Source organism: Nicotiana tomentosiformis, chromosome 12 (assembly GCF_000390325.3).
Source record: "Nicotiana tomentosiformis chromosome 12, ASM39032v3, whole genome shotgun sequence".
NCBI lineage: Eukaryota > Viridiplantae > Streptophyta > Magnoliopsida > Solanales > Solanaceae > Nicotiana > Nicotiana tomentosiformis.
In genome coordinates this window covers 99,168,445-99,240,533 of record NC_090823.1, presented here as the reverse complement: position 1 = coordinate 99,240,533, position 72,089 = coordinate 99,168,445, and the positions used below count along the sequence as shown (strand labels likewise).

Sequence of the window (72,089 nt, the reverse complement as noted above, 5' to 3'; positions counted from 1 at the left end):
TTTCTTCTTTTCTTGATTTTCATTTCCTCCCTCTTCCTAGTTTATGTTTGTTTAGATATATGTTTGCTATTGTTTTCTTTATTCTAGATCTCTAATTTTTTTTCTTTGAATATGATTTTAATTATTTAGCGTTTTATTTTATCCATCTAGTGTTATTTTTTCTTGATTTCAAATTGGACCAAATATTTTTATTTGGTGCTCGCGTATTTATTTATGTACCAAAAATTGATATTCAAACCAAATTAATTTAAAATATATTGAATCAAAATCGAATTAATTCAAAACAATGCTAACCGAGATCAAACGTACACCCAAATTCGATATAGTATTAGCTTTGTATTAAAAATACTAGCACCTGCAAATATTATATCCTAGACTAGTATTAGCTTTGTATTTACTATTTGAAAGTCAAATAGAAAGTTAAGTGTGTTAACCCATGTTTCGAATCCTGTTATTCTGCGGAGCCAGAATTTTTATTAAAGAGAGTCAAAATATAAAGAAACAAATTCACCAAGAAGTTTAGGGGTGTCATTATATAGTATATATACATATTTTTAAAAAGGTAGTATTTATGAACGTGCGTTACACGTTAATAATGGCACATGATAATTTAAATATTTATTTATATTAAGGAACAATAAAATTTAATTAATAAGAGAAATTTTATGTATAATAATACAACAATCATCTAAATACCGAAAAATATTATTACATTAGCATAATACACGAATTTAAAATAAAAGGACATCATCAAAACTTACACAAATGATCAATTTTGTCATGTTAGTTAAATAATTATGTATTATGGTTTAAAAGTATTTAATGTGATGGTATCTAAACGAACACTTCTTTGTAGACAATATTATTTTGTGTATGTTTCCTCCTAATGCTTTGGTTGCTCTGCCTTAACCAAAACTCTTGTTGTCGATCTTGATATCCCTCTTGAAAGTGAAACATACAGTTGTTCGTGCAAGAAAATATATTGCGGTAAATATAGTCTAATATTTAGGATGTTTGTCATTGTACTTTATTTGTTATATTTACAAAATATAAACATACTAAAAATTATTTTCACACAAATTTAGAAGGATATTCCTTAGTTTCGGAAGACGAAAGTTGAATTCATGGATAAGAATATACTTAGAAGCACATTGACCAGTATCATAATTTTTGCATGTATGATGTTGTTGTCAAAACTTCTATTGTAATGACCCAACCGGTCGTTTTGAGTATTACAACCCCGTTTCCACATCTACTGCTCAATTTGTGCTTTACAGTTGTTATGTGACTCGCTGTGGCGCAAGGCCCAAATATGGCATTCAGCCTAATTTACAGAAATTTTTTCTAAAACATATAAGTATCATATGGTTTCAACAAAGTATGCAATTTTACAGTTGCAACGGGACGGACCAAGTCACAAATCCCCAACAGTGCACGCTCACACGCCCGTCACCTAGCATGTGCGTCACTAAAAATAGTAGAATGATACAAAATCCGGGGTTTCATACCCTCAAGACTAGATTTACAATCGTTACTTACCTCAAACCGGTTAAATTTCTACCCCGCAATGCTCTTGCCTCTGGACTCGGCCTTCAAATGCTCCAAATCTATTCACAATCAGTACAATACCATCAATATGCGCTAATGGAATGAATTCCACAAGAAAAGCTTCAAAATTAGACCAAAACCCGAAATTGGCTCAAACCCGGCCCCCGGGCCCAAATCTCGAAATCCGACAAAATTTACAAAACTAGAAATCTCATTCACTCACGAGTCTAACCATACCAAATTCATCAAAATCCGACATCGTTTGGTCCTTCAAATCCTTAAATTACTCTCCAAATATTCCAAGCCCTAACCCCTCATTTTCACTAATTATCATGATTAAACAATGGAAAATCACCATATATACAAGTATTAGGCCTCAAGTGACTTACCTCAATGAAACCCCCTTATTCCCTCTTCAAATCTCTCCCAAAAGCTCCAAAAACCGAATAGAAATGGTGAAGAATGCACCAAAATCGCGAAGGGTTCTATTTATGGTTTATGCTCAGGTTTTTCGCACCTGCGGCCATTTTTTCGCACCCGCGTGACCGCACATGCGGTCCAAGGAGCCGCACCTGCGCAACTCATTTATGCGCCCAGGCTCCGCATCTGCGGCAACATCGTCGCACTTGCAAAGGCGCATCTGCGCGTTTTCCTCCTCTTCTGCGAAGCCTGCCCAACATTCCCCTTTCCGCATCTGCGCCCCAGGTTTCACACCTGCGGGCTCGCAGATGCGACCTCCAACTCGCACTTGTGCAACCTGCCTAGTCCAGCGTTGCTCGCACCTGCATACTACCCACTCGCACCAGCGGCCTCGCACCTGCGAGGCTTTCTTCCGCAAGTGCGAAAATAGCAGTAGCAGCAACTCCAGCTGCAAATTCCAACTTTGACAATCCGTTAACCACCCGGAATCAACCCGAGGCCCTCGGGACCTCAACCAAAAATACCAATAAGTCATATATCAACATACAAACTTAGACGAATCTTTGAATCACTCAAAACAACATCCAAACACCAAATTACCCTCGGATTCAAGCCTAAGAACTTCTAAATATCCAAATTCGGCAACCGATACTGAAACCAACCAAACCACGTCCGAATGACCTCAAATTTTGTACACACATCACAAATGACACCACGAACCTACTTCAACTTCCGGAATTCCATTCCGACCCCGATATCAAGTTTTCCACTGCCGACCAAAATTGCCAAATTTCCAATTTCGCCAACTCAAGCCTAATTCTACCACGGACCTCCAAATCATATTTCGGACGCACTCCCAAGTCCAAAATCACCTAACGGAGCTAATGGAACCATCATAATTCAAATTCGAGATCGTTTACACATAGGTCAACATACAATTGACTTTTCCAACTTAAGTTTCTACTTAAGAGACTAAGTGTCTCAATTCATTTTGAAACCACTCCGGTCCCGAACCAACTAACCTGATATAACATAATATAGCTGAATAACACAAAAAGAAGTAGAAATGGGGAAAACGGGGCTATAACTCTCGAAAGGACCGGTCGGGTCGTTACATCCTCCCCCTCTTAAACATTTGTTCGTCCTCGAACGGGTCTAGAAACATACATGGAGTCTCGAATATGCGTGGATATCTACTCCACATCTCCCGCTCGGTCTCCTAGGTGGCCTCCTCCATAGGCTGACCTCTCCATTGCACCTTCACTGAAGCTATATCCTTTGACCTCAACCTTCAAACCTGCCGATCCAAAATAGCCACCGGCTCCATATCATAAGTCATATCACCCTCCAACTGAATCGTACTAAAATCCAAAATATGGGACGGATCTCCAGTATACTTCTGGAGCATGGAAACATGAAACACTGGATGCACACTCGACAAGCTGGGTGGCAAGGCAAGCTTAAAAGCCACCTCTCCTATCCTCTGAAGCACCTCAAAAGGCCCAATAAATCGGGGACTCAACTTGCCCCTCTTCCCAAACCTCATAACACCCTTCATGGGTGATACCTTCAGCAAGAACTTCTCCCAAACCATAAAAGACACATCACGGACCTTCCTATCCACGTAGCTCTTCTGCCTATATTGCGTTGTGCGAAGCCGCTCCTAAATCAATTTCACCTTATCTAATGCATCCTGGACCAAATCTGTACCTAAGAGCCTAGCCTTACCCGGCTCAAACCATCCAACCGGAGATATACACCTCCTCCCATATAAAGCCTCATACGGAGCCATCTGAATAATCGACTGATAACTGTTGTTATATGCAAACTTCGCGAGTGGCAGAAACTGGTCCCATGAACCCCCAAAGTCAATGACATAACACGCAACATGTCCTCCAATATCTGAATAGTGCGTTCGGACTGCCCGTCCATCTGAGGGTGAAAAGTTGTGCTCAACTCAACCTGAGTACCCAACTCTCGCTGCATGGCCCTCCAAAACTATGATGTGAACTAAGTACCCCTATCTGAAATAATGAAAACTAGGACACCATGCAGGCGAACGATCTCTCGGATGTAAATCTCATCCAACCGCTCTGAAGAGTAAGTAGTACCAACTGGAATGAAGTGCACGGACTTGGTCAGCCGATCCATAATAATCCAAATAGCGTCGAACTTCCTCGAAGTCCGTGGGAGCCCAACTACAAAGTCCATGGTGATCCGCTCCCACTTCCACTCTGGGATATCTAATCTCTGAAGCAAGCCACCCGGTCTCTGATGCTCATACTTAACCTGCTGACAGTTGAGACACCGAGCCACAAACCCAACTATATCCTTCTTCATCCGCCTCCACCAATAGTGTTGCCTCAAATACTGGTACATCTTGGAGGCACCCAGATGGATGAAATACCGCGAGCTGTGGGCCTCCTCAAGAATCAACTCTCGAAGCCCATCTATATTAGGAACATATATCCGGCCCTGCATTTTCAGCATACCGTCATCACTAATAGTCACATCCCTAGCATCACCTCTCTGAAACCTGTCCTGAATAACGAACAAGTGGGGGTCATCATATTGACGCTCCCTGATACGATCATAAAGAGAAGACCTGGAGACCACACAAGCCAATACCCGACTAGGCTCCAAAATATCCAATCTGATAAGCTGGCCCGCTAAGGCCTGAACATCCAATGCCAAAGGTCTCTCTGCTGCTGGAAGATATGCTAAACTCCCCAAACTCTCTGCCCGGTGACTCAAAGCATCGGCCACCACATTGGCCTTCCCCGTATGGTACAAAATAGTGATATCATAGTCCTTAAGAAGCTCCAACCATCTCCGCTGACGCAAATTAAGATCCTTCTGCTTTAAAAGATACTGCAGACTCCGGTGATCAGTATAAATCTCACAATGAACCCCATACAAATAATGATGCCAAATCTTTAAGGCGTGAACAATGGCTGCTAACTCAAGATCATGGACATGATAGTTCTTCTCATGGGTCTTCAACTGGCGCGAGGCATAGGCAATCACCCTACCCTCCTGCATCAAAACACAACCAATGCCTATCCTCGAGGCATCACAATACACAGTGTAAGAACCTGAAGCTGATGGCAGAACTAACACTAGAGCTGTGGTCAAAGCAGTTTTGAGCTTCTGAAAGCTCTCCTCATATTCATCCGACCACCTAAATGGAGCACCCTTTTAGGTCAATTTGGTCAAGGGCAATGCAATAGATGAAAATCCCTCCACAAAGTGATGGTAATAACCCGCCAAACCAAGAAAGATCCTAATCTCCGTGGCTGATCCAACTCTGCACCGCCTCTATCTTCTTCGGATCCACCTGAATACCCTCACTAGACACCACGTGCCCCAAGAATGCTACTGAACTGAGCCAAAACTCACATTTGGAGAACTTTGCATAAAGCTTCTTCTCTCTCAATCTTTGTAATACAATCCTCAAATGCTGAGCGAGCTCCTCCTGGCTATGAGAGTACACCAGGATGTCATCAATAAATACAACGACGAATGAGTCCAAATGGGGTTGGAATACAGTGTTCATCAAATGCATGAACGCTGCTGGGGCATTGGTCAGCCCAAAAGACATTACCAAGAACTCATAATGGCCATATCGGGTCCTGAAAGTTGTCTTAAGAATATATGAATCCCCAATCTTCAGCTGGTGATAACCGGACCTCAAATCGATCTTGGAGAACACCCTCACTCCCTGAAGCTGGTTGAATAAATCATCAATACGAGGCAAAGGATACTTGTTATTGACTGTGACCTTGTTCAACTGCCTGTAATCAATACACATTCTCATGGAACCATCCTTCTTTTTCACAAATAGAACTGGTGCACCCCAAGGTGACACACTAGGCCGAATAAAACCCTTATCAAGGAGTTCCTGAAGCTGTTCTTTCAATTCCTTCAACTCCACCGGTTCCATTCGATACGGTGGAATAGAAATGGGCTGAGTGCCCAGCACCAAATCAATACCAAAGTCAATATCCCTGTCAGGCGGCATGCCCAGCAGGTCTGCAGGAAACACATTCGGAAAATCACAGACTACCGGAACAGAATCAATGACAAGAGTCTTTGCACTAACATCCCTCAAAAAAGCCAAATAAGATAGGCAACCCTTCTCAACCATGCGTTGAGCCTTCAAATATGAAATCACCCTACTTGGTACATAATCTACAAAACTGCTCCACTCAACCCTCGGAATTCCCAGCATAGCCAACGTCATCGTCTTAGCGTGACAATCTAGAGCAGCATGACATGGAGATAACCAATCCATACCCAATATCACATCAAAGTCAACCATACTGAGCAACAATAGATCCACTCGGGTCTCCAGACCCCCAATAGTCACCACACATGACCGATATACGCGGTCCACAATAATAGTATCGCCCACAAGAGTAGATACATGTATAGATGAAACTAAGGACTCACAGGGCATATCCATAAAATAGGCGAAATACGAGGAAACATATGAATACGTGGAACCACGGTCAAATAATACTGAGGAATCTCTGTGACAAACTGAGACAATACCTGTAATCACAGCATCTGAAGCAATAGCATCTGGTCTGGTAGGGAGAGCATAGAAACAGGCCTGGCCACCCCCTGATCTGCCTCCCCCTCTAGGGCGACCCCTAGCTGACTAACCTCCACCCCGAGCTGACTGGGCGGGTGGTGAGGTAACTGGTGCTGTAGTCGGAGGCTGACTCCTCTACTGAGACAGACCTTCATGACGACGAGGAAACTGCCTCCACATATGCCCAAGCTCCCCATACTCAAAAAAACTCTCTGGTTCTCGCGGCGGAAACTGAAGGGAAGCCCTAGCACCGGGATGACTGGTAGAAGAACCTGGCATGGAAGAGCCCTGAACAGGTGGAGCACGGGACAAACTCTGAACTAGAAGGACACTAAGTGATGAGTGGCCCTGATGAGAACTGTGAGAACCATGGCCAGATGATGCATCCCGATGAAATAGCCGAGCTGACTGAGCCTGCCTGAAATGACGACCTCTACCGTGCTGGAACTGACCCCCAAAAGGAGCAACGCTGAATCCACTCTGACCACAAGGCCTCTTGGCCTCCCTCTCAACCCTCTCCTGACCTTGAACCATCTCAATCTGCCGAGCAATGTCAACAACCTCATCAAAAGTAGCACCTGAAACCCTATCTCTAGTCATGAGCAATTGTAGCTGATAAGTGAGACTATCAATAAACCTCATGATCCTTTCCCTGTCTGTGGGAACCAACCAGATCGCATGACGGGCCAACTCGGAGAACCGCATCTCATACTGTGTCACAGACATATCACCCTGGCAAAGCCTCTCAAACTGTCTGTGCAACTCCTCTCTGCGGGATCGAGGCACGAACTTCTCCAAAAAGACCACGGATAACTGCTGCCAAGTAAGGGGTATTGCGCCAGCAGGTCTACGCCTCTCGTAAGTCTCACACCATTTGAGTGCAGCCCCAGAAAATTGAAAGGTAGTGAATGAGACCCCACAAGTCTCCAAAATACCAGCAGTACGGAGTATCCTCTGACACATGTCCAAAATGTCTTGAGCATCCTCTCTCTCTGTGCCACTGAAAGGTGGTGGGTGGAGTCTCCCAAACCTCTCCAACCTACGCTGATCATCCTCAGGCATAGCAGGAACCACATAATCCTGAGCAACTGCAACCGCCTGGGCTGGTAGTGCCTCCGGTGTCTGAAGTCCCTGAATTACCTGCTCGGGTGTGCGAGCGACGGGAGTCTGAGTGCCTCCCCTGGCCTGAGAAGTGGATAAGGCCGTCAAAATAGAGACCGCCTGAGCAAGGCCAGTACACACTGTCAGAATCTGAGCTAGGGCCTCCTGAAGGCCTGGAATCATAATAGGCACAGGTGGTGCCTGAGCTGGTGCATCAACAACTGGAACCTGGTCCTCATCTGGGATAACCGGTGGATCTGCAGGTACTGCCCCAGCAGCTGTACGGGCTGCACCTCTGCCCCTACCACGGCCTCTACTGCAGCCTCGGCCTCTCGCGGCCCTGGCTGGTGGTACTGGTGGCTGGCCCTCCTGACCGATAATATGAGTCCTCACCATCTGTGAGAAAATGAAACAACAGATGTTTAGTTACTAGAATCAACAGATTCGCACGACAAGAATTCAAGAATGTGGAGTTTTCTAAAGGTTCTGCAGCCTCTCAAAGATAAGTACAAGCATCTCCGTACCGATCCGCAAGACTCTACTAAACCCGCTCATGACTCCTGAGACCTATGTGATGTTGGGCATATTTCGATATATGTTGATGTTACTTTACCCAAGTTTTAACCACTTTTTGATGCTATTTGAGCTTTAAAATACCCAACATGGTTTAATTATTGGTTTTATGACTAATTGAGTTGTGTGTGATGATTTAGGGTGTTTGGAGTGCAAAATTATGAAGAAAAGGTGCTCTAGGTAGAGGAAGAGGGGTTGGATGCGTCGCATCCAATCTAGAAAAAATCAGATTTCGTGCACCCTTAGCAGTGAAGTCGGCCCATAGCATCCGCCTTAGCATCCGCACCTGGGCAAAACTAGGAAGTCAAGGACGAGGTGGATGCGATGCATCCACCCTAGCATGCAAAGGTGGGAAGTCGAGGACGAGGTGGATGTGACGCATCCACCCCAGCATCAATCCCTGAAGCTGATTTGGATTAGGAATAGGAGAACTTTGGCCCACGATTTTTGTACGCAATATATAAGCTAAAAACGCCTCTTTTAGGGCATCTAACATATCGGGAGGAGGAGAAAAGCCACGAAAAAGCTGGGGAACCACTGAATTCATCTTGAGTTCTTATTTTTCCTTCTTTTATTGATTCTTATGCACTCTTATGAATTTTTTGATGATTGCATGAACATGAGTGGCTAAGAACCCTATTGTTCTAGGGTCATGAGTATACATGAATATTGATGTTCGAAGTTTAATTTGACGAAGTTGATTTTATCAGATTGGGTTATTTATTTAATTCTATTTTTAATTAATTTGTTGAGTAGCTAACAGTAAATTACTATCTATGAATCTAGAGTTGAACTCGAAAGTGGGAAGTCTAGATTGCATATAGAATTAAATAGAGCAAGTTCGTAAACCCAGGCATCGGGGAACGGATTCGCAATTAGGATAGAAATATACCTAATTGTCTTGTTCGGTTGAAATACAGGAAGTGTAAATGCATTCTTGTTAATATTAATTCCATAGACATATAGGCATTAAGTTAGCTTGAATAGGCGAGTAAGAACTCGACAGATTCTTATGAGTAATATCAACCCTGTCAATCAACAATCCAGATAAATTAATTAGTTATTTTAAGCTAAGAATGCAACATGATTGTTAGATAACCCGTGACCCTGGAATATTATCTCCCATTTATTGTTATTTAAAACTATTTAAGTGTTGTGTTGAACTCTAGTATTCCAATAATTGATAGTTTTTAGGTAGTAAATTAGACAAATATCTATTTTATGAGAAATCGCTGGAATCGATAAGCTATTTGAGTTTAAATTAGTCAAAAGTTAATCATAATTCTTCGTGGGAACGATACTTTATTCACTACTCTATTACTTCACGACCACGTATACTTGCGTGAGTGTGTTTGGTCGCAACAAGTTTTTGGCGCCGTTGCCGGGGACTTAGAAATTAGCTACTTGACTGAGTTAAGCTTTTATTACTTATTTGTTCAAGTTTTAATTTTCAGTTGGCGTTGTTTGTGTTAACGCAGGATCTTCTCTTGAATGCGGAGGAGTAGAAGTGCAAACAACTTCCTTCCTTTTGATCCAGAAATTGAACGAACACTTCATAGAGTGAGGAGGGAAGTCGAAGCTAGAACGAGAATAGAAAGAGAGTTGGACATCGTAGTTCAACCACAGCCAATAGAGATGGCAGGTAATGAGGAGCGTCCGGTGATAGAAGCCGCAACACCCAATCTTGCTAATATGACTCAGGCTATCGTGAAGCCTGACATCACGGGGCATTTTGAACTCAAACAGTACATGGTACAGCTGATTCATTCCACAGGGCAATATGTGGGTCTATCTCATGAAGACCCGCAGAGGCACATTCAGAACTTTTTAGAAATTGCGGACACTTACAATTATCTGAATGTTTCCAAGGACTATGTCAGGCTGACATTATTCCCCTTTTCATTGTTGGGGGAAGCTAAGGAATGGTTGCAAAAGGAGCCCGCGAACTCAATCCACACTTGGGATGATTTAGCAAGGAAATTCCTAATCAAGTTTTTCCCCACTAAGAAGACAAAATCGCTGAGAAGCCAAATTCTTGGGTTCCAATAACGGGATGGCGAGACACTTCATCAAGCTTGGGAAAGATACAAGAAGCCACTCAGAGACTGCCCACATCATTGTCAGACTGATGAGGTTTTGGGTCACACTTTTGTTGATGGCTAGACGAGGCATCAAAGATGAATCTTGATTCAGCTTGTGGGGGTAGTTGCATGGCAAGGCCGTATAGTGAAATACAACTCTTGCTAAATAACTTCACCGCTAATGACCATAATTGGCAAGGAGATGGGGACGCAAGAAGAGTAATTAAACAGAAGGCAGCTGGGGTGATTGAGCTTGATGACTTCTCAGCCATGAGAGCAGATATTGCAAAGCTGGAAAATCAGATGAACAAAATGACAATGCAACAAACACAACAGATGCAACATGTACAGCAAATGTCTATTTGCTGCGAACTATGTGGTGACAGTCATATGAGTGACATGTGCCCCACGAATCCTGCATCTATATACTATGTGGTGCAACAAAACAGAGGTCCGATAAATCAGCATGCACAATATGGGAACACTTACAATCCAAATTGGAGGAATCATCCTAACTTCTCATGGGGCGGAAATCAATAAAATCAGAATCAGTATAGGCCTCAAGGAAATTTCAATCAGCCTCAGAAGTCACCCCAACAAACAGAAGAGAGTACGAATGACTTGCTAAAAAAGTTATTACTTGACAATCAATAGCTTAGGACCGATTTCAGAAATCTTGAGAGGCAAATGGGGCAGTTAGCAGCAAATCAAAATACTAGACCTACAGGCTCTCTTCCCAGTGATACAGAGAAGAACCCTCAAGTTAATGCAGTTACACTCAGAAACGGGAGGGAACTAGAGGAAGTGCCAAAGAAAAGAATGGACAAACCTATACCTGAGGGGGAGCTGACCCCTAAGGCAATACACGGGTCAAAGAAAAATGATGCAAGTTCAGAGCCAGTGGAGGTTTAGTCGGCGGTTTTATGACTCTATTTTGATGCATATAAATGTTTTGGGCCGAATGCCCTATTTTACTAAAATGCCCGAGTGGCTTGAGAGGTTTATGACTGAGTGAGGCCGAGGGCCTGATTTGTGAGGATGAGTGTGGATCGGTTCTGCCCGCCTGCAGCATATTTTATTATTATGGCACGTGAGTTGTCCGTGCAGCATGTGAGTTGTCCGTGCAGATTATAGCGCTTGGGCTGAAGGAGCCCCTCCGGAGTCTGTACACACCCCCAGTGAGCGCATGTACCTACTAAGTGCGAGTGCCGAGTGCTGAGTGACTGGGAGGCATAAGTGATTGTGAGGTATGCCCGAGTGGCAAGAGTGATTGTGAGGTATGCCCGAGTGGTAAGAGTGATTGTGAGGTATTTCCGAGTTGCACGAGTGACTATGAGTTTTGCCCGAGGGGTTGTATATGAGTGATGTTTTGCCCGGGGGGCTGTTTATGATTTCATCATTTTTTTCTCACTTTTGCATTGATCCTTTGTTTGAAAACTATTGGAAAAATATCTTTAAATGATTTTTACTGGAACCGGGTTTAAACGAGATGATTTGATTCAAACACTGATTTTTAAAGCCTGTTGTACTTTAGTGAGATTTCATGATATGAACGTTATATGCTTTATTGCTCGTCACTACTACTCAGTCTTTATTTATTATTGTTACTTACTGAGTTGGCATACTCACGTTACTCCTTGCACCTTTTGTGCAGATTCAGGTGTAGCTGGACACAGTAGCGGTTATTGAGTATTCTGGTTGCAGATTTTTCTTGGAGATAGCAAGGTAGCTGTTTGGCGATCGCAGCTCCTGCTCTTCTCCCTCTTATCTTCCTCTAGTTGTATTTAGCTATTTTCCAGGCTGAGTTAGCCTTGATATTGTTAGACAGATTGTAGTAGATACTCGTGACTAGTGACACCCCGATGTCGGGCTCTTCTTTTTCGCACTTTTGTTTTCTTTGATTTGAACTCCTTAAATGAAGGTTTTATGTTAAATAGTATTGAAATTATCTTTGAAATAAAAATATCAGTTTGTTTGGAAATGAGTCAGCTTGCCTAGTTCCACGATAGGCACCATCACGACAGATTAGGTTTTTGGGTCGTGACAATATCATTGTTGTTTGGGCTGATTTCATGATTATTGAGAGCCCGAGAGACTAGAGAGATTTATGACTGAGTGAGGCCGAGGGCCTGATTGTGAGATATTATATTATAGCACGTGAGTTGTCCGTACAACACGTGAGTTGTCCGTGCGGATCCATATATTATACTATAGCACGTGAGTTGTCCGTGCAACACGTGAGTTATCCGTGCGGATCCAGATATTATACTATAGCACGTGAGTTGTCCGTGCGGATCCAGAAATTGATACTATAGCACATGAGTTATCCGTGCGGATTATAGCGCTTGGGCTGTAGGAGCCCCTTCGGAGTCTGTACACACCCTTGTGAGCGCAGGTACCTACTGAGTGCGAGTGCTGAGTGTTGAGTGAATGGAATGGCTGAGTGACTGTGGTCCTGAGAGGATGCATTTGATTTCATTATTGTTGCACTTCAGCTGTCATATATCATTGTTTTTTTTTTTTTGAAAATTTCTGAGAGAGATTATCTTATGATTCAATTGAACTTGACATGAAATTACTGTTTTGGCCTTAAATGTTGAACTTGAAAGCATGCCTACCTTATTATGTTGGAAGTTACTGTAATTGGAATCAGTTGTGAAGCTCGTCACTACTTTTAGTTCTTTATTTAGTATTGTTACTTGCCGAGTTAGTTGTACTCATACTACACCCTGCACCTCGTGTGCAGATCCAGGTACTTCTGGACACGGTGGTTGCTAGTTCTCGGATTTATATGTTGGAGATTATCGAGGTAGCTGGTTGGCGTCCGCAGACCTTGACTCTCTTTCCTTTCAGTTGTTTTTGTATTGTTCTATATTTTCAGACGGTGTTTTTAGCAGTAAGACTTTGTTATCATTTAGATGCTCATGTACTCAGTGACACCGAGTTTTGGGAATGTATTTTATGTCAGTGATTTGTGAGATTTTCTATGAAATTCAAATATTATGTTTTCAAACTTAAAAGAAATTTATTGATGTTCGATGATTGAGTTGATTTAAATAAAAGAAATTATTATGTTTTAAATTAAATAGTTTTACATCCAAATTAGTAGTTATCTGATGCTTTAATTTAAGTGCAAATGTTATTTTCTTCACCCAAATGAATTCTAAAATAAATTTATTTCTTTGTTAATTTCTTACTTGATTAAAAAAGAATTATAAACTTACTTTATTGAAAATAAATTGATCTTGCGGATCTTATATACTTTTATTATGTACACGTGAGTTGTCCGTGTGGTTGTGATAGAAATATGGGCACGAGGTGCCGTGAAAAATATGAAAGTGGGCTGAGGCCGGTAATTTTTATGATTGTAAAATGAGGTATCACATGGTAACTTTTACTTGAAAATATATTTATTGGAAAGTATTATACCCTGAAAATCTTTATTTGAAAAATATATAGGCGAAAGAATTTGTATTTGAAGGACTTGATTAATTGGTTGTACTTGTGTTCCTTATTTGTCTGAGCAATAATTATGATGTTCTTATTGCATTGTTGTTATATCACTGGTTGATTTTGTTGTTATCATTGCTAGTTATTTTTCAGTATTATTTTGTATACTATATTGCACAGGTTAATAGACTAGTGAGTGTCTTGACTGTACCTCGTCTCTACTCCACTGAGGTTAGTCTTGATACTTACTGTGTACCAACCGTGGTGTACTCATACTACACTTTTGCACATTTTTGTGCAGAGCCAGGTATTGGAGGTATCAGACCCGGACAGAGTTAGAATGTGATTGAAAGAATTCAAGGTAGAGCTGCTTGGTCGTCGCAGTCCCTTGGAGTCTGTTCATTTCATTGTACTGTTAATTTTTAATCAAATAGTATTGTATATTTGGTCCCCATGATCATTCTATGTATTCAGTTAGAGTTCGTGACTCAGTACTACCAGTCTTGGGAGGTTGTATATTCACTTTTGTTCCGCTGTTAATTTTGATTACCTATTAAAAAAAATGGATTCAAAATGTAATTGAAATCGGCTTACCTAGTCTTAGAGACTAGATGCCATCACGACGCCTGTGGTGAAATTTTGGGTCGTGACAATATGATATTTGCAAGTAATGTTTGACATAAAAATATTATTTCGATTCCGCCGGAGGCATGTGATGATCCAAAATGTCATCTTTAAATTTAATAATTAATTCTGTGTTGTAAGACCTCGAAGAGCACTATTTATCATTCCTCGACTTGAGTGGCACAGTCCGTAAAATTTTTCGGAAAGTTTTTATGTGAAAAATGGATTAAAATGTGATTTTGAGCTTTAACACTCAGTTGAGTTGACTTTGGTCAATATTTTGAGCAAACAGACTCGGATCAGTGTTTTGATAGTTTCGATAGGTCCGTATCGTGATTTGAGACTTGGGCGTATGCCCGAAATCAAATTCCGAGGTCCCTAGCCCGAGATATGGAATTTTGATGAAAACTTAAAAGTTTAAGTTCAAATAGTGACCAGATATCGAATTATGTGCAAACGACCCCGAAATAGAATTTGGATGATTTCAACAGTTCCATATAATGATTTTGGACTTAGGAGTGTAATCGAAATTTTATTTGGAAGTCCGTAGTGAAATTAGGCTTGAAATGGCTAAAACAAGAATTTAAGTTTGGAAGTTTGACCGGGGAGTTGACTTTTTGATACCGGAGTCGAAATCTAGTTCTGAAACTTTTCGCAGCTCCGTTATGTCATTTATGACTTGTGCGCAAAATTTGAGGTCAATCGGAGTTGATTTGATAGGTTTCGACATCGAATGTAGAAGTTAAAAATTTTAAGTTTCATTAAGCTTGAATTGGAGCATAATTCGTGGTTTTAGCGTCGTTTTAGGTGATTTTAGGTTTCGAATAAGTTCGTATGATGTTTTAGGACTTGTTGGTATATTTGGTTGAGGTCCCGAGGGCCTCGGGTAAGTATCGAGGCTATGACCGAGGTCGACGGCCTGAGGCGAAGCCAGGGACGAGGCTCAGTATCGAAGCCACGATCGAAGGTCCAGCTCGAGGGCCAGGATCGATACCCAAGATCGAGGGTCACAATCGAAGGCTCATGCTCAATGCCGTGATCGAGGCTATGACCGAGGTCCCATTCGAGGCCCACTTCCGAAGGCTGTCTGGGCAGTTTTATAAAAAAAGGGCATTCGTCCCATTCGCCATTTTTAACAAATTGGAGCTTGAGCAGAGACGATTTTGGATAGATTTTCAAGGAAAGACATTGGGGTAAGTGATTCTAACTCGGATTTAGTCTATATACACAAATATATCATTATTTTCACCATTTAATTAATATTTTGAGATTGAAATTTGGGAAATTTTTGAAATCTCATAGAAACGAATTTTCGAGCTTTCGGTATCGATTCGGAGTCGGATTTGAGTGAAACTGGTATGGTTGGACTCGTAATTGAATGGGTTATCGGATTTTGTAACTTTTGCCGGATTCCGAGATGTGGACCCTACGGACAAATTTTTAATTTATTTCGGGATGTTTATTGAAAATATAGTATTTTCTTATAGAATTGATTCCTATAAATTTTAGTGATTATATCGAATTATTTTTAGTTAGATTCGAGCTAATCGAAGTTGGATAATCGAGGAAAATTTCTACTAGTGGATTAAATTGGAGCAAGATGAGGTAAGTCTCTTGTCTAATCTTGTGAGAGGGAAATTACCCCATAGGTAATTAAAGTAATAATTGTTGCTAATTATGGGGGCTACGTACACAGAGGTGACGAGAGTCTGTGCGTAGCTACTATTAATACTAAAGTCCGGATAGTTTAGGACTCAAAGCATGAATTACTAGTGTAAATTCCAATAGCTCCGTATAATAATTTTGGACTTAAGAGCGTGATCGAAATTTTATTTGGAAGTCCGTAGTAAAATTAGGCTTGAAATGGCTAAAACAGGAATTTAAGTTTGGAAGTTTGACCGAGGAGTTGACTTTTTGATACCGAAGTCGGAATCCAGTTCTTAAAGTTTTCATAGCTCCGTTATGTCATGTATGACTTGTGCGCAAAATTTGAGGTCAATCAGAGTTGATTTGATAGATTTCGACATCGAATGTAGAAGTTGGAAATTCTAAGTTTCATTAAGCTTGAATTGGAGCATAATTCGTGATTTTAGCGTCGTTTTAGGTGATTTGAGGTTTCAAATAAGTTCGTATGATATTTTAGGACTTGTTGGTATATTTGGTTGAGGTCCCGAGGGCCTCGGGTGAGTTTCGGATGGTTAACGAATCAAAAGTTGGACTTAAAAAGCTGCTGCAATTTTTCCTTCTACTGGATATTTTGGGTTGTGATCAAGCCCAAGATCGAGCCCAGGGTTGGCAGCCTGAGGCGAAGCCAGGGACGAGGCTCAGTATCGAAGCCACGATCGAAGGTCCAGCTCGAGGGCCAGGATCGAGACCCAAGATCGAGGGTCACAATCGAAGGCTCGGGCTCGATGCCATGATCGAGGCTATGACCGAGGTCCCGTTCGAGGCCCAGTTCTGAAGGCTGTCTAGGCAGTTTTATAAAAAAAAAGGGCATTCGTCCCATTCGCTATTTTTAACAAATTGGAGCTTGAGCAGAGACGATTTTGAATAGATTTTCAAGGAAAGACATTGGGGTAAGTGATTCTAACCCGGATTTAGTCTATTTACGCAAATATATCATTGTTTTCACTATTTAATTAGTATTTTAAGATTGAAATTTGAGAAAAATTTTGAAATCTCATAGAAACGAATTTTTGAGATTTCGGCATCGATTCTGAGTCGGATTTGAGTGAAACTGGTATGGTTGGACTCGTAATTGAATGGGTTGTCGGATTTCGTAACTTTTGCCGGATTTCGAGATATGGGCCCCACGGACGAAATTTTAATTTATTTCGGGATTTTTATTGAAAATATAGTATTTTCCTATATAATTGATTCCTATAAATTTTAGTGATTATATCAAATTATTTTTGGTTAGATCGAGCCAATCGAAGTTGGATAATCGAGGAAAAGGCCTACTAGTGGATTAAATTGGAGGAAGAGGAGGTAAGTCTCTTGTCTAATCTTATGAGGGGAAAATTACCCGATAGGTAATTAAAGTAATAATTGTTGCTAATTGTGGGGGCTACGTACGCATGAGGTGACGAGAGTCCATGCTTAATGCTAAAGTTCGGGTAGTTTAGGACTCAAAGCATGAGTTACTTGTGTAAATTGTATTCTTTGTTTAATTAATATTATTTGATATATATATATATATATATATATATATATATATATATTGTGAATTGTTAGATAAGAATATTAAAGGATGAAAACCTCATATGCTTGATTTTCTGTTTAAATTAATTAATTATTAAGAGAAATTGTTCATCCTCTCGAATTGATCTTATAATAAATATACTCTCTTTCCGTAGATACATAAGAAAATGTCCTCCTTTCTTGTGGAGCGGGCCGAACGCCTCGGCAGGATAGATGCATCTATGGATCGTGCGGCACGTCCCTCGGCAGTGTACACAAAACTTTGGATCGGACCATACGGCCTCGGTAGAAATCGTGCTTAATAATAATAATTACACGATACTTTGATAGTTTATTGTAGCTTGTGAAGCTCATTGATAAATTGAAAATATTTGGAATTTAATGAATTATTATTCCTGTTTGTTAAGGAATTATTGTTATTCCTGTAAATGAGGCTAATTGATAAATTTGGAAATTTATTGAAATTGAAGGAATTTAATTAATATATTGAGAATTATTGCATTTGAAGGACTTTAATTATTTCTGCTGGTTAAATAAATTATTGTTATATTCTGTGTATCATGTTGATCTAGATATTCTAGTTTTATTTTAATTATTATTATTGACCAATAGTGAGTGTCAAAGTCGGCAATCTCGTCTCTACCACTTCGAGATTAGGACCTGAGGCAAGTACTAGTGGGGGACCTATCGACTTACACCCACGTTATCCAGAGGCATAGTGGTGAGCTTCCTTTTTGAGCCGTTCTGCAGCTACCAGTGTCTCTTCTTATATTTTTAATTCTGCCTATTTTCATTTCAGACAGTATTTGGAGTTTTGTATAATCTACTAGATGCTCATACACTTGTGACACCAGGTCTTGGCACACACATTGGTAGAATTTGGTGTTTTATTATTTTTCTTGGATTTAAATTTTATCGATATATGTTTAATTTATTAGTTGGCTTGCCTAGCTGTAGTGTTGGGCGCCATCACGACCTATAGGTGAAACTGGGTCGTGACAACATGGTATCAGAGCACTAGGTTCACGTAGGTCTCACAAGTTATGAGCAGACCTAATAGAGTCTTGCGGAATCGGTACGGAGACGTCTGTACTTATCTTCGAGAGGCTATAGGGTGTTAGGAAACTACTTTTCTTAATATTCCATCGTGTAATTGATGTAATACTAAATATCCTTCTCTTATTCTCTTACAATTGGTGAGAACGCGCTCTAATGAGGTTCCAGACCAGGGAAGAGCTACTCCCCCAGTTTCTAGAGGCCGAGGCAAAGGTCGAGGGAGGGCTCCAGCCCGTGGTAGAGGGCAAGGACATCCCAGGACTGTTCCAGTTATGCCGCTAGTGGATCCAGTAGAGAACCCCATTATTGAGGAACAGGATGAGGTGCACGTGGCAGAGCCAGCTCCGGTGGATTTCACATTTGCACTGGGATTTCAGGATGTCATGGGTCGTATGCTGCGGTTCATTGGCAATATGACTCAGGCCGGTTTATTTCCCGCAGACCCAGCCACATCCCAGGCGGGCGGGGGAGCACAGACCACTACCGCACAGGCTCATGGACAGGTAGCTGCTGTATATCAGACCCAGGGTGCACTACCCGTGGGTGGAGCCCAGCCAGTGGCAGCAGCTACACCTGAGCCCACGCCAGTTGTAGCCGCTGATCCTCAAAAACTATTGGACGGATGGACTAGACTACATCCTCCTATCTTTGGGGGTGAGCGACATGAGGATCCCCAGAATTTCATTGATCGGTTCAAGGATAGACTGTTCAACATGAGGATATTGGAGTCTCATGGGATAGACTTTGCTACTTTTTAGCTAGAGGGCAAAGCTCGTAGATGGTGGCAGTCTTATGTTCTTGGCAGACCAGCAGATTCTCCTCCCATAACTTGGGACAGGTTTACCCGTATCTTCCTGGACAGGTATATTCCACCCTCCCAGAGGGAAGAGTTGAGGTTTCAGTTTGAGCAGCTCCAGCAGGGTCAGATGTCAGTGACCGATTATGAGGCAAGGTTTTCTAAGTTATCTTGCCATGCACTTATGATACTCCATACTGAGGTGGAGAGAGTGCAGAGGTTTATTGCGGGTTTACATACTGGCATTCAGGCCACTATGGCTCGAGAGGTTGAGATAGGTACTTCTTATGAGCTAGTCGTGGAGATAGCCCGCAGGATTGAGGGTGTACGTCAGCGGAGTCGAGAGCAGGTTACGAGAGATAAGCGGTTTAGGTATTCTGGAGAGTTCAGAGGTGCTTCGTCTGGAGGCAGAGGTTAGTTCGTGAGAGGGCAGTCCAGCAGGCCCCCATATCCAGCACCACCGCCTCCTCGAGGTGCTCCAGTGCAACCCTCTCTCAGTGTTATACCAAAGAGTTCTTATCGCCCACCAGTTATTCAGGGTTCTTCTAGTGGGTATTCAGGTCACCAGGGACAGACTTTTAGTCAGCAGCCCATCGCACCGAAGAGTTGTTACGAGTGTGGGGACCCAGTCACATGCGGAGATTCTGCCCCAGACTACGGGGTAGACCAGTGCAGCAGGGTCAGCAACCTATGATTACTGCACCTGTTGCTCCACCAGTAGTCTGACCACCAAGAGGTGGAGGGCAGGTGGGTAGGGGCCGTCCTAGTGATGGAGGTAAGCCAGGCAGAGGCTAGCTAGTTGGTGCTCCAGCTCGGTTCTATGCTTTTCTGGACAGACCAGATGTAGAGGCCTTAGATGCCGTGATTACAGGTATTATTTCTGTTTACGGCAAAGATGCCTCAGTATTATTTGATCCAGGATCTACGTATTCATATGTGTCATCTCTATTTGCTCCATTCTTGGGTGTTTCTCGTGAGTCCTTGAGTACTCTTGTTTATGTGTCCACTCGTATGGGCGATTTTGTTGTTGTGAACCGGATCTACCGATCCTGTATTATTACATTCTGTGGTTATGAAACTAGAGCAGATCTCCTATTGCTTGAGATGACCAATTTTAAAATTATTCTGGGCATGGACTGGTTATCTCCATATCATCCTATTCTAGATTGTCATGCCAAGACTGTTACCTTGATTATTCCAACATTGCCTAAGCTGGAGTGGAAGGGTTCGTCTGTTAGTTCATTTAATCGAGTTATTTCTTTTATAAAGGCTCAACACACGGTTGAGAAGGGTTGTTTGGCTTATCTAGCCTATGTTCGGGATACTACTACAGAGACTCCGTCTATTGATTCAGTGCCTGTAGTTCGGGAATTCTCCGATGTATTTCCTTCAGATCTTCCAGGTATGCCACTCGATCGTGATATTGATTTCTGTATTGACTTGGATTCAGATACCCAGCCTATATCTATCCCACCGTATCGCATGGCTCCAAAAGAATTGAAAGAACAGCTTGAAGAGTTACTAGCCAAAGGGTTCGTCAGACCGAGTGTATCGCCTTGGGGTGCACCGGTATTATTTGTGAAAAAGAAGTATGGAACAATGCGGATATGTATTGATTATCGCCAATTGAACAAAGTCACTATTAAGAACAAGTACCCGTTACCTCGTATTGATGATATATTTGACCAGTTGCAGGGTGCTAGGGTGTTCTCTAAGATCGACTTGAGGTCGGGGTACCATCAGTTGAAGATTCGGGATTCGGATGTTCCGAAGACTACTTTTCGAACTAGATATGAACATTATGAGTTTCTGGTGATGTCCTTTGGTTTAACTAACGCCCCGGCAGCGTTTATGGATTTTATGAACAAGGTATTTAGGCCATATATTGATTCGTTTGTCATTGACTTCATTGATGACATCTTGATCTACACGTGCAGTAAGGAGGAGCATGAGCAGCATATGAGAGTAGTACTTCAGACGCTGCGGGAAAAAAGTTATATGCTAAGTTCTCTAAATGTGAGTTTTGGCTAGAGTTTGTAGCATTTTGGGGGCATATTGTATCGGGCGAGGGCATTAAGGTTGATCCCAAAAAGATTGAGGCCGTTCAGAATTGGCATCGTCCCATTTCGGCGACTGAGATCAGGAGTTTTCTGGGTTTAGCAGGTTATTATCGTCGGTTCGTGGAAGGTTTTTCATCTATTGCAGCACCTCTGACCAAATAACCCAGAAAGGTGCTCCGTTCCGATGGTCCGATGATTGTGAGGTGAGCTTTCAGAAGCTCAAGACAACATTGACTACAACACCAATGATAGTGTTGCCATCCGGTTCGGGGATGTATACAGTGTATTATGATGCTTCACGCGTTGGCTTGGGTTGTGTACTAATGCAGGAAGGGCGAGTTATTGTATATGCTTCACGCCAGCTGAAGTCCCACGAGAAGAATTATCCAGTACATGATTTGGAGTTAGCTATGATTGTTCACGCTCTTAAGATTTGGAGGCATTATCTTTATGGGGTGTCTTGTGAAGTTAACACTGATCATCGCAGTTTGCAGCATTTGTTCAAGCAGAGGGATCTAAAGCTGAGACAGCGCAGATAGCTTGAGTTACTAAAAGATTATGATATTAGTATCATGTATCATCCAGGCAAAGCAAATGTGGTTGTAGATGCCTTGAGTAGAAAGGCGGAGAGTATGGGTAGTTTGGCTTCCATTTCAGTAGAGGAGAGGCCATTAGCTTTGGATATTCAATCCTTGGCTAACCGACTTGTGAGGTTGGACATTTCAGAGCCCAGCGGAGTTCTTGCATATGTTTTAGCTCAGTCTTCACTATTTGAGCAGATCAAGGCTCGCCAGTATGATGATCCACACTTCATGGTTCTTCGAGAAACGGTACTACGGGGTGGTGCCAAGGAAGTTACTATTGGAGTGGATGGTGTTCTGCGGCTCCAGGATCATCTATGTGTTCCTAATGTGGATGGACTGAGGAAACAGATCCTAGAAAGGCACACAGTTCTCGGTATTCTATTCATCCAGGTGCTACGAAGATGTATCGTGATTTGAGGTAACATTATTGGTGGAGGCGAATGAAAAAGGATATAGTTGAGTATGTAGCTAAATGTCTAAATTGCCAGCAAGTTAAATATGAGCACTAGAGGCCAGGTGGCCTACTTTAGCAGATGACTATACCGGAGTGGAAATGGGAACGCATCACTATGGACTTTGTAGTTGGGTTGCGGCGGACCTTGCGGAAGTTTGATGCAGTTTGGGTCATTGTTGACAGGTTGACCAAGTCGGCACATTTTATTCCTATTGTGACTACGTATTTCAGAGAGGTTGGCCCAGATTTATAATCAGGAGATAGTTCGGTTGTACAGTGTGCCAATTTCTATCATATCAGATAAAGGCCCTCAGTTTACTTCACATTTCTGGAGAGCAGTACAGAGTGAATTGGGGACCCGTGTAGAGCTCAGCACAACCTTTCATCCGCAGACCGACGGGCAGTCAGAGCGGACAATTCAGATTTTGGAGGATATGCTCAGGGCATGTGTGATTGACTTCAGAGGTGAGTGGGATCGTTTCTTGCCTTTGGCCGAGTTTTCTTATAATAACAGTTACCAATCCAGCATCGAGATGGCTCCATTTGAGGCTTTAAATGGTCAGCGATGTCGTTCGCCCATCGGGTGGTTTGAGCCCGGTGAGGCTAAGTTATATGGTACTGATTTGGTGAAGGATGCCTTGGAAAAGGTAAAGTTGATTCAGAAGCGACTTTGTACAGCGCAGTCCAGATAGAAGAGTTACGCGTATCAAAAAGCGCGTGATTTATCATTTATGGTAGGTGAAAAAGTTCTTTTGAAGGTTTTGCCGATGAAGGGAATCATGAGATTTGGGGGAAAAGGGAAATTGAGCTCAAGGTTTATAGGCCCATTTGAGGTGTTGAGACGAGTTGGGGAGGTTCCTTATAAGCTTGCATTGCCTCCCAGCCTATCGGGAGTTCATTCGGTTTTCCATGTATCTATGCTCCGGAAATATCATGCCGACCTATCACATGTGTTAGACTTCAGCACAGTTCAGCTAGATAATAGCTTGGGTTATGAAGAGGAGCCAGTTACCATTGTTGATAAACAGGTTCACCAGTTGAGGCGCAAGAGGATTTCTGCAGTAAAAGTCCAGTGGAGGGGCCAACCAGTCGAGGAAGTGACTTGGGAGGCCGAGGAAAACATACGGAGTAGATATCTACACTTATTCAGCACTTCAGGTATAATTCTAAACCCGTTCGAGGACGAACGTTTGTTTTAGAGGTAGAGAATATGATGACCCAAAATGTCATCTTTAAATTTAATAATTAATTTTGTGTTCTAAGACCTCGAAAAGCACTATTTATCATTCCTCGACTTACGTGCACAGTCCGTAAAATTTTTCGGAAAGTTTTTATGTGAAAAATGGATTAAAATGTGAATTAGAGCTTTAAAACTCAGCTAAGTTTACTTTGGTCAATATTTTGAGCAAACGGGCTCTGATCAGTGTTTTGATAGTTCCAGTAGGTCTGTATCATGATTTGGGACTTGGGCGTATGCCCGGAATCAAATTCCGAGGTCCCTAGCCCGAGATATAAAATTTTGATGAAAAATTAAAAGTTTAAGTTCAAATAGTGACCGGATGTCGAATTATGTGCAAACGACCCCGGAATAGAATTTTGATGATTCCAATAGCTCCGTATGATGATTTTGGACTTAAGAGCGTGATCGGAATTATATTTGGAAGTCCGTAGTAAAATTAGGCTTGAAATGGCTAAAATAAGAATTTAAGTTTGGAAGTTTGACCGAGGAGTTGACTTTTTGATACCGGAGTCGGAATCCAGTTCTGAAAGTTTTCATAGCTCCGTTATGTCATTTATGACTTGTGCGCAAAATTTGAGGTCAATCAGAGTTGATTTGATAGGTTTCGACATCGAATATAGAAGTTGGAAATTCTAAGTTTCATTAAGCTTGAATTGGAGCATAATTCGTGGTTTTAGCGTTGTTTTAGGTGATTTGAGGTTTCAAATAAGTTCGTATGATATTTTAGGACTTGTTGGTATATTTGGTTGAGGTCCCGAGGGCCTCGGGTGAGTTTCGGATGGTTAACGGATCAAAAGTTGGACTTAAAAAGCTGCTGTAATATTTCCTTCTGCTGGATATTTTGGGCTATGATCGAGCCCATGATCGAGCCCAGATATCGAGCCCAGGGTCGGCAGCCTGAGGCGAAGCCAGGGACGAGGCTCAATATCGAAGCCACGATCGAAGGTCCAGCTCGAGGGCCAGGATCGAGACCCAAGATCGAGGGTCACAATCGAAGGCTCGGGCTCGATGCCATGATCAAGGCTATGACCGAGGTCCTGTTCGAGGCCCAGTTCCGAAGGCTGTCTAGGCAGTTTTATAAAAAAAAGGGCATTCGTCCCATTCGCCATTTTTAACAAATTGGAGCTTGAGCAGAGACGATTTGGATAGATTTTCAAGGAAAGACATTGGGGTAAGTGATTCTAACCCGGATTTAGTCTATTTACGCAAATATATCATTGTTTTCACCATTTAATTAGTATTTTGAGATTGAAATTTGAGAAATTTTTGAAATCTCATAAAAACGAATTTTCGAGATTTCGGCATCGATTCTGAGTCGGATTTGAGTGAAACTGGTATGGTTGGACTCGTAATTGAATGGGTTGTCGGATTTCATAACTTTTGCCGAATTTCGAGATGTGGCCCCACGGACAAAATTTTAATTTATTTCGGGATTTTTATTGAAAATATAGTATTTTCCTATATAATTGATTCCTATAAATTTTAGTGATTGTATCAAATTATTTTTGGTTAGATCAAGCCAATCGAAGTTGGATAATCGAGGAAAAGGCCTACTAGTGGATTAAATTGGAGGAAGAGGAGGTAAGTCTCTTGTCTAATCTTATGAGGGAAAAATTACCCGATAGGTAGTTAAAGTAATAATTGTTGCTAATTATGGGGGCTACGTACGCATGAGGTGACGAGAGTCCATGCTTAATGCTAAAGTCCGGGTAGTTTAGGACTCAAAGTATGAGTTACTTGTGTAAATTGTATTCTTTGTTTAATTAATATTATTTGATATATATATATATATATATATATATATATATATATATATATATATTGTGAATTGTTAGATAAAAATATTAAAGGATGGAAATCTCATATGCTTGATTTTCAGTTTAAATTAACTAATTGTTAAGAGAAATTATTCATCCTCTCGAATTGATCTTATAATAAATATACTCTCTTTCCGGAGGTACATAAGAAAATGTCCTCCTTTCTTGTGGAGCGGGCCGAACACCTCGGCAGGATAGATGCGTCTATGGATCGTGTCGCACGTCCCTCGGCAGTGTACACGAAACTCTGGATCGGGTCGTATGACCTCGGCAGAAATCGTGCTTAATAATAATAATTACACGATACTTTAATAGTTTATTGCAGCTTGTGAAGCTAATTGATAAATTAAAAATCTTTGGAATTTAATGAATTATTATTCCTGCTTGTTAAGGAATTATTGTTATTCCTGTAAATGAGACTAATTGATAAATTTGGAAATTTATTGAAATTGAAGGAATTTAATTAATATATTGAGAATTGTTGCATTTGAAGGACTTTAATTATTTCTGCTTGTTAAATAAATTATTGTTATATTCTGTGAATCATGTTGATCTAGATATTCTAGTTTTATTTCAATTATTATTATTGACCTATAGTAAGTGTCAAAGTCGGCCATCTCGTCTCTACCACTTCGAGATTAGACTTGATACTTACTGAGTACACGTTGCTTACGTACTCATACTACACTTGCTGCACTTTTTGTGCAGGACCTGAGGCAAGTACTAGTGGGAGACCTATCGCCTTAGACCCACGTTATTCAGAGGCATAGTGGTGAGCTGCCTTTCTGAGCCGTTCTGCAGCTACCAGTGTCTCTTCTTCTATTTTTAATTATGTCTATTTTCATTTCAGACAGTATTTCGAGTTGTGTATAATCTACTAGATGATACAGTTGTGACACCAGGTCTTGGCACACACATTGGTAGAATTTGGTGTCTTATTATTTTTTTTGGATTTAAATTTTTCGATATATGTTTAATTTATTAGTTGGCTTGCCTAGCTGTAGTGTTGGGCGCCATCACGACTTATAGGTGAAATTGGGTCGTGACAAGGCAACACAAAGAATAATCCCGTTATACCAGAGTCGACTCTTTATAATATAGTCTTGAAAGTTTTTTCTTGATTAGGATTTATTTACCTTTGATTGTGCTTTCTCAGACACTTGTATAGCATTTTGATTCTTAATAATATACAAACTTTTTTATTTTGTATTCTAACACTCTTTTTAAGGAAATTTATGTATCCTAAGATTTATTTTTTAACTTGAATAAAAGTTTTACTTATATGATGAATTTAAAAAATAATTGAATTGGATTCTCTTGCTAAATAATTAATTAAAAAATTTAATTATTTATTTTTAACATAAAAAATAATTTATTCTATGCTGATTCAGATCTTAATATTAGTTCATCTCTTGTTTTGAATATTTAATCTTAATTATAATTTTATCCACTATAAATTTTATTTTCAAAGAGTAAAAGATTGATATGACATTTCACTTTTAGATATTTATATTTGTAAAATCATTAGTGGTATTGATTCTTACTAATCATTTTTTTTCTCTTTCTCACATATTTATATTCTTAAATATTTTCTTAGTTGTTGTTTAATAATTGAGTATTTTTCTATATTACATGAAAAGTTTAATAAAAAAATATTATTTGAGTAAAAAAATAGTTCAAATATAATATAAAAATATATTATCGTGGGGGTATTTTTTTCTCAATTTTAACTCTTTATGCAGTCCATTTAATAAAACGTTTTTTTTTTGGTATTGGACATTATGGAGAGGTAATGTATTGCCAATGCGGAAGATTCTTATAAAATTAATTTTATTAAACCTTCCTACATATTTTTAATAAGAATTTAATAGACAAAATTTTATTAAATTTAAAATCTTAAATATTAAAAATTGGCAAAGAAAGTATTGTAGTCCAAAAAATAGGTTGTTGCAGTAATGTCCTTTTCCTATGAGTTCTTTCGCTTAATATTTTAGGGCTATTTTGGTATATTAGTATTATATTTATGCTTTTATAATAACTAGTGCCTTGCACGAGTATTTTGAATCCGAGAGTCAAAATCTCTAAGACCTTAAATCAGCCAATTTAGTGCAAGAGGATTATGATTTGTGGTTTAGTGCACGAGGAATATGATCGGTCAAAATCTCTAAGTGTGATTTTGCTAAGGTTTCACACTAAATTGTCTGATTTAGGAATATGATCTATTTTTTAAAAATGCTCTAAGACTTTAAATGACATCAAAATCCATGAATATTCATATATGTTTGATCTATGGTATGAATGTTGTATTGATTGTATAGAGCACTTCATAAGCTTTTATGGCTTTATGCTAGACTCTAATCAAAGGGTTTTTATTTTCATCTGTCAAACGCATTATTCACTACTGGTATATTGTTACTTTTCTCCCACAAAGAAGTCTGTGAAGTGTTGGTCTTGACTTTATGGGTAATGGTAGGGATTGCCTTCTTCGGCGATATGGATATAGTTAATTAAGTGATGTACTTGTAATGTAATTAGAAGTCTTATCATAATCAATTTCGATCGGACTAAATTTGAATTTAAGTTGACACAATTTTAGTTGAATTCAAGGTAGTCTAAATATTACAATTTTATCCGGTGGTGAATTAACTTCTTAAGAAAATAGTTTATTTTTAAAGGACATAAAAGACGATCAATATTTTAAGGATATTTTCGTTGCTCAACATTTAGCGTGAAATATTCGTGCTTATATATATATATATATATATATATATATATATATATATATATATATATATATATATATATTTTTTATCTATATGCTCGTGTGTTACACAAATATTTTATTTCAAATATTACAAACACGTACCATAAATAAATGTTAGAGTTAGATAATGAGTTGCTTAAAATAAAAGTTATATATTTGTAATGCAAACCAAATCCTAATAACGTTGTGATAATCATCACAAAATGGAACTAAATATTTTAAAATTACACAATGATACGAATACATTTATACATTGAATAAAGAATGCAACAATGTTTTATGCGCGTTGTTTATCAAATGACAAGTATAGTTTAAATATATTAGAAGTTTATCCAATTCATAATGATTTTCAACGTTACCAATTTGTAGTTGTATTAGAAGTTTTAGATATTGGTAGAGTAGGAATTTGCTGTCGGATGTGGAGTTTTAATCCGAAAAGAATTTCATTCTTGGGGTAATATTTGGAATATTACAATTAAATGCATTTTTAACTCAAAAGTTTAAGGGCATAAAAATCTATCAAAATTTTGAGGATATTTTAGTCATTTAACATAAATTATTCGTGTACATGTGTTGCACGTAAATATTTAATCAACTAAAGAACGACTATAATATTTTAAAATAATATTATTCTCTATTTCAGAATATTTTTGTTAAAATAACTAAAATATTTTAATTAAAATAACTAAAATATTTTAGTCGTTCTTTATTCATCGGTAGACATAAGAAATATTCTATAAACAAATATTATCCTTTTCCAGATCTAACTCCACATCACATAAAACTAAAAGATTTTAACATTAAGAAATAAGGGAACAAAAAAGAAAGCAAAACAAATCATGTTAGGAAAATTATCTTTGGTTTGCAAATAGAAAGAGAAGCTTTTGACATGCTTATAACCAACATATAAAGTACCTATCCGTCTGGAACTTACCCGGCTAGAGGTCCATGCGGCTATACACTCGTGAGAGTATTTACGGCAAAAAAGGCACGGTAAATTTTTTTTTTATAACAGTAAGGTGTGGTTCGAGGTATTCTTATTTATGTGGGACTTGTATGGAAGTAGGATGCCTGATTGGTATAAGAATTCAATGCAAAATTTATTACGGTGAGGTTTTTGACGTTAGAATTTTAGTTTAGATTGGAAAAGAATTTCAGCCTTGGATAATTTACAATTAAATTATTAAATTATACAAATATTTAAAGGCATAAAAGTCGATTAATATTTCAGGGATATTTTAATCGTTCAACATTTAACAAATAAGTTCTCCTTTTTCTAAATGGATTTGGACAATATAATACATTCTCAAATTAAATTAGTAATAGGGTATTATAATACGTTTTCGAATTAAATTAGAAATAAAAATTTTTAAGAAGTATACTAAAAGCAATAGGATTACATGACTAAAGATATTTACTTGTTCAATTTTATATGAATTAGACAGTCCGATAGTAATTATACTAATAGGATTCCTAAAGGTAATCACGTCCTAACATGTAGTATTATGTCCTAAAACTAAAGTAGGATTTTAAGGCTAATATCTAGAATTTCAGTTATGTCCTTTTATTATGAGTTATTATACTTAATATTATAAAGAAATTTTTTAAATCGATATTGTATTCATGCTTTTATAATAATATAGATTAGTGAGCTAAACAAGTCAAATGGAAAATTAGGCGCATTGATGTCATGTTTCGCATCCCATCAGTACTTTAATTTGTTTTTGGATTCAATTGAACTAGTCGAGTATACGCTATATCCGCCCGGCCAACGGAGTACTTTCGGATGTGATCTATTCAAATGATAATCTGATTAGATTATAATAATTTTACAATTTACTCGTCCTCAATCTTGGTAATCGGAGTGAAGTGTCAGCGTAAGTGGTCTGCTAGCAAACGTACAAAGTGTATTGCAATTTGACTATCCCTTTCCTTTTCATTCGGTTTGAGTTGATCCAGACTTAGAATAAAAAGAAATAAAATCATTTGAGAATATTTTGCCTTATACATTTGTACAAAGATAGACCGACTTTGGAGGCGGAGCACAAACATGAAAAGAAACAATTTTTTTTTCTCCTCAAGACATTGTTTTTTAAGCTACGTACTTTTTGAATGTATATTTGTGGACGTACATTTTTGACACTCAAGAAATGGAAACCTTGATGTAACAGTAAAAATTGTATCACGCGGCCAGGAGGGTCACCAGTGGAAACTTAAGGTCACCCAAATGAATTTTTTATTTGACACCCGAAAGGCAAAATTTCAAAAGAAAAAGAGAGAAAAGGAGACATTGTTTAATTCCCATACATGTTAATTTATTACAAAGCAAAATAGACAGGGATGAACAATAATAGTAGTAGTACGTTAGTAGAAAAAGTTTGTAATACAAGAAACTAGGCTAGGATAGCTGAAGGGGAAGATGTAAACAAATTATACTTGATCCTCTGATGGTATTGAGCATCAATGTAATCTTCTTCTCACTGTAACTTCAGATTCTTCATAAGCCTGTTTAGTAAAATAATAGTATTAAAAACGAGTAATGTAAAAGATTTTTTCTGCTATTCGATTACTTAAAAAATAACTACAACTTAAATAAGGCAGACAACATGCTTATAAGAGGTTAGTAACATTGATAGTGTAAAGTTTTTTTTTACATTGTGAGTATGTACAAGATTGATATTGTAGTATACTAGTATCAATTATTGCTTATAGAATGCTTAAACTATCTTATAGCTAGCTAGAGCAGAAACTTGGGATTGCTGAAGAGCCATGAAAGAATGTGAGGAACTCATAAAGTATGTTATGATACTTATCGAGACAAGATACGTACAATTGTTAAACAACTTTTGTTTAGTATAATGAGGTGATGAGAGGTTAAGATGTAGGACAATATGCATGTGCTGTTAAACAAGTGGGATTAGATTTCACGTGGTTTACTTAGGAGCTTAAACAAGTAGGATTAGATTTCATGTGGGGTTGCTTAAGAGCTTAAATAAGCAACATGCACAGCTTCCTAAGATAGTAAAAATCAAACAATTTGGTAGTTTCAAGTATTTTTTTATTTTTTAAAATATATGTCTTCTAATTTGTGTGTATATCTATATATTATTAGGAGGGAATCTTATGAATACACTTGCCTTAATTAAACCTAGTCGGCAAGAAAACCCACCACAAAGAAAGCCTCAGAATTCCATAAATTTATCCGTTTATCAAGTGTATCATAACCGTTAGCATACAAACAGTGCCAAAAACACTATCAGGTTACCTAAAGAATTCTACCTGACCGTCTTTTGCCATAATAAGGGATTAATAAACTAAAAAATAATGCGAGTAACCTACTACAACGTATCATAATGAGGAATTATTAAATTCAAAATTAATGCAGGTAATAACCTACTGCAATGTGTTAAGATACATTAACAGTGTATAAGGTAAATTCTATCATGGGGAGGAAACAGATAGACAATAACATCGTTGGCAGGAGGATACTACAGTACACTTAGCCTTAAAAATAGGAAATATGTATCAAAATGAAAATATGTTGCTCGGACCCTCCAAAAATGATGGCATCCACCAAAAGTATAGTTTTGGGAGGACCCAACCGACCATATTTTTGAAGAGTCTGAGCGACATAGGTAATTTGTATGAAAAGCAATGAGTTATAGTACTATACCTTTGTTCATTAGCATAACCTCTGCCATCGCTTCCAGCAGTTCTGTAATTGGGCAAAGGTACTTGATCATTTTCTATCTGCATGATATCCTTTACAAGCAGTTCATAATGCCTTCTCACTTCCTCTGCTGATTTTCCACCTACACACCTTGCAATATTATTCCAGCGATCAGAAGTGTCTTTGTCATATAAAGCCAATGCCTCCTCGAATTTCTTGTTCTGTTTTGCTGTCCAAGTAGCCATTGCAGAATAATATTATTTGAGCTAATAATTTATGTAGTGACTTGTGATCAAGAATATGGCTAGAGGATGAGTGCAATGAAAGATTGTAACCCAGACAAGGAGAACAAGTTTTGGAGGAAAGTGCAGATTTAATTTGCCTCAGTAGAAAAAATAGGATTAAGCCAAGAGGATTGTATTGACAAGAGATTGCTAAGCTAGGTTACTTATAAACTGGAGGAGCAGAAGGTGTTGGGGTGTAGCAAGTTGGCGAATAACATATGGGGTTTTGGTGGAATGGTTGAGATTCCTTCTCCCTAAATTAAAAGTCTTGTATTCGACCTTTGGGAATAAAAATTCTTGGTAGGGAGTTTTACACTCTTAGTTGGCCTATTTGGTGCGAATTCGAATTAGTCGGTCCAACCAGTGGCGGAGGTTCGATGGAATCTCTTTTGTTCGAAAATTATACTGTGCAAGTAACGTAAAAATAAAAATTATTTCTATATATATATAATTGTATTTTTTGAATCACCTTATTAGGAATCCTGGTTTCTCGATTGGTCCAATGAGTTTAGAATACCGAATTCCTGAAATAAAAATATGTTGGGGAATATCTTTTCATTTTCTTGGAGAGGAGTTACACATTAATGTGATTCTTGTCTTAAGAGCCACAATCTGAAATGAGGCTAATCGGAAGATGTGGAGGGAAAATAAGATAATATTAATGTATGTACAGACAGACTTTAAATTTAATTCTTGTAAAGTCCCTGGTCTTGCTTTTTATAATATCATCAGCAAGTGGATCACCTAGCTGGAGAGGATTAGATTTCCCTAATTCTAATTCTAATTCTAATAGCTAAGATTTACGCGCTACATCAATTAAATCATAGTCTATTAGAAAATCCATCCAGATTTTGCGGCCATCTTTATGGTTAGAAAATGTTGCTTGTTATCCACATCAAGTTGGAATACCATGTATTACCCTTCACTTGTAGCTCCTTTTTTGACAATTGGGTACAATGTTTAGAACTAGTGTTGTTTATTTTGATTTTTGAACATTAGATTAATACTCTCTCATAAATGACAAGTAAATGTAGGCCCAACCAAGATTTGTTTCTCTGGAGTGCCAAATGCAAGCATCACATCATTATGAATATAAAGTCTAAAAATTTATCAAAATAATGAACCACCACTGATATTATCAACACATGATCTGTGATCGCCAAATCGGTAGTTCCTCAATTTAGTATGCACTTCTATCTCTTAAGGGGCTTATGCACTCCACTCGTTGTCTATTAAACAATCGTTAGAGTTTGATCACGCCCAACTCTAGTCCTAACAAGGATAAGTGGTCGTTGCAAATATAATCCGGTCTAAAAGTTCGGAGTCAAATCTCACAGAGAACTAAGGTTCAGCTACAACTCTTCACTTTTACTAGGAATACAAGTTTGAACAATTTCTAAATTATAAATATTAAGATTCTTATATATAACTAACAAATTAAAGTAGTAGATTAACAATTAAAGATACTAGGGGTTGGAGAAAAGATTAAGGAGGTCTCGAGTTATGATTTTCCCAATTGTCAAAATCCTTCCCCCTACGTCTTTTATAATTTCGCCCAAGTATTCTCTACCGATCGTGAGTACTTTGGGTGTCGTAGCTCTCTCTCGAGCAACCACCACAATTCACTATACGTATTCTCTCGAATTACGCTAGCTGACACTAATTCACCGCTCACTACGATCACACCAAGGTTTCGTTATCTTTAATCCCGCTTTTAAATCCTCCATATTGATCTCTCGCATACGTCAGGAGTGATGTTGTTCGACAACTACCTAAATATGTACCTTCTCTCTAGTAATACACACTAAATAGGCACATTCAATTGATGGCCATTCAATCAACAACAATAATTAAATATGTAATTGAACAAGTAGAGAAATCCAACGGCTCAATTATATGAAAACGTAATAAGAATTCATCCTACAAAAGGTTCCATCAAAATCCTAGATAACAAATTAGCTATTCATAATAGTATGCAAAATTACAATACTAGAATTCATAATCGATAATGGAAATAGGAAGAAGAAAGTGAAAAACTCGTAGAAGAATTCTCCGCCTTGCTCCTAGTTGTTCTCGCCTCCTTGGGTCGAATCCCCTCTCCAAAAACGTCTCCCCTCCTTTAGACATGTTTAGGGCATATTTAAAGGCTAGGGTTGAAGTCCTTTAGTCCAAATCCGGGTCGGAGTCTTTTAATTCGCGAACTTTTGACTATCGGGCTACAGACCTCACAAGGCCAGTATTATAGCGCGGTCAAGCTAGCTACGCCTAGCCTTTAGCACGGCCAAGCTGGCTACGCCTGGCCTGTAGCTAGGCTTGAGTACTTCGTGCTTTTTTGCTATTTTCTCGAATTTTTGTCCTCCTTTTGTGCAACTTTCACTCGTCTTGGTCTTGTGATGCTCCTACACATAAAATATCATAATTTAGCTCAAACGTCGCACAATTAACCACTAAAATAACAATATGTAAGGCGAGTAATGTATTAAAAATATAGCATTTTGGCCAAATATCAGAGTTAATCATACTTTCTAACCTATCTCTATTTGTTTTTTGAAAGTTTTCTTCAACGTGGTTAGAAGAGAAATGATAAAAGATTTCTAAGTAAATTCTTTTATCCAAAATTAACATCATTCTGCAACAACTAGTTAGGGTAGACTGACATATTCATATATATGTACCAGTTGATATTTTATACTTCAATGCCACACAAGAGAGGATGATTTGTATGGTGTCCAATTTTTGCGTGCACTGATTATAGAAGGGCCTGGTTCTTCTAAGTGTTCCTTATACTACTGTTGCAAAAATAGTAAATGCAGAAAGTAAAGAACACAAGTATTTTTACGTGCAAAATACCCGGCTCAAAAGGTGAAAAAACCACGACCTACTACTCAGTAGGATTTTTCCCAACACTTCACTAAATCACTGAGCCAAAACAGCATTTACAAAACTCTTTGTAAACCTAAGGATTAACTCTAATCCAGTTGTGGCAGCCAGACTCTAACTATTGCGACTTCAAGTTAACTCTAACTTGAATACTCAGAGTACCTAATACAATTACTTCTAGATAAAGCTGAAAGGTATAAATTGAAAACACTTACTACAATTGAACTAGAATAAAAGACAGACACTTGGAACTGGTTCTTCTATCTAGTTCATGTAGCTTTGGGTTCGCAAACTTGAATCACACAAGAATTGCTTGCAAAATGCCTTGCCATTTTGCTCTTAACTCACGTTTAACTTCAGCGTTTGTGCATGCGTACTTGTAAAATGAGAACATGCTGCAATATATAGAGTTAGTAGAATAATAAATAACTAGAGTTCTAATGCTACTCTTCCTTGGTGGAAGAGTTCTAGTTATCTTAAACTTCTAACTCCTCCCTTATCTTGGATAAAGTTCTCTTCGAGTAAGGAGTCCTTCTCCTTATCATTTATGCAACCTTTTCAATTATGAGATATCAGATATAACAACTTAAGCTTATCTCCTTCATGTGCATCCCTTATGCTCGAATCCGCCCTTGTTTGTGTACACTGTGTATGGACCTGGTTCATGGTGGAGTTCCTTTGTCAATCATCAAAACAAACTTCACTTGGATTAATAAATTCCGCCTTTTTTTATGATGACAAATTCTGTGCTTTTCATAAGCATAGGCCCTATGTCAACTTAGCTCGACATCAATACAATGTTAGAACACTTTCCATTTTAAGGTCACAAGTCATCATAGACCAGGTTCATTAGATTATAAACATCATAGTCCAAAGTAAAAGCACAACCTATCTTTTCCCTTTTGGCCTCATCGAAAAGTTGCATAGAAATTATGTTAGATAACCAGATTTTAATAGAAATCACTCATGGCCACTGGGGCTACTTTAAATACAATCATGGAATCAAGTATCATTTATCAATCTAATGATATAAGCCATATAAGAAGCATCAACAAACAATTAGAGCACAAAAATAGTTTATTATAATTGATACTTATCATACCATGAAAGTTTAGGAGAGGGTGGTTGAAGCGAGGGTGAGGAGGACAGTGTCTATATCCGACAACCAGTTCGGGTTCATGTCGGGTCGTTCTACTACGGAAGCTATACACCTTATTAGGAGGTTGGTGGAACGGTACAGGGAGAAGAAGAAGGATCTGCACATGGTGTTTATTGATTTAGATAAAGCGTACGACAAGGTTCCTAGAGAAGTTCTCTTGAGATTCTTAGAGGCAAAAGGCATGTCGGGTGCCTACATTTGGGCAATTAAGGACATGCATGATGGAGCTAAGACTCGGGTTAACATACTATATTCTTATTTTCCCTGGTGAGGGACGCGTTAACACACCATATTCAAGGGGAGGTACCATAGTGTATGTTATTCTCCGATGACATAGTTCTGATTGATGAGTCGCGAACCAATGTTAACGAGAGGTTGGAGTTCTGGAGACAGGTCCTTGAGTCTAAGGGTTTCAAGCTGATCAGGACGAAGACGGAATACCTGGAGTGTAAGTTCAGCACGGAGCTGAGGGAAGTGGGTGTAGAAGTGAGGCTTGAATCACAGGTCATACCAAATAGTGGCAATTTCAAGTACCTTGGGTCGGATATCTAGAGGGGAGGGGAGATTGATGAGGATGTCACACACCGTATTGGGGTGGGGTGGATGAAGTGGAGGTTAGCATCTGGAGTCTTGTGTGATAAGAGAGTGCCTCCGATACTCAAATGTAAGTTTTACAAAGCGGTGGTTAGACCGGCCATGATGTATGGGGTTGAGTGTTGACTTGTTAAGAACTCACATATCCAGAAGATGAAAGTAGCAGATATGAAGATGTTGAGGTGGATGTGCAGACACACTAGGATGGATAAGATTAGGAATGAATATATTCGGGAGAAGGTGAGCGTGGCACCCATTGATGACAAGATGCGGGAAACGAGGCTCAGATGGTTCAGACACGTACAAAGGAGAAGCCCAAATACTCCGGTAAGGAGGTGTGAGAGGCTGGCTTTGGAGGGCACAAGAAAAGGTAGATGATGGCCTAAGAAGTATTGGGGAGAGGTGATCAGGCAGGACATGGAGAGGCTTCAGATTTTCGAGGACATGGCTCTTGATAGGAAGTTGTGGAGGTCGAGTATTAGGGTTGTAGGTTAGGAGGTAGTTGAGTCTCCCTTACTTCGTACCTTTGTGAGCCTAGTCTGGTAGGGTTTTTGTCGATGTCAGCTAGTGGCATTGTTGTGTCTTACTACTCATTTATTTACCATAGTGTCGGGTCTATGTATTGTCTATCGTGTTTACTTTGCATCTGCTTTCTCATTTCCATGATGTTATTTTTCCTACGATTTCTATTGGTGATACTGATATTGTCTCTATTTGTCTTCTTGAGCCGAGGGTCTTTCGGAAACAACCTCTCTACTCCCTCAGGGTAGGGGTAATGTCTACGTACACACTACCCTCTCTAGACCCCACTAGTGGGATTTTACTGAGTCGTTATTATTGTTGTATTGTATAATTGATACTTAGTCATCCACAAAGCATAAAGAGAAATAACAATACTAGATCATGAGCAAAAGAAACAAAAAAATCCCATCCGGGTCACTGACTGGTCTAACTAGACTAGGAAGGCTTAAGGCTGGGAAGAACTAGGTTCTTGGTTCTTGGCTTGAAGCAGTTTTAGCATGTCATGAAGAATGCCATCATTCTTCTCCTTCTCCTTTGCCAGCTCAGCTCTGAGAGCATCTCTCTCAGTCTCCACTTCTGCCAACCTCTTCTTCAGCCTTTCAATTTCAGCATCCTTAGCCCCACTTTCTTGCACCAAGCTCGCATTTTGTTGTTCACATGTACCTTTTGGATAAACCAAGTTCTTTGGGAGTGGTGTGGAATTCATAGTCACAAGCAATCAGAGTATTTGCCCCAAAGTGATCCTTGCTTATACTAACTTCTTATTTCTTGATGGGTAACTTGAAGTGTGCAAGTACAGCCGTGAGAATAAAGCCATAGGGTATGGCATGAGTTTTGGTGCCAATTAGAACCCTATCAAGAAGCTGAATAATAAATCCAGGCAAATTGATTTGCCTCCCACTGTCCAAACATTCCATAAGGACCAGGTCCATGAATGTGACAATGTGCCTTCTTTTCTGCCTAGGTAGGACAACTTTGTTAACAAATTCGAACATCACTTTGTGGGGTGGATTCATCTTGCTTTTATACACAGCCTTGGGCTCAAGCTCTTCATCATTGTCACCAAACTTTCTTGTAATGGCAAGGGCAGTAGGGAGATTCTCTAGACTTGGCCATTTGAGTTTCTTATAATCATTGTACCCTTCAGCAGGTACACCTAAGATCTCTCCCAGTTCTTTATCATCAAAATTCACTGTCACCCCCTTTACCACACTGGTGACCCTACCATCTTTGATCTCACAATTTGCCATGAACTCCACAATCTCAGTTTTGGCCAGCTTTCCATCCATCTGAAGGACCATGTCCTTCCATCCTTGCAATTGTAACTTCTTCAGCAGCATTAACATACCTTCCTCTTCCAAGTCCATGAGGAGTCTACCTTTCAAAATGGTTCTCTTCCCACTTAACCATCTTGTCCTTTTCAACATCAGATTCTTCTTCTTCTTCTCCACTCCATTATTCTTCCTGCACTATTTTCACTTTTCTTGATTTCAATGCAGACCTGGTTCTTTTATTCAAAGTAGATGGCTCCGCAGACTTTGTTTTTGAAACAAACTTCTTTGTGGAAGTCTTGGCTTTCTTTGCCTTTGGAGTCATAACCTTCATTTCTTCTGTCTCCTCTTCATTTCGAATTACCAGGTCCATCTCGTCAATTTTAACAGCCTCAACAAGCTCAACCACCTTCTTTTTTCCCTTAGCAATAGCTTTTCTCTTACTTTCTTCTAAGGCCTTTTCCAGTTCAGCCTCACTCTACTTCTTCTGACTCCTTATAGCTCTTCCTCTTGTAGGAGGAGTCTCTACAGGGATAGAAAGGGTAGTCTTTCTCTTCTTGTTTTCCCTAGAAATGCCAGGGATTTTAACTCCTGAACTTCCTTTCAATTTGGGATTATAACTGTCAGTCACCTTTTTCAGTAGGTCTGCGAGGGTTTCATGTTCAGATGAAACAGGTTCTTGAACATCTATCCCTAATCAAACCAACCCCTCGGCAGTTTCTCCATACCCACTTCCCCCTTTTTTTCTTTTATATTTTCTTCTTCTCCAGCATATTTCTCACTCCACACTACCATTGCTCTTATTTCTTCAGTCAGACTAGCAGGAGTGGGTGATCCTTCAGCCACTCCTTTTTCAATACCCCTCACAACATCTTGAACACCCTCACTCTCTTTTTATCTTTACCACCTATTCGCCCAAACTCAGTAGACTCAACTCCAGCCACAGTTCCCACCATAATGAACCAATTCTCCAAATTTTTCGCAACCTCATAGATGATTTCAGTAGTAGTTTTTGGGCCAGATGTTACATATTCTGTTTCAGAAGAAATAGTTTCTTCCCCCTCAGTAGCATATTTTAATGATTCATCAGATTTCTGGGTTTCTTTCTCTCGACTTGCTTTCAATTTTTTATTAATTTTCTTGATTTGTTGTCTTCCTGCAACAACCTTGCAAACAAGCATCTTGACCATGCTTTTCTTAGAGGCTGGCATGGTTGAAGGTGTGATAGATGGTGTGGGTGTGATTTTCTTGGGTGGTGATGAAGGATTCTCAGAAGGATTCGCCATTTCTGTGTTTGGGTATGAGAGAAGATGATTTTATGCGTGTTAGGAAGATGAGAGAAGATAAAGAGAGTTTTGACGGCTTGAAAATTTAGAAGTGAAGAAACAACTAAAGCCTAATCAATTTAAAGGAGGGGTATTTAATTGGGTAACGACAGCCTTTTTAGAAGTCTAATCAAACTGGAAGTCAGTTTGAAAAGACGTTGAAGAGTGTCCCTAGAATCTAGGCACTTAATGTGGTTTGGACTCTATTTGAATGAAACCGGTTCATTTCGTAACTGATAAGATCTAGGAATTTAGGATTGAATGGGACTATCCTCTTTATCATGATCCAAATATAATTATTTCAAAATATGCAGAGTGGAGAGTACGTACCAAGTAGTCTTGATGAACCAGGTTCTTCACTGAGAAATCTCTTATGTGAGTCTGAATTTTTCAAGAAAAAAGAGATAATATCATTAAAGATTAACGAGTCATTTTAGTACATGGCACAAGAGTGTACTAATAAAAGTATGAGACTGAGCAAAATCTAATCTAATTATTTATGGAAATTCATAATTTTTCTAACCAATTTTTTGAGTTAGAACTGGTTCCTTTTAGGTGATCTTAATCATCCCTAATTCTAACATGTTCCTTTCAAAGTGATCTCTACTTAGAGCTTCTGTGAAGATGCCAACTATTTGCTTGTTAGTAGCACAAAATTCCACAATGATCAAACATTTTTCATAGTTGTCCCTTAAAAAGTAATGCCTAACATCTATGTGCTTCGTTCTTTTGTCATAAACCGGGTTCTTAGTCATAATAATTACACTGGTGTTATCACAAAAGATGTGGATACAACCCACATCAATTCCAAAGTCCATTAATTGTTGTTTGATCCACAACAATTGAGCACAATATAAGGCAGCAACAACATACTTAGCTTTAGCAGTAGATAAGGCCACATAATTTTGCTTTTTGGTGGCCCAAGATACAAGGCATAAGCCAAGAAAGTGTGCCATACCTAAGGTGCTCTTTCTATCCACAAGAAAACCTGCATAATCAGCATCAGCATATCCCACTAGATTGAAATTACTACCTTTTGGATATCATAGACAAAGGTCAGTGGTGCCTTTTAGGTATCTCAAGGTCCTCTTGACAGCAGTCAAGTGAGACTCTTTTGGATTTGCCTAAAATCTAGCACAAAGGCCTACACTGAAAATAATATCAGGTCTGCTAGCAGTGAGATACAACAAAGAGCCAATTATTCCCCTATACAACTTCTGATCAACAGATGAACCATGTTCATCTTCATCCAATTTTGTGGCAGTTGCTATAGGAGTGTCAATTTCTTTGGAATCTTCCATTTTAAACCTTTTAAGCAACTCTTTTACATACTTATGCTGATGGATCATAGTTCCATTTGAATTTTGTTTAATTTGTAAGCCTGAAAAGAAATTAAGCTCACCCATCATACTCATTTCAAATTCACTCCCTATTAGTTTGGCAAATTCTTTACTTAACTTATCAGTAGTTGCTCCAAAGATTATATCATCAACATATATCTGAACTACCAGGAGATATTTACCTTTTTCTTTCTAGAATAAAGTATTGTCAATTTTACCTCTCTTGTAGCCATGCTCAAGCAAAAATTTTGATAATCTTTCATACCATGCTCTTGGTTCCTGCTTGAGCCCATAAAGTGCCTTATCAAACTTGTACACATGATCAGGATATTCCTTGCTTTCAAAGACCGGAGGTCGCTTGACAAACAGTTCTTCCTTTAGATAGCCATTGAAGAAAGCACTCTTGACATCCATCTGATGGAGAGTGAATTCCATATAAGCATCAAAGGCTATAAGGAGTCTAATTGCCTCTAATCTTGCAACTTGAGCAAAAGTCTCGTCATAGTCTATGCCCTCCTCTTGACTATATCCTTGAACTATCAATCTTGCCTTGTTCCTTGTAACTGTTCCATCTTCATCAAGTTTGTTTCTAAAGACCCATTTTGTGCCAATTACTGATATATCCTTGGGTCTTGGTACTATATGCCAAACTTAACTTCTCTCAAATTGGTTGAGTTCATCTTGCATTGCATTTACCCAGTCTGCATTTTGCAAAGCTTCAGCAATATTTTTAGGTTCAGTAAGAGATAGAAAAGCATCAAAAGCACAAAGATTCTTCAACGAAGATCTGATTTTGATTCCAGAGGTTGGATCAATAATTATGTTTTCAATGGGATGAGAACTTTGATACTTGTAAGGTTTCATAACCAACTGGTTTCCCGTAGATGTTCCTTCAATGATTTGTTGCTAAGGAACAGGTTCACGGACAGGTTCCCTCGAGATTTGAGGATCACTTCCTTTTTGTTCAGTTCCCCCAATCAATTTGCCATGGGTGGAAGGACATGTTCCATCACATGTTCCTTCCTCTGGTGCAGCTTCAGTCTGGGCTGTGGTTTCATTTGAGTTTCTTACCAGCCCAAGTGGTTCATCATCATGTTCCTGCCTCTCAGAAAGAATGTTAGTTTCATCAAAAACTACATGTATACTTTCTTCTACACACATAGTTATTTTGTTATAGATCTTATAAGCTTTACTATGTGAAGAATATCCCAAGAATACTCCCTCATCACTTTTGGATCAAACTTACCTAGGAAGTCTTTACCATTATTATGCACAAAGCACTTGCATCCAAAAACCCTAAGATGGGATATGTTTGGCTTTCTCCCTTTAAGTAACTCATAAGGAGTCTTCTCAATAATAGGTTTAGTCATGCACCTATTTATGATGTAACATGCAGTGTTTACAACTTCTGCCCATAAACTATGGGGCAGTTTACTAGAAAGAAGCATAGTCCTAGCCATATTTTTAAGTGTCATATTCTTTCTTTTAACTACTCTATTTTGTTGTGGAGTCCTAGGAGCAGAAAAATTATGATCTATGCCATGCTTATCATAATATTCAGCAAATTTAGCATTCTCAAATTCAGTACCATGATCAGACATAATTGATCCAAGTTGATTATCTAGTTGTTTCTGAGTTTTTCTAACAAAAGAAGTAAACATGTCAAATGCTTCATCTTTAGATTTTAAAAATAATGTCCAAGTAAACCTAGAATAATCATCAACAAGCACCATCACATATCTCTTACCATATTTGCTTAATGTTCTCATTGGACCACAAAGATCCATATGGACCAGTTCCATCGTCCTGGTGGTGCTTACCACATTCTTGCTTTTAAAAGAGGATTTTACCTGCTTCCCCCTTGCACAAGATTCACAAACTTTATCTTCCTTGAACTTAATGTTAGGCAGTCCTATCACCAAGTCCTTGGAGACTAGTTTGTTGAGTTGACTTAGACTGGCATGTCCAAGTCTCTTGTGCCAAAGGAGGGGATCATTATCTAACACACTTAAGCAAGTGAGTTCATTTTCTAAAAGTGTGGACAGATCTACAACATATATGTTGTTCACTCTTTTTCCCTGCAAAACTATCTTGTTAGTGGTAAGATTAATCACAAAGTATTTGGTAGATGTGAATGCTACCATGTTACCTCTATCACATAATTGTGATACACTTATTAGACTGTACTTCAGTCTATCTATTAAGTAGACGTTCTCAATAAAGTGAGAATCAGTCTTACCTACCTTTTTAACCCCAATGATCTCTCATTTCTTCCCATTTTCAAAGGAGACATTACCTCTTTTAAGGTCCTCAAGTGAAAAGGGAACCGGTTCTTATTTCCTGTCATGTGCTTTGAGCAGCCACTATCCATATACCATATTTGGTTGCTCCCCTTCACTTGGACCTGCAAAAGGAAATCAGGGGTTAGTCTTAGAAACCCAAACTAGTTTGGGTCCCTTTCTATAGGCAAAAGGATGAATCAAATTCTTTTTAGCCCATCTTGGTAGCCTATTATTCCCTTGAACAAATCCTTTGTTCTTTTGACTTGCCTTTTCTTTTGCAGTGCATTCACTTTTTATAGTGACCTGTTTTACCACAGTGTGTGCAAATCTTGTTCTCAGGAAGTGTGATATACTTGCTTTTGGTATCCCACTTAGGTGCCAGGTTCCCAAAGCCAAATCCTCTTCTATTGCTACTATGATGTTCTTGTAGCCAAGAAAATGCATCGGAGGAGCTGTTCCATTTACAAATTCTTCCTAGCTCAAGTTTGACCTTGCTCATATCCTCCTTTAGGATTTTTACCTTCTCATCCTTATTATACAACTCATCTTTCATTTTTCCTATATTTTCTTCTAGAGTGAGTTGTGTGGGATCATCTAACTGTCTTTTTACCTGTTCCTAATTTCAGTTTTAGATTTTCATATCTAAGTTCTAGGACAGTTGAGTCAAGTGCATGAACCTGGTTCTTTAATATGGTATTTTCACTTACAGTTTCACCAACCCTAAGTTTCAGGCTTTTGCACTTAGCCTTCAAAATCACACATTCTTTAGACAATTGTTCCTTTTCATTGTTTACATCCTCTGATTCATCAATTAGCTCTAGAAGTAACTCAGATAACCTTTCTTTAGACAACAATTTAATCTTGTCTTTGAGATGAACTACACTTACCTTAGTTTCTTCATCAGACTCTCCAATTGCTATAAGTGCTTGTTCATCCTCATCATCATCGTCTGAGCTTTCTCCCCAAGAAGCGACCATAGGCTTGGTTGATTCTTTGTTGTTGACTTTCTTGGGTTTAACTTGTTCCTTCTTCCTGTTCATTCATTCATCTCTTTCCTTCTTCCATCCAATTTCCCTTTGAGGACAGTTTTTGATGTGGTGATCAATCTTTCCATGCTTGTAGCAACTATCATTGGTTTGCTTATCAGGAGCTTTTGACTTGCTATAGTTTCCACTTCTTCAAGAGCCTTTTCCTCTCCTCAAGTACTTCTTGAAGTCCTTAGTAATCATAGTCATTTTATCATCTTCTAGATCAGAACCTAGTGATTCTGAGTGCCAAGATCCTTTCCTTCTTAGGTACATCCATTTTCATAGTTTGTCTCCTAAGTTCATAGGCAGTGAGATTTCCAATCAATTCATCCAGTGGGAGAGTAGCAATAATCTTTGATTCCTGAATGGTAGTTATTTTGCTCTCCCAGGTGATAGGTAAAACCCTAGTCAGTATCTTCTTGACTCTATCTTCTTCGGGAATAATCCTTCCAAGAGATTTTAGTTCATTTGTCAGTGTAGTGAACCTTGTGTACATCTCTTGAATGATTTCTCATTCCTTCATAGAAAAGTTCTCATATTGAGAATACAGTAGAGTTCCTCTGGATCTCTTCACCTGAGGTGTTCCTTCATGAGCTACTTGCAGTGTGTCCCAAATTTTCTTAGCAGTGGTACAGCTTTGGATTCAGTTGTACTCATCTGGACCAAGTCCACAAACAAGTCATTTTTTGGCTTTAGCATTCTTCTCTCATTTCTTCAAGTCCTCACTAGTGCAATCCGCTCTTGTCTTTGGAACCTCTACTCCTTCAGCATTTAGCTTCAAGGTAGCCAGTGGACCATCGGTGATAATGTCCCATAGTTCATAGTCCTCTCCTATAATGTGATCTCTCATCCTGTTTTTCCACCAGGAGTAATACTGGTCATTAAAGAGTGGTGGCCTAGCAGTGGATTGCCCTTCCCAGTTTCCAAGTGGTGCACTCATTTTGATCTTCTCCTAAGGTGTTAGCCTCTTCAGGGATAACCCGCTCTGATACCAATTGATGTTTTATACTTCAATATCACACGAGAGTGGGTGATTTGTGTGGTGTCCAATTTTCACGTGCACTGGTTATAGAAGGACCTAGTTCTTCTAAGTGTTCCTTATACTACTGTTGCGAAAATAGAAAATGCGAAAAGTAAAGAACACAAGTATTTTTACGTGGAAAATACCAGGCTCAAAAGGTGGAAAAACATGACCTATTACTCAGTAGGATTTTTCCAAACACTTCACTAAATCACTGAGCCAAAACAGCATTTACAAAACTCTTTGTAAACCTAAGGATTAACTCTAATCCCGTTGTGGCAGCTAGCCTCTAACTATTGCGATAACTTCAGGTTAACTCTAACTTGAATACTCAGAGTACCTAATATAATTGCTTCTAGATAAAGCTGAAAAGTATAAATTGAAAATACCTACTACAATTGAACTAGAATAAAATACAGACGCTTGGAACTGGTTCTTCTATCTGGTTCATGTAGCTTCGGGTTCGCACACTTGAATCACATAAGAATTGCTTGCAAAATACCTTGCTATTTTGCTCTCAACTCACATTTAACTTCAGCGTTTATGCGTACCTGTAAAATGAGAACATTCTACAATATATAGAGTTAGTAGAATAAGAAATAACTAGAGTTCTAATGCTACTCTTCCTTGGTAGAAGAGTTCTAGTTATCTTCAACTTCTAGCTGCTCCCTTATCTTGGATAAAGTTCTCTTCGGGTAAGGAGTCATTCTCCTTATTATTTATGCAAGATTTTCGATCAGGAGATATCAGATATAACAACTTAAGCTTATCTCCTTTACGTACATCTTTTATGCTCGAATCTGCCCGTATCTGTGTACACTGTGTATGGACCTAATTCATGCTGAAGTTTCTTTGTCAATCATCAAAACAAACTTCACTTGGACCAACACCAGTAATTAGGTACCTTATTCCAGTTGTTTGGAATCTGTCAAATATACCGTACCATTTTCATCTAGGACTTTATGCTGTGACTGTACATGTACAGAAGAATATGATTCTTCTTTAATTTGTGCCAATATCTTCAGTTTTACCTGGATCACAAGCATAATGGCCTTTGAGCTAATTGAATTGACAGACTGCCTTTGCCTAATGATTCTAATCCTCTAATTTAGAAAGGTTTCCCTAACTAAATGATCAATGTTGATTCAAAAGACAGAAGGAAATCAAAGTACCTACATCAGACATAATCTTTAAAATGGTTTATAAGAGCAAATACAAGTTTCCTGCATGCGTTAAGCTACAGAAACCAATGTTATATAAAATTTGCATTAATATGATTTTAGACATATAATTTTTTCTGCACTAGTGGTTTGACCAGAGGACAGTGTATAGTTTATTCACCGGATAGCAATGCCAATATTATCAATCACCATATAACAATCCCTTCGTTATTATTTACTGCTGATACTGCATAAACAATTCCTGACATAATAATCCATGCATAACTAGCACGTGAATTACCAAACGACTCTTTACTTTCTAGAACAATATCCTTTTTAATGAACACTGCACAAATGTAACAATAACAACAAACCTAGTGTAATCTCACAAGTGGGATTTAGAGAAAGTAGTACGTATGCAGACGTTACTCCTATCTTGAGAAGGTAGAGAGGTTATTTCCGATAGATCCTCAACTCAAGGAAAGATGAAAAAAGAAGCAGTAGCAACGGACAGTAATAATAGCAAGATAGCAAGAAAATCGAAGCGAAAAGAAGAACACTGCACAAATCTGCAGGCGTTTTATTTATTACTAATTCAACACTTAAACTATTTCAGGCAACTTATATATTCATCAAAAAAACTAATATTATCAAGCAATTTACTACTTGTACTTCACCAATGTTTATTTTCCACTCTCATGCCCCCAAAAAGAAACCTAACTTTTAATTCTACCATATAGGGCTAAGGTCCAATTAGAACCTTCCTTATAAAGTTCCAGTCATTCTAAAAATGGGAACACCTTGTGTCTCTGTGTAGTTGACAGTTGAGTTATTTGGATTCTGAGGCCTCTCAAGATTGTCAAAGAAGAAATAGAATGTTCCATTATAGACAAGTTGTTTGGGGATCTTTTCCTACTGGAGTAGTGGAGGGCTCTCATTCTCAATTTCAAAGGTAATATTCCGCAAAAGTTGCAATAGGAATCTACGTTGATATATGACAATAATATTCTGGTTATTTGAAAACGATATGGAATAAAGCCCCACTATGAAATACGTCTTGTTTTGCTCACAAATCCCTCTTCCCTATGATTGGTAATCATGGAGGATATTTTTTTTATGTGTAGAGTAAAGGGAAATGCATTTTCGTTGAAAAGATATCTAGTGGCTGAATCATATGGGAAAGAGGAATAGCAGCTTCTTTTCTCTCTTTTTTCATTTTTTTGGGTGATGTAAAGGTTTCAAACGATAAGGAGATAGATGCATTAGGCCCTGTGAACATATTGCTGAATTGTGTAACATGACTCATGTAAGTAAACCTGTTAGCAACATATATAATCTATATTAGGCCTGCGACACATCCCGCCAAATAAGACTCGAACCAAGAATCTCTGCTTGTTCTAATATCATGTTGAATTGTGTGAATCACCTAATTAAACGGTTAGAGATTGGATAATTTGTTTATTTAAAGTTTGCACACACATTTGACGTATATGCTTCCACCAGATTGGGCATCAATTAAAAATTATCATCTCATCTCATATAATTTCTTGGATAATTTCTTCACTAGCTATTCATTAACTACACTTCCTTCCAAAGTTACTCTTATTTTTCCGTATTAGTTTTTTCAGTCTCATGTTTAAAAGGGGAAATTAAACCAGACTTTTAATTTTGCCATATAGGGAAAAGGTCATGTTAATTAGGACCAGTTTTGTGAAGTATCTATCATTCTGAAAACGAAATACTTTCATTGTCTCTGTGGTTGAGTGTTTGCTTTCTGAAAGCTTCTCAGAATTATCAAAAAGGCGTAGATTATCCCCTTTTAGACAACTTGCTTCGAGATTCTTTAATACTGGAGTGGAGGGTCCTTATTCTCAAATTTATAGTGGCTAATATTCTGGAAAACTTGCGGCAGGAATCTATGTAGATATACAGCAAAAACAGTCTGAACATAGGAAATTCAGGTTCCGCCCACACTTTTCTCCCTAAAACCCATGTTCTTTGGCTCACTAGTCCTCTTTCCAACGATTGCTAATCATTGAGAATCTCTTTTACTAACGGTAGTGTCCGCACCAACTTGCGCACAACATCTACTACCTCCCAGTAGTACATGTATTGGATAACCCTGCCTCAAAGATTATGGAACTGTGAAGTCAAAGTTTGTCATGTTGCCAAAAGTATTTATGAACAGAAAAAGTCAAGGTTCTTTTTTCTCTTGAAATTCCTTGCTAGACTCAGGTGTAAAATACCAATGTTTCTACCATACACAACCTAAATTCAGGAGGACAGTCTGCCTCATTCTTTTGTCCTCCGCTTAGTCTAATTCGAGATATTTTTCTTTGTCAAAATGATTTATGTTTTGAAGCCTTTCAACTGGAGCTTTTTTTCAATCGTCTGCTCGGATATCAGGTGGGAATTATCTTTCCTAGACAACTTTGGTGACTTCTCAGAAGTGAAAATAGGTAAACCTTTTAAACTTGTCGAGAGTGGGTTGCTCTAGTGGTGAGCACCCTCCACTTCCAACCAAGAGGTTGTGAGTTCGAGTCACCCCAAGAGCAAGGTGGAGAGTTCTTAGAAGGCGGGAGGAGCCGAGGGTCTATCGGAAACACTACACTCCTTAGACCCCACTAGTGGGATTATACTGGGTTGTTGTTGTTGTTGTTTTAAACTTGTCCAGTCATGTTCCAGTAAAAGCTCAAGTACGCAAAAGATGGATGGAATCTGTGTCTTTTGGATAAAGGGAAAAGTTTTTGTTCAAAACATCTTTAGTGGCAAGGACGGCTCCATATTGAACGCAAAGGAAATGCACCAACTATCTTCATCTCAAGTTATGTACGTAATATTTGACATTTTTGTTTTATGACAAGAATCAGGATCCTTGATGTTTACAGTGCAAAGTGAGGTCACAAATGATATATAGCTACTGATAACGCTTTGTTCAAGTGATATATTTGAAGCTTAAAATATTGGAAATTGTTGCTTACGTCGAATTGATAAAACATATATTAGCCTTCACTTGTTGGTTATTTTCTAACAAATCATTTCAAAGCTAGTATGGTCTTTGCCTGATCGAATGCACACTACTTCTGATTTGACGAATTCTTCATAAAACAATTGTGTGAATCACCACAGCTAATGCTGCCTGCAACACAAGAACTGTTATTGGATAATTTCTTCATTATCTATTCATTAACTACACTTCCTTCCAAAGTTACCTGATTTTTCCGTATTACTTTTTTCACTCTCATGTTTAAAAGGGGAAACCAGACTTTTAATTCTGCTATAGAGGGAAAAGGTCCTGTTAATTAGGACCAGTTTTGTGAAGTATCTATCATTCTGAAAATGAAATACTTTCATTGTCTCTTTGGTTGAGTGTTTGCTTTCTGAAAGCCACTCAGAATTATCAAAAAGGGTAGATTATCCCCTTCAGACAACTTGCTTCGAGATATTCTTTAATATTGGAGTGGAGGGCCCTTATTCTCAAATTTATAGGTAATATTCTGGAAACTTGCAGCAGGAATCTATGTAGATATACAGCAAAAACGGTCTGATACGTAAGAACATAGGAAATTCAGGTTCCAGCCCTACATTTCTCCCTAAAACCCATGTTCTTTGGCTCACTACTCCTTTTTCCAATGATTGGTAATCATTGAGAATCTCTTTTACTAACGGGACCAGCTTGTGCAAACCTCGATTATTTCATGGAGACCCACGCGAAGCCAGAAAATTCAATACGGGTGTTCAAAGTCTATTTTTTAATCAATAACAAGTAATATTTTATATTTTTCGACAAAGGGTATTCAGTTGACCACCCTTAGTCATACATAGCTTCGTCCCTGCCTCCCAGTAGTACATGTATTGGATAACCCCTGCGGCAAAGATTATAGAACTGTGAAGTCAAAGGTTGTCATGTTGCCAAAAGTATTTATGAACAGAAAAAGTTAAGGTCCTTTTTTCTCTTGAAATTCCTTGCTAAACTTCAACCATACACAACCTAAATTCAGGAGGACAGTCTGCATAATTTTTTTTGTCCTCCATTTAGTCAAATTTGAGATTTTTCTTTTCAAAAGGATTTATGTTTTGAAGCCTTTCAATTAGAGCTTTTTTCAATCATCTGTTCGAATATCAGGCAAGAATTATCTTGCCTAGACAACTTTAGTGACTTCTCAAAAGTCAAAAGAGGTAAACCTTTTAAAACTTGCCCTGTCATGTTCCAGTGAAAGCGCAAGTACACAAAAGATGGATCGAATCTGTCTTTGAATAAAGGGGAAAATACTTGTTCAAAAGATCTTTAATGGAAAGGACGGCTCCATGTTGAACGCAAAGGAAATGCACCATCTTCATCTCGAGTTATGTACATAATATTTGACATTTTTAAAAAAAGTATAGTAGTATATATTAATACTAAGTCTGGGTCCATATCACGAAAAGCTGTGGAACAGTGATTTAAAATCCTGAATTACGCTTGTCTAACATGGGCAACCCCCACACAAGTGTGAGGCACAAAGTAAAATCTTGGCACCAGTTCACGCATGGTAACAACTGATGAAATTCCCATATGTAGTACAATTATGACGAAGATCAGAGACACTAAATGTTTCGGCAAAAGGAGTAAAACATAATTGCATAACAAAAAAGTCCAACCAGAAAATATGGTCCACTCCCAAAGGAAACCTCAATATTCTAACAAGAAACTTTTGCATATGGAAGGAATAACATCCAAAGGAGAACATAACGTCATCATATATCCATTGGTGCAGCACCTTCATCAGTAGGGGCGCCTGCTTCAGGTACTGCTGATTCGGCGTCAGCAGCTGCATCTGTGCTTGCAGCAGGAGCTTCTTCACCAGCTAACTCAAATTCAGTGATCAATCCTTGGATAGTATCTTTATCCAACATATGGAAAGGCTCTCCTATTCCTACCACAGCAACCGTACAGTTCGTGCTTGTCAGCTTTTCTCCTTGCAGTGTCTCCCTCAATGCAAAAAGTGCATCCTTAAGCAGACTTCCTCGTGAAGAATCCGTGAAATTCTCAAACCTACGCTCCAAGTATGTTTTTGCAGCTTGCGAACGAGATCCAATGGCAAAAGCTTGATATTCAAAGTAGTTACCACTAGGGCAATTGTAATAGAGGTGAGCGCCAGATTCATCCAGCCCACCTACAAGCAGGCCAACACCATAAGGTCGTTTCCAGGATCGCTGGGTACAAACCTGCCACCAAAAAGATGTCAAGAGATTGTAGACAGAAAAGAAGCATCAGCCTTTTGAAATCAGACAGTTAAGTAGGCAACATATGCATGTCAATTTATAATCTAACAAAGAGAAGACAAATTATTGGTACTAGATGTCCTAACTCTAATTTCAAAACGAGTTCAATTCCGTAAAGGTGTTCACTTAACACAAATATCAGAAAATTCTTATAATACAAAGGACAATTTGCTGTTATTGAGGAGGCAACGGATGAAATTTCCTTTAACTGCTGTTTTGGCATCGAATGCACTACAGCAGCTCTTTTATTCCCCCTTCTTGTTTAAATTTGTTTTTTTGTGGGGAGGAGGATAAGAACTTAATAGCTCCTCTAGGGTGCTATGCTGATTGATACAACAACAACATACCCAGTATTATCCCACACCGTGGGGTCTGGGGAGGGTAGTGTGTACGCAGACCTTACCCCTACCTTGTGAGGATAGAGAGGTTATTTCCAATAGACCCTCGGCTCAGGCAAACAGAAGCACCACATTAATGAAAATATAGACAAGAAGGGACAGTACCAAAAAGCCATATAAAAGCAAAAAAAAAACAAAAAAATAGTAAGGTGATCAACAATGAAGGAAACAATAGTTAGTCATAAAAACCTACTACCAACAGAAAGCGAGATTGCGTGCCAATACTGCTGTTATGAACACTATAGACTACCTACTCTACTATCCTAATCCTCGACCTCCATACCTTCCTATCAAGGGTCATGTCCTCGGTCAGCTGAAGTTGCGCCATGTCTTGCCTAATCACCTCTCCCCACCTCTTCTTTAGCCTACCTCTACCTCTCCGTAAGCCCTCCAATGTTAACCCCTCACACCTCCTCATCGGGGCGTATGTGCTCCTCCTTCTCACATGACCAAACCACCTAAGTCGCGCTTCCCGCATCTTGTCCTCAATAGAGGCCACACCCACCTTGTCGCGAATAACCTCATTTCTGATCCTATCTAATCTGGTATGCCCGCACATCCATCTCAACATCCTCATCCCTGCTACCTTCATCTTCTGGACAAGAGCGATCTTGACTGGCCAACATTCAGCCTCATACAACATCGTTGGTCTGACCACTTTGTAGAACTTACCCATAAGTTTCGGTGGCACCTTCTTGTCACAGAAAACACCGGAAACGAGTCTCCATTTCACCCATCCCATCCCAATATGATGTGTGACATATTCATCAATCTCCTCATCCCCCTGAATAATAGGCCCAAGGTACTTAAAACTTCCTTTCCTAGGGATGAGTCCAGCCTCACCTCCCCTTCCCCTCTTTGAGTCTCACCATTGAACTTATACTCCAAGTATTCTGTCTTGGTCCTGCTCAACTTGAAACCTTTAGATTCCAAAATCTGTCTCAATACCTCTAATTGCGCGTTGACACCGTCTCGCATCTCATCAATCAATACAATATCATCTGCAAATAGCATGCACCACGACACCTCCCCTTAGATGTGGCGCGTCAGTACGTCCATCGTCAAAGCAAACAAAAAAGAGCTGAGTGCCGACCCCTGATGCAACCCCATCATAACTGGGAAATGGTCCGAGTCCCCACCCACCGTCCTCACTCGGGTCTTTACTCCATCATACATGTCCTTAATCAACCTAATGTAGGCAACAGGTACACCTCTAGCCTGCAAACATCTCCACAAAACCTCCCTCGAAACTTTATCGTACGCCTTTTCTAAGTCGATGAACACCATATGCAAGTCCTTTTTCTCCCTATACTGCTCTATCAATCTCCTAACAAGGTGGATGGCTTCTGTTGTCGAACGTCCCAGCATAAACCCAAACTGATTCTCGGAAATAGACACACTCCTCCTCACCCTTAGCTCTACCACTATCTCCCAAACTTTCATAGCAAAGTGACGTCAATTGTATGGAATATTGGAATGTGATGCTGAACATTTTATAATAGGCTTTTGGGTTTAGAAGCAAAGGAGTTAAAAAGGAACAACACCAGGGGATGGAATGTTATCCCCAGTTGTAGACTAGATGGAGGGAGAGGAACTCAGGAACTTTGGGCAAAGAAAAACCATTATCCAAATTGTAAATGACTCGTTATTGAAATGCAAATAACTGTTGTGCTTTTCGTTTATTCTAGTTGCACTCAAGGTGCATAATTGTATGGCACTGTATGGCATTTGTAAAGAATTGTATATCTCCTTGTATATGGGAACAACCCCCCCCCCCCCCCCCCCCCCACTTTTTTTTTAGAAGAACATATCAGCAACTTCAAAGAACCATTTACTTAATGTACTAGTCTTCCCCTTGAACCAGTCTTGAACTCTTGAGCTAGTGGAAGACTTTGAAGCCAATAAGCATTAAATCAACCACAACCACCAAACTCAAGGAAGACTAGTCATTTACTTAATGTAGTACTAAAGTTCAAATGATGAAGTTGCAGTAGCCATGTCAATAAAAAGTTTTAGATCAATATCCACTACGACATAAGAAAGAATCCAAAAGTAATACTTGTGTTTCATTCATGACCTAGGGCTTTGGCAGACCTTAGGCACGTGCCACTGCCAGGATATCTACCAACCACATCCAGGTATCAGTTGAACCCAAAGTAGCTCTTTGGTTGACCAACTTTCTTCTGTGGAAAGAACTTCTCCAAAATACTGTTCCTTTTCCACAAAAGACACATTTGAACTTCTCTTAATATACTAAATGTAATCAAACCTCCAATTGGTAAATTGATGCTACTACAAATGATTACCAAATATTATCAAACCTCCACTTGGTAACTTTAATGTAACTTACTCCAAGTTACTGAACAGAATAGCGTGATTATAATGGACTTACACATGCAAGGCACATCATCAATGACTTAACGGAAAGGGTTACATGAAGTGCCTTGAGTTTCCAACACTTGTAAAGACACACTCTCAAGCTTTAATAGTTATGGGAATACCCCTTATGCACTTTGTCTAAAAATATATTATTACAAATGTCCTACTAAACACTGACAGGCTAAATATTAGTTTGTGTTTTTCTTTTATTATGCATGTCTATACGCCCTTACTCCTATATCAGTTCGAAATTTGAGAGGGTTTTCTGAAAATTTCAGATCCTCAGTAAAATGTGAAATAATTCTAAAGAAGCCAGCTTGCATCACAATCACCAATGTATTCAGAGAAACAAGGCTCATCTTCACATATATATTCAGAGAAACAAAGTCGAACATTCTTACACAAATGAAATGTAATGATATGAGTTTGCGAGAAAAGAAATTGAGTAAAAGTCGAGGTGTGAGGCTATGATAAATTGTTGTGACCCTACAACAAAACACTGAAGGGTGCAGTTGAAAGTCCAAATCCTCTAAACGAGAAAATAAGGATTTCCTTTACCTGTTCATTACACCATCTAATAGGTGTAAAACTTATGGAGAGGACCAACAAGAAAGCACTTATTTGAAAGACAGTTCAAACAGAGTTCAGGCTTTTAAGCAACAAATAGCAATATTTGTATTGAAACTCAATGGATTAATGCTCAACATCACCCCAGAATAGGGTTCATCTGAAAAGAAGAATTTATTTTTGAAAAAGCAGCAATTTAGAGTATGTACAACAGTAAGTGGTAAGAAATAAGCAAACGGCCGAGAAAAGGCGTAGACCTCAGGGATTTTAGTTTCAGATTCCAGCTGAAAAAAATGCATTTCATTTTACTCAATACAAATCTATGGATGGAGAAACCAAATCGAACATCCAAACTAAAACCTCAACCCCTCAATTTCCACAAGACAAATACAAAAACTCACTTCATCAACAAACAACAAACACACACACACACACACAACATTATAACAAAAACAATTCTAAGTATAAATTAGGGTTTGATAAAATATTTTCGTACCTGAGCTTTATCAGCGAGCTGTACAACAAGTCGACCAACTGGCAACGGCGATTCATAAGAATAACTGTAATTAATACACTCCGAACGCATATATCGAGAAAGTACACGGCCGTCGGCGGTGAGTCCGGCGATGGCAACACCGATATGGTCATCAACTTTAAAGATCTTCTTCTGGTGAGATGAAAGCTCAGAATTAGCCTTGTTGACGCACGCGAGAATCACGTGCGTCTTCGATCGAAGTCCTATTGCTGCTGATCCTTGTTTTACTGCTTCCATTGCATACTCTACTTGAAATAGCCTTCCCGCCGGCGACCATGTTGTTACGTCGGTGTCGTACTGGTTCCTGAACATCTTCACGCGCTGACAATGTTGAGTGATTCACACTCTACCCTCTGAAATGGTTTACTTTGTGCTTATGGATTTTGGTTTTCTTTCTGTTCAAGGCAAAGTGTTTGAAGAAAGAGGTTATCGCTGCTACTCACTCTTTCTTCACTGTCAGTTAAAGTAGCTCGGTTTTGGGCCGAAACAGTTACGGCCCAGTCTATTAAGATATTAGCATAACACAAGGTAGCCACTTTTATGGCTGCTGTTTAAAATATAGCCAGAATTTGCAAAATGTGTAGATTTTAATCTCTATGTTGCTGCGCTTATTCTCAGTTTTATTATTTGCGCTGGTGTTTTTTCAGTCCACCTAGGTTGAAGTGATGATTAAAAAAACGCCATGAATTCCAAGTTAAGAGTGTGAGTTCAAAAGGTAAGTATCTAACTCCATCTACACTTGCTTTTCATATATACACATACAAGTTTGGAGTTAAAAGTTGTTTCTATGGAACCCGAAACTATACTACAAGTGGTTATAAGTGTAATTCTAGTATCACAAGTTCGAATCTCTCCAAGTTGAGTCTTTCCTACTTGCTGCAACCGTGCAAAAAGGTAGTACTGAAGGGGATGTGGTAATTATTCAGCAAAAAGACATTTGTGAAGAGGTTTTTTGCCTTCTCGAAGTGAATAATCATTTTCTATAATTGCACAACTCTACCGATCTGTTTGAGTTTACTACATGCATATTAGTTCACGGAATCAAACATCATGAGTTGGGAGAATGGTGTATTGAGATGATAATAACTGATGCAAAATTCTGAAAACAACCAGTAACATGATTATCTGGTACTCTTTTAGCTGCATGAGCAAGTGCCAAAAGATACCAAGCTAGGATATCTTAGCGACTAGAGTCGTGAACATGCAACCCAGAAAAAGTCACGAGACTCATTTTGATGTAAACAGAATGCACAAAAATACCATCTTTATCTATGTGATAATGTTGGATCACATTATGTCTCTTTGCTAAATGAACCGCAAGCCTCATGGAATAAGTTAAACTTGGAAGAGTGGTAAACACTAAATTATGATATTGGCAGTTCTTTGGCATGAGCAGGTGCTCCGTTCCGATCTCTGCTATATCAAAAATCACAACTTAGAAAGGAAGGATGAGAAAAGCTCCAACTACTCCTTAATTTTATCATGTATAGACATGACCGATTGGCAATCTAACAAGGACAAAAAGTAAAAGAATGCTTTTGAAAATCAGGACGAAATGAGAAAGACCATCTCCCTAATTCAAGAGATCCAGAGCGTTGGTTTGTTGGGTCTGAAATGGCAATGTCACAAGATGCAAAGAGTATCTTGGAACATCCATTCTAACAGTTAAGACATGGTATTAACCAATGCAACCAATGCCTTGGAACCCACCTTGGGACCATATTTCCTGTGGGGACTTGTTTCCATATAAAATAACAATATCGTAACATGGCAAAGAAAATATTTCAGCATGAATCCTAAACACCTTGAGCTATATGCACAGAGATAGTCTCTAAGTTCTAAAAATGCTCCAAATAAAAATATAGTTCAAGGAGAACAGAGTGAGGATTTACTTTTTGGTCCTAACAAGGCTCTTCGTTAGGTCAAAAAGAGGGCATTTACAAACCAAGAACATGAAGCATAATTGCATTTTGCGCATGCATCCGGTTCTCAGCTTGGGGGAATACAATGGAGTTTGGTGCTTCAATCACGCCATCAGTAACTTCAACTCCTCTTTCCGCTGGCAAACAATGCATGAAATACGCTTTTTTTCCAGCTAGTTTCATCAGTTCTTCATCCACCTGTAGAGAAATAACAAGACATAATGTCAAGCATGTGCTGCAGCGTTGGTGTGGCATCGATAAATGCTTCTGAATATAGGGGAGTACAAGTTTATTTTGACAAGTTAGGCAGAGTTCAACTTTGTTTTGATAATATAAAACAACGGATTGAGATTATTGTTTGCTTTTGATTCTTCTCAAGTTGTCTATCAGAACTAGAGAGGGTATCACACTAACCCGAAAACAGGAAATATAGCCATCTTAAACAATTTCTTAGAATTGGCAACAATTGCAGAACTTAATTTACTATGAAGCAAGCCACAGTAAAATATCAGAGTGAGATGCTTTTCAACTATCTATTACCCGAGTATCACTTGCTAGCAAACCCTCTCTTAATTATATGTTGCAACCTTGCTTTTTCATATTAAAAGAAATATGATTCAGGTCTCTACCTTTCCACTAATATGAAAGTCTAATCGTACACAAAGAAGTTGATGCACAAGCAGTGCCTACACAGTGAGCACCGCCCCATTAAAGTTCCAGAAAGTTCGGATAACTCCCCAACCACCCCAACAATAAAGGATAAACTGGCTCCTAGAAACCTGGATCCCAGTGGCCAGAAATGTTAAATAGAAGACCATTTGGAGCAGTTCATTAACTCCCCGCATAATATTTTCATAAACCCTCAATAAAGTCAACCTTGCTACAATAGCTTGATAGTGATAGCAAGACGTATTTTTTGAAACCTCCTAAATTGCCAATGTATTGAGCTCTCTGCCAAGTTATTTCGTGTTAGGTTGAAATAGGTATTTAATTCTCCTACTTGTACAAGCTGACTAGATCATAAGAGCCATTTCTCATGCTCCTACCTGGAATCCTTGAAAGACTTGAAGGCGATGTGCAGCTTCTTCCTTTTGTCCCATGCTGGCCCAGACATCTGCATAGACAACATCAGCGCCTCTAACGGCTTCCTTTGGATCATTAGTTATCTCAATTTTGCTGACTCCAGCCTGTCGTGCTTTCTCAACTGTTTCCTGATCAGGTTCAAAACCTTTGGGGCAGGCACAAACAAAGTGAAAAGGAATCACTGACGCCAATAGCAGCCAGGAATGCACTATGTTATTTCCATCTCCAACATAGACGACCTGGAATATGCAGCCACCACTAGGTTATTGAAATCGAATTACCAATACACAAAACATGTTTGAGATTATTTAAAAGAAATCTGAGATGTTTTGAGGTGTTTCAATTCCACATCCACCCTCAAGGTTAGATGTTTAATGAATCCCTTTTGTTGGTAAGAACAATGTAGACAATATAGATCACTTTTTGGATTTTCTATGCTCATTGTGTTCTATTTAGAAGTGGAAGGTGAGACTATATAAAGGAGTTGTAATGCCTCTTGATTGAGATGTACTCTTTTTGCATCTTCTGGGTGCATATAAATAAAACGTAATTGCTTCATCAAGAAAACTAAAAAAAAAAAAAACTAACCTTAGTTCCTTCCAGCTGACCGACATGTTCGACCATTGTAAGGGCATCAGCCATAATTTGACAAGGATGGTTATAGTCTGTGAGGCCATTGATCACAGGCACAGTTGCATATTTAGCTAGATCAAGAATGTCCTACAAAACACATGAAATACAATTGATACCAATATTTGATTTGCAGTGGGAATGAAAGAAAGGGGGGAGATTTTCCTAAACTCAGTGAACAGATAACTTGGTCTACATTTCTATTTAAGCAATGCCTAAAGAATATTTAGACATGAACTGCTATCCACTCAATTAACTTTCTGAGAAAAGCACAGCAACATCATCAAACTGCCATATCTGTAAGCTGCAGTAATAAAACTAGGTTCAAGAGCATCTTGACGGTTTGCGTCATTGTAAACCTAGAGAAAAAGGAACAAAGAAAAGAAAAGACAGTTTATGTCTGTGGAGCCAAATGTCATCAGAGATTTAATCATAACAACAAATGTAGGGCCATCAAATATAAATGGGTCTTCTATGTACGCCATCCCCTACCTCCTCCTAACTGCCCCCGGGGAAAATGAAGAAAATATTTCTTTCAACTATTATATGGAGTTGCCAAGAGCGGCTTTAAATGAAGATGCAAAAATGCAGACTTGATAGCTGTAACGCTACAACAAATATATCTGTTATGCAATGCTTCTTATAAGCCTTAATTCTAACCAAGCACCAGGAAAAAGTCACAACAGAAAACTCACCAGCATACCTGATGAGCAAAAACTCTCGCCATAATGATGTCATTATAGCGAGAAAGAACACGAGCAACATCACGAGTTTCTTCCCGTTTACCCATCTGTATGTCATCTGGTCCCAAATATATCGCATGGCCTCCAAGCAAGAAAAACCCTGTCTCGAAAGAAATCCGTGTCCTCATGGAAGGCTTAGCAAAAATCATTGCCATAGTTTTACCCGTGAATGGGAGATACGTCCTCTCTCCTGATTTTAGCAACTCTTTAACCTCTCTAGCTCTATCCAAGATGTTCAAAATAGTGGCTTTGTCAAAATCACTGATGTGTAGAAAGTCCTTCTGATTGGCAGTTGCTGGAATAGAAAACTTAAGAAGACATGTTAAAAATATCCATCTTCAACAGACTATGATAAGAACTTGTACTTAACACATGATTAGTGAGCATGTTCAGATCACATCTACCCCATCATTAAATCATCAGCAGACATGCTCTTTTAACAAATTTGCATTTTTCCTATGAGAAGCTTTATATCACTTTTCTTAGCATTCATGTTCTGAAAATTGTAGAAAATTACATGTTGGTTCTTCAAATTCATATGTTATTTACACTTTATCCTTGTCAAACCAATCTGTTTTATAAACCTCAAGTTTTTTAAATACTGGCAGATAACTCCTCATAAACTGGCCAATCAGCCACATTTACAATAGACAATACAAATGTCCATGTAGCAAAATATGTCTTTTCTTAACCAAATCAGTAATAACAAATTTTTAATTACTCACTCCACGACAGGAAGACAGTTAAAACCTATGTTGCTCGGACTCTTCAAAAATGTTACCGTACCCGTGTCGGATCCTTTAAAAATGCACTAAATTTGGAGGATCCGACACGCACCCAACAACATTATTGAAGAGTTCGAGTAACATAGGTTAAAACTAGAATATGTCAACAATTTTAAACAAAACATGCCTGGTGTTTAGCGATTATTTCAACTCCAATACTAATTACTATGAAGCAACTGTAAATACCAAAAAGGTGAAAAGGCAGACGAACTAACTAAGCGTGAGTTTGGTACAAATTAAAATGCCTCCATGGAATTATCTTATAATATGTTTTATTTTGGGAAATAGATTATTGTTTGGACATTTTGTAGTGTTTGACTGGCTATAAAAGACTAAAACTAGGCGGGTAATCTTACGGTGCAGAGGTAGCATATGACGATAATGTTCCGGTCATCATTCAGAGTATTAAAGATAAATACCAATGTCTATATGTTGGTTGGAGCGAGTGATGTGGCATATGAGTTGGGATGCCTTTAAAGGAAAAACGACTTATGTACACAAGTAACACAAGTCATTTTTCACTCTTTTGGCGGAGAATATTTTCCTTGGAGAAAACATTTTCAAAAACTCAATGTAACCAAACTCGTGAAATTGATTTAATCAACAAAAATTATTAGCGAGGAATTTATTTTGCATCTACCAAAAACACACCCAATAAGAAATGAAGTAGAAAGCATACAAGCTCAATCAGGTTAATCATCCAATGTGCATGATAAAATTCGACTTCCTAGACAATATATGAGGACAAGCAACAATATCCCTCTTAGACAAAGTTCCACCAGAACATGAGTTTTCGACAAGTAAATTAAATAGAGTATGATTTAAGCTATACACACTAACAGTGTAAAGATTTTTTACACTACCAATGTAATCTAACCTATGACAGTAGGTTACTTACTATTTTTATCAGGATACCTATTACTGCCAGGGGCGATACACGTGGTTTCAAGAGGTGTCACGTGGCACTGCTTCAAGGGAAAAAAGTCACTAAATATATGTATAAATGAAAAATTAAAAGAGAAATAACAGATAATTTCCATTACAGTTACACCACTTGAACAAGTGAGGTGCTCTAGTCTGTTGTTAACACAGTTCTTTATGCTAATGTGAGTCCTGAGTTCGATTCTCTACATATGCTTAGTCTAGGCATTTTTCTTACCTTTTTATTATAAATAATTTCTTAATAATATTCTAAAGGTCTTACACACCAAATGTTTCCCCGAGTGTGTCGAAGACAAAGCTTATCACTGAGTTTGGTGTTATAGTTAAAAAAAAAAAATCATTTGTTAGCTTTTTTAAGTGACACCGCTTACACAAAATACTCAGTACGCCACTGATTACTGCCTATCATAGAGATTTACAGGTAATTGCCTAATACATGACTTGATTGTGTAAATATACATCACAGAACTTAACTCAATTAAGTCAATGCAAAAGTATCCCTAAAATTGAAATGAAATGTTCTGCGTGTGACTACACGTTCCAAGTTTTAAAAAAAGCCCCGCATTAAAAAATGAATGAAATAAACAATTTCAACGGCAAAAACTTCAAATTAAACACAAAAACATTTAAAAATTCGAGGAAATGGAGCGGACCATTTGCAATGACGGAGGAAGGAAATGTAGCTGAAGAGCTGATTTGGCATGAGATGCGTTGACGAGTAGCCGGAAATGTGACCGGAGAAGGCGCGATTACGCCGGAGAAGTGCGACGATTGCTTGCCGGAGTGAGAGAGAGTAGAGACGGAGGAGAAGGAAGAGAGGGTTTCCGGTGACCGGAGAGAGGGTAGCTGAGAAAAAATGGCCGCCATCGTTTTGCTGAGTAAAACAGAGAGTAATTTGGTAAGTTTGGTGTAGCAGTGTTTGTTAATGACAATATTAAACCCTATTCAAGCCTAGATTTTTTAGCTACGTCAAGGGAAAGAATTTGAACATTTATGTTTGAAACTTGTAATTTAAAATAAATTATAGTATAAATTTATATAATTATAAATTATTTTATAAAGAAAAATAAAAAATTTTAAAATTAAATTATTTTTAAAAATAAAAAGCATTGTTATCTCTTAAATCGAAAATCTAATATGAGATAGCTTCAATTTGTACTTCCGTAACAATCAAAGCAGAAAAAGAGGAGCAAAGAAGAAAGCGATACCAAAAGTAATTCCCAAAATAAGATAAGATAAAAACTTACCAAAGAATGTTCCAAACAAGATAGGATCACTATGAAAGAGAGTGACGCTTACCACTAAAAACTATTCTCACTTATCAACTTTAGGAACTTGACATCAACCGCTAGTTGTTTTCTTTAATTAAAAATAAAAGAAGAAACATTAGAGCTAAGGTTAAAGTATTTCTAAAGGAAAAAAATCATACCTTCTCTTATTTTATTTCGTTTTCATTGTTTTTAGACATTTTGCAACCAAAGAAAAGCTCGGTTAAACATTCTTCTGATTTGCGACAAGACTTATTAATTTTTTGGAAGAAGTTAGTCGAAACAATTCTTATCAATTTAATTATCCAAGAGTCATTCAATGAACCGATAGATTGGAAGAATAAGGCAATCAATCGTATAAAAAAGAAATGCGAAGTAAAAAAAATACAAGATAGTCTGCAAATATTCACAGTTCCATTTAAAGATTCGAATGTGATTTCGAATATGTGCAAAGTGCTTTTTTTTTATTTGGCTCCCTGTTATTTTTACCGGGGACACTTGGTACTTATATTTCATTTGACACTCATTAATTAGTTAATCCCTAACGAAGATACAACAATGTTGCAAAACTGATAGAAAACGTGAATCAGAAAATCCATCGCAATACGCCGGCGGTTTTTTCTTGTGTGGTAGAGTTAACTTTACCACATAAAAAAGTTAAGTTCAATATGTTAGTATATCCTAGTTAACTAAACGTGGGGATTTAATGTAGAGAACTTAGCTAGACATGCCCTAGGGAGATTCTTTGGAGTTGCCTAGAGGTAAAAGATGTTTCGGTAGCATACATTAAGGTTATTAAGGATATGTATGATGGAGCTAAGACTCGAGCCAGGATAGTGGGAGGAATCGGAGCATTTTCCAGTTCTTATGGGGTTACACCAAGGATATGTGCTCGGCCTGTTCTAATTTGCCTTGCGATGGATATTTACCCGTAAAACAATATAGTTGAATTTGTAACGTGGTTTATAGACAAGCGAATCGATTTGACCCAAAAAATGATAAAGAAATAGAACTAAATTTAAGATTGAACGACTCAAATTAAAGAAGATAACAAGCCTGATTCCGAACTCAGCGTTTTCGAGAGCATAAGAGAAAATAATGATAAAGCAATGAAAAGGCTATTAGATTGAGAACATAATAGTAAAATATAGCTTTTGTGTGCAGAATATTTCATGTCCTATAATGGCTGTTAACCCCACTATGTATAGCTCTACCTAGGGAAACAAGATACTAGGATCAAACTCTCCTTAAATGAGAATAAAAGTGTCATTGATGAATATGTAACGGCAGGCCTTGAACGCAAATATTCTCTGTAACGGTTGCTCATTTAACGCTAGCAAATATTCCCTCATTGAATGTTGTCCGATGGAAAATCTTTGAACTTCTACCGCCGACTACGTTCCATTCAGAATCCATCCGGTATCGGTCACACGCGTCGCATTAGGTACTAATTGTTTCTCGACTCGTCCTTTGTCTATCTTTGGTTCCACGTATCATCTTACCATTCGACCACCTGTTATCAACCAATTTTATCCCATAACATATAGTCCCCCTACTTTTCAGTGACGCAACTTAGTATTACGAGCAAGTAGGTGAAGATTCCTTGCTTGACGGAAAAGTTCCTGAACAGTCTCTGACACTTGAAAGGACGCACGTCTTCTTGCATTTAAAAGCCCGAACACGTGTTTCCCCACGATACAATAAATATTTTTGTCGGTTTTTGAGGTAATCATGACCAGGATTTTTGTCGTCTATAACTTCTCTGCTACTCATCATTTTTACTTCTTTACTCACACAACTTTCATAAGTCTTTTTTCTTCTTTGCATTTGCTTAGAAACCTTTAACAACCTTCAACTTTCTCAACAAGAACTTTTTCTTTTACAAACCTCTTATCATCATGTCTTCATACACTCCTCTATTTGGTAATACTGGTCTTTTCTTCGGTGGAGGCCCGAAGAAAAACAAAGTTAAGGAGGTTGAGTTGAGTCTGAACCTCCAACTATTAGCACCATCATACCTCTTCAACTCAGCACTGCAAACGACCTTTAAGAAAAAGCTCCTTCAGCAACTTATCAAGGCCACCGGTTTTGGCCAGTTCACAGGTTTCCCTCCTCCATTCGCCCTTCTAGTATCCCAACTGTGAAGGAGGACTGCAACGGAACCAATATTGAAATCCTTGCCCCAGATATGGTAGAGCAAGTTACCTACTCCAAGGAGGGGTTTATGTATGTCTATAGGTTTATGTATGTCTATACGTATCAATTTACCGTGGGTACATTCTCTTTGGGGTAGAGTGAAGGGCTCAACCCAATAATTTTGGAGTGTTGCCGCCGATATCAGGTCTGCTTAGCACAAGTAGGCCCATCTATATGGCGGACGGTGGCCTGCCTTCGTCAATTTTGCATTGAGACCGAGGAAACCCTAACTCTCACATATAATGAACCTTTACTCTCCAAATATTTTCTGTGGGGGAATAATAAACTTTAGCAAGTATGGTCACCACGCTCTCCTCACCAGCATAGACGACAACAACGACCGCAGATGGATGGAACGGTTCGTCGCTATTGTTACCAGGGACATCATCCTGACCACAACTCCAGCTTTTCCCGAGTCGTGGAACCTTTTTCGTAAGTCTTTGTTACCTGTTGCCTTTCTTCGTAAAAAGATGATTTATTATTTTGCTGATTTTCTATTTCTTTTGCTTCAGCTACCCGCTGGGAGCCTCCATGAGTTCAAGGTCTGGACCAATGGGTCAGAATATTCTGGACATTACAACTCCAGAATCCCGGCGGTGAAAGGAAATGGCTCCCAAATACGGGTGGAAGGACAAACACCATGGTAAGCCAAGTCCTTCTTTCTTTTATCCTTGTTCGGACACAAGAAATCTCATGAATAAATTGCTAACTTCATTTTTGTCTAATACAGGGCTTCCGAGGGGTTCTGTCATCTTCCTCGAAGTCGATGCCTTAGATGACCCCGAAGAAGCCAGCAGGGTGTTGCTAAATGCCATCGCTCGAAGTAGAGCTCGTGGATTTGCTCAAGTCTCCGGTGAGGGTGCCTCCTCTCGGAGTCCCCAATCTGAGAACAAGAAAACGAAAAGAAATCACTCCTTCTCGACTGGGACTCAAGAGAAGAGAGCGAAGAAAACGCCATCCGAGACGGCCACAGTGGTCCTCGTTGATGAAGGAGAAGCCAGTGATGAAGAGGCTTCCCTTCAAAGGAGATCTTCATCAGCTCAACCAGACGCTCAACCGAGAGAGCTCCAAAACCCATCGACAGATGAAGTCCAGGCGCTTTGGGGTGAAATGGGATTAGTTCAGAATGCTGACTCTCGCTTCCCGGCCCTTATTTCTGTCTCTGGTCCAAGGAGTTCGGACCTAGGCTTCTTATGTCCTCAACTATTGAGCAAGCAACAACCGCCCCTCCTTCTGCCACTGTTGTTTCTGCTCCTTCTACACCAACAACCTTTCGCCCATCAACACTAGCTGCTCCTTCTCCACCAGTACCAACTGCATCACCTCCACCGGCACCAGATGATCGATAAAAAGATGTTTCTCCTCCCCGATCTCCTGACCACGGGAACTTGGGAAGCACATATGTTATGCCTTCTCAAGATCCCCAAGGAAGGCGAAGCGCCACTCTTTCAATCTCGAAGGAGTGTCACGTCCTATCCAGGCAGGTGGAACTTGCCAATTATATGAAGCCGATGGCTTTGACGAAGGATTGGAAGAAAATGGACTCACTTTTCGGGGAGTGTCTGATAAACAATGGAATGCACAGTGCAGCACAGTTACCATCCTAATTTCTTTCTAATCCTTTTTGACATTTATATTCTACAATGGTAACCTTCATTCTAGTCTTTTCTTTCTAGGCCAACCTCCTTGCTTCTGAGGGCCTGCAAAGGTTGATCCTTGATAAACAAGGGCTTGCTGCCGAGCGGGATCAACTTTTGGCTGAGAGAGGAACCAGCTTGCCACATGCCTCCCGGTGCTGGAGGCAAAAGCTGCTCAGATAGACGAGAATGAGGCTCGATTACAGCAAAGGCTAGCTTATGCTCCAAAATCGAGGAGTCAAATGTTGCCAAGGAGAAGAGGGTCCGAATGGAAAAGAGGCATAAGAGGGCCATGGAACAAAACCAACTTCACTCAACTACAAATGTTGAGCTTTACTCCCGCCTAAACTCCATGAAGTCTGAAAGAGAAGAGCCCCAGGCCAAAATCGATAATCTCCGAGCAAAACTCCAAGATTAAGAGGATTCCCTTATCTTCGAGAAGACCTATGTTATATATCATATGAAGAGAAAGACCTTTGAGGAGGCCAAAGTGTGTATCGCCAATATAGATGATTGCATTGCCCAGGTCCGGGAACTGGAGTTATCCGCTCATGAAAACCTTCCTGCTTGGCCCACTGCGACTGACTCCTCGAATACTAGTTCTGAGTATTCGGGAATCGAATGGGAGACTGAAGAAGTTGAAGGCCCCGAACCGGCAGTGGATCCGCCTTCTCCTCCTCCTTCGGGTTCTGGCGGCACGAATGATGTATGATTTTTCTTTTCTTTTTCTTTTCTTTTTTGTAATTATGCCAAACTTTTTTTGAGTTTGGCACTTCAATAAAAGAATTTTTTGCTAAAGTATTGTGCAAAAATATCATTTTTATGTCTAATTGATTAAAGCTTCAGGTATATTTTTTCATCCGATAGCTTTTGATTCTGGGTATAAACTCTTCCAGAATCTACCATTTACTATGAGGATTTCATAAGAGTGGACTCTTATGTTTACGGTGCTCTTGAAGAGGACATATCATGTTCATTCCGGGATAAGCATTTGAAATTTTTGTTAACTTTCAAACAATAAAATTAATTCATCATGCAGACAAGAAATAAGATAAAAATAAAAAGGACTTTGTTTTATTCCCTTTGTTTTCAAAAGTACATAAGCATTTATTTGCTTAAGTAAATAGAATTGTCAATACATGTGGCTAACTTGTACAACTTATTTCTACGAGGCTGATCATGCAGTCCATGGTCTAGATGAAACATTGATCCCGGTTCTCGCAGTCCCCGGTTTTCGCACTCCTGGTGCCGGATCAGATACTATCCCCCCCTCCAGTGTTTGAATGTGAAGCATGCGAATTCGAACACTAGAAATCTTGTACCCAGATTGTTGCTTTATCGGTGGAGACAACTTGTGAACGGTTAAATAATCCTTTTTTAATAATGGAAGGCAAGGCTTACCATCGATTTAACCATCCATATAGCTGTTTATCATCGATGTGAAAGTTTTAGTGTCGTGATAGTTAAAGGTCTTACCTTTTCCGATGACGCTTCCTTCGTAATATGATTTTTGTTGCTGCCTCATTAAAAACCTTGCCAGAAAAACCCGATTGGGACAAAAATTGGACGAAGGAAAAAAGAGTGCAGCACATACTTTCAGTATTGGTAGGAACCATCAGCAATAAAAAATTTTGAGGTGAGTCATGTTCCAATTACTAGGCAATTTGACTCCGTCTTGATTTTCCAACTCATATGATCACTTACCGGTGATAGCTAAAACATAGTAAGGACCTTCCCACATTGGCCCCAAACGACGTTAACTTCCCGAGTGCTTTGAGTCACCTTCCTCAAAACCATATCTCCTACTTTGAAATAGCGTAGATTGGCCCTGCGATTATAATATCTTTCCATCCTTTGCTTTTGAGCCACCATCCTTACGTATGCCAAGTCCCGGTGTTCATCGAGCAAGTCCAGCAATACTTCACTAGTTGCCTCTTCGTTTGCTCGGGAAAACCTTAAAGTCGGCTCCCCAACTTCTACCGGTATCAAAGCCTACGCGTCGTACACAAGTGAGAAGGGTGTTTCTCTCGTGCTCGACTTCGTCGTTGTCCGATATTCCCATAGAACTCCCGGTAGCTCATTGGGCTACTTGCCCTTAACATCTTCTAACTTCTTCTTAAAGCTTTGAATAATTGCCTTTTTGGTTGATTCCGCCTGTTCGTTGGCACTTGGGTGGTACTGTGAAGACGTAATTCTCTTGATTTTTAACCCTTCCAAAAACGTTGTGACTTTTGAATCTATGAACTGCGGCCGTTGTCACAAGCAATTTCCTTCGGTATTCCAAATCGACAGATTATGTGGTCCCATATGAAGTCGACCACTTCGCATTCACCGATCTTTTGGTAAGGACCTGCTTCACCCCATTTAGTGAAGTAATTAGTTAAAACTAAAAGAAATCTTACCTTTTCGGGGCCCGGTGGTAGAGGACCAACTATGTCCATCCCTCATTTCATGAATGGTCACGAGGACAACACCGAATGCAAATGTTTTGCTAGTTGGTTCACCAACTATGCATGACGTTAATATTTGTCATATTTTCGAATAAATGCCTTTACATCCTGCTCCATCCGGGGTCAGTAGTAAACTGCCTTGATTAACTTTAGAACTAATGAGTCTGCACCAGAATGATTCCCGCAAACTTCTTCATGTACTTCCCTCATCACGTAGTCCGCCTCCGAGTCCCCTAGACACAGGACCAATGGTCCTTGGAACTTTTTCAACAGAACCGACTCGATCTTATGTTGAGCCAAATCGTTTCCCTTCACCGTCGTGTTGTAGGTGGTGATGTGCTCCAGTGGATCCGAAGTCCCAACGTACTTCGGTATGTCCGACATCTTGAATCTTTTTGGAACTAACTCTAGTGTTACACTTGGCTTAAATGGCAACTACGTATACTTTTTTGAATTTGGACCCTTTAACACTAGTGATTGATGGTAGGCTAGGAACTCATGGTTTAGCTACACTTTACACTCTAATTACTATACTTTTATAGTATTTGAGCCTAATTGCTAGTATTTTATACTTATTATGTGTGTTATGTTGTGTAGGATTTGATTCCAAGTGAAGAAGCAAGTTCGGGGCTAAAATGGATAATTTGGAGCTTTCAAATCTGAGTAGAAGACCAACAAATTAAGCCGTGATAATGTTCAGGGGTCGAAGACCAAGTCTAGAAGTCAAAAAGTGAGAAAAAAATATTACTCTAGAAAAATTGCAGTACCGCGTTGCGCTCTGCTTAGCGGGGCACGGGGCACTAATGCAAAATTCCTGCAAAGTGAAAAAAAATAGGCCTCTGAATTTTTTCACTAATGCGGCACATGGTGCGCCGCTTGGTGTGTCGCGATAGTGTATTTTCTCGCCCAACTTTTTCCACTTTGGCTTGGAAAGGATAGTTTCGTCCGGGTCCGTTCCTACATGGTATAAATATATCAAAAATACAAATTTTAGAGGACTTTTGACCTTGGAAGCTTTGGGAGAGCATTGGAGGCTACAAGACACATGATTTCATCATCTTTCCATCAATTCAATACGGGAGTTTGGATTGTAACGTTAGTAGTTACCCTTAGGATTTGATGGATATGGTATTCTGATTTAATAGTTGTGAATTTTAACTCTAGTTTCTTGCTTAAATTCGTTTATGGAGCTTTGAATTGTTGTAACTTTATTCACCGGTTTATTTAATTGAAAGAGGAATATTTTGGTGATTATCTTTGCATTATTTTGTTTGATTTAATTCAGTGATTCTCTTAAGTAGACAAAAGAGCTTATTGAATTATTGACTAAATCAAGTTAGGAGAATATTCGACAGATGTTTTCCTAAAAACTAATCCATTAACGAATGCTTGCATATTTTCACAGTGCTTATATTAGTTCACCTCGTAGAGCTAAGATTTAATCGAGAGAGAAGCCTTGACTACACGTTTGAACTAATCATCGAGTGAATTCGTGAGAATCATTAGAACATTAGAGTGAATTAAACTAGAGTTAAATCCCAAATAGTTATCTTGCATCTATCTTGTCATGACCCTTATTCCTCACATTGATAAGAAACCAACTCTGCTAATCTCTAGTTCTTTGCGATCAATTGTCAACTACATTATTTTAGTAGTTAATCGTAGTTCGTAATCAATCCATATTAAGTTTTGATCATCCTGAATAGCAGTTAAACCAAAAATTACTAGAGCATTGTTTAAATCCAATCCCCGTGGAGACGATAATTTAACTATAATATCTTTGATTAGCAAGCATCAATTTCGTATTGTGTTTTGCGCTCGTCAGTAGTGCGCTCGAAATCTAATCCATCCCAGCGTGAAACTCTTTCGCATTCTAATCCATTCGTTCGTTCATTTCTCTCATGAATCTCATGAGCTCGATTTTGAAAGGATCACTCCCGTTATTGTTCCCATATCCGCTACCGGTCCCTCCAATTTTGTCGAAATCGTCTTCGCCCCTTGGTGTGTTGTTATCGATTCTCCGAGCAATTTATATATGGGAACACTGGGAGGGATTGGACCCCTTACGTTTGTGTTGTTGGAAGCACCTGTGAATGCTTGTTTTAACTCTGCCATCACCCGACCATGCCTTGAGAGATGATCCATGATTGTTTTCTCTTGTTCCCTCAGGAGTTTGACTGTCTTTACGACATGTTCCTCCTCTGCATCATCCGGAGTTGGGTCCCACACATGCCAAGGATACTGACCTTCGCGAATCGGGGTTGCTTCGTCCCTTTCATTACGGTGTCGCTGATTGAGTCATCACACTGGGACAATTCTTCCCGTTCAATACGTGCTTCAACATTGTATGTATTGTTGACATCGTTAGATGCCATATCTGATTTTTA

At 38.9% G+C, this 72,089-nt stretch overlaps 3 protein-coding genes across 3 annotated transcripts; all 3 read right to left on the bottom strand.

Moving 5' to 3' along the window:
- Window positions 1-30,640: 30,640 nt before the first annotated feature.
- On the bottom strand, window positions 30,641-32,444 carry LOC104105215 (protein RADIALIS-like 5). Its single transcript, XM_009613466.4, has 2 exons — window positions 32,040-32,444; window positions 30,641-30,871 (listed from the first exon to the last, which is right to left on the bottom strand). Exons 1-2 carry the CDS (start codon window positions 32,279-32,281, stop codon window positions 30,844-30,846), a joined length of 270 nt encoding a protein of 89 aa, XP_009611761.1. The 5' UTR covers window positions 32,282-32,444; the 3' UTR covers window positions 30,641-30,843.
- Window positions 32,445-51,432: 18,988 nt separating this feature from the next.
- LOC104105214 (proteasome subunit alpha type-1-A-like) lies at window positions 51,433-56,524 on the bottom strand. The gene is made up of 2 exons (XM_009613465.4): window positions 56,008-56,524; window positions 51,433-52,110 (listed from the first exon to the last, which is right to left on the bottom strand). Exons 1-2 carry the CDS (start codon window positions 56,356-56,358, stop codon window positions 51,640-51,642), a joined length of 822 nt encoding a protein of 273 aa, XP_009611760.1. The 5' UTR covers window positions 56,359-56,524; the 3' UTR covers window positions 51,433-51,639.
- A 1,200-nt stretch (window positions 56,525-57,724) lies between these two features.
- On the bottom strand, window positions 57,725-63,113 carry LOC104105212 (ornithine transcarbamylase, chloroplastic-like). Its single transcript, XM_009613464.4, has 5 exons — window positions 62,805-63,113; window positions 60,385-60,719; window positions 59,640-59,771; window positions 59,015-59,290; window positions 57,725-58,166 (listed from the first exon to the last, which is right to left on the bottom strand). Exons 1-5 carry the CDS (start codon window positions 63,016-63,018, stop codon window positions 57,984-57,986), a joined length of 1,140 nt encoding a protein of 379 aa, XP_009611759.1. The 5' UTR covers window positions 63,019-63,113; the 3' UTR covers window positions 57,725-57,983.
- Between the last annotated feature and the right edge of the window lie 8,976 nt (window positions 63,114-72,089).

Bases quoted from the DNA above. Each gene is read 5' to 3' on its own strand.
- LOC104105215 (XM_009613466.4), bottom strand. From the start codon at position 32,281: ATGGCTACTTGGACAGCAAAACAGAACAAGAAATTCGAGGAGGCATTG. The intron at 30,872-32,039 runs GTATAGTACTAT...TTTACTAAACAG, and splicing joins GGTTATGCTAATGAACAAAG to GCTTATGAAGAATCTGAAGT.
- LOC104105214 (XM_009613465.4), bottom strand. From the start codon at position 56,358: ATGTTCAGGAACCAGTACGACACCGACGTAACAACATGGTCGCCGGCG. The intron at 52,111-56,007 runs GTACGAAAATAT...TTTTGGTGGCAG, and splicing joins AGCTCGCTGATAAAGCTCAG to GTTTGTACCCAGCGATCCTG.
- LOC104105212 (XM_009613464.4), bottom strand. From the start codon at position 63,018: ATGGCGGCCATTTTTTCTCAGCTACCCTCTCTCCGGTCACCGGAAACC. The intron at 60,720-62,804 runs GTCCGCTCCATT...TTTCTATTCCAG, and splicing joins TTCCTCCGTCATTGCAAATG to CAACTGCCAATCAGAAGGAC. The intron at 59,291-59,639 runs GTTAGTTTTTTT...TGCATATTCCAG, and splicing joins GTCAGCTGGAAGGAACTAAG to GTCGTCTATGTTGGAGATGG.